The 60948-nt window shown below is 36.1% G+C and overlaps 1 protein-coding gene across 2 annotated transcripts; it reads left to right on the top strand.

Annotated features, from left to right (window-relative positions):
• The first annotated feature begins 512 nt into the window (after positions 1-512).
• nek3 (NIMA related kinase 3) lies at positions 513-54090 on the top strand. Of its 2 annotated transcripts, none has more exons than XM_051129395.1 (14): positions 513-920; positions 1000-1093; positions 1200-1297; positions 1572-1655; positions 20336-20403; positions 20831-20917; positions 21012-21066; positions 21215-21415; positions 34892-35000; positions 35089-35259; positions 35613-35747; positions 38741-38822; positions 38914-38988; positions 54013-54090. In XM_051129395.1, exons 1-13 carry the CDS (start codon positions 804-806, stop codon positions 38978-38980), a joined length of 1368 nt encoding a protein of 455 aa, XP_050985352.1. In that variant the 5' UTR covers positions 513-803; the 3' UTR covers positions 38981-38988; positions 54013-54090. The 2 variants fall into 2 exon arrangements, with proteins under 2 accessions (XP_050985352.1, XP_050985351.1); XM_051129394.1 differs by lacking the exon at positions 54013-54090 and adding an exon at positions 43982-47497 and having other exon boundaries at positions 514-920.
• The last annotated feature ends 6858 nt before the right edge of the window (positions 54091-60948 follow it).

The following is a 60948-nucleotide window of genomic DNA, read 5'->3' as shown; positions in this document are numbered from 1 at the left end:
TTCAAATATCAGAACAAAAGGAAAAATAATTACACTATAAATTGTATGCGTTGACCTATATCAGTAACAATTAGTGGTAATTAACATAGAAACAGAAACGTGAATCAGCTATCTCTGTAAAAGATTAAAAAAAATCTTGTAAGTAATCATAAACATCTGTAAGTGGCCATTTCTCACTAACACTGAGAAAAGAAGCTGGTATCACGTGACCATACGGTATTTCAGCAGCTGTATGGACAATATTTTAAACATGAATAATGATACTGAAAAAAAAACTTGATGGTCATTAAAACTGAAAATGCAGAGTTGAAATATGAAAATTATTATTTAGACCAATCGAAATGCCCAGTTACACAACATTGAGAGACCTTTATTAATACCCAATTAATTACTTAATATTTATATGTACAGCATTGTATATACCTAGTGTTGTATCTTTGTCGCATTCAAAACAAGGGAAGAACTCAGTGCGGTCCACGTTGTACAGGCCAAAAGCGTCATCACTACGTCATGTGACAATAAGGAAGTGACACTCTAGCGTCTGTACCTGAAACAAGCTAATGGTGATACAACGCTTTGCTGCTGTCCTGTCCCGAGCAAATGCATCCTTAATCTAGTTTTGCACTGATTAAAACTATTAAGCAAATACAGAAATATATGTTGCCAGTCATATGCCATATATGTTGCAGTTGTCTGATGTCTGTATAAAGCTGGAACAGGTGAATGACAGACGTATTAGTTTTGTAGTGTTACGTTAAGAAAGAAAAGCTTCAAGCATTTATTCTGTGTCTGAAGTTACTATTATGGATCAGTATTCATTAGTGAAAGTCATTGGAAAAGGATCTTTCGGTCGAGCTCTTTTGGTTCAGCCAATAAGCGAAGAGCAGAATTATGTTATGAAGGAAATACGACTGCCAAAGGTAATGAAAGCTCTGAATTAAAGAAATTATTAAACATACTTGGAAAAATGCATTAAAAGGTTTCTGTGCTGATTCATAGATTGATTCTGGGATAAGAAACAGCAGAAGAGAAGCCGTGCTTCTGTCCAGAATGAAGCATCCGAACATTGTGGCGTTTAGAGACTCATTTGAAGGTTTGTCAGGGTGTTTTAAGTACTGTAAATGACTAAAATTTTCTAAGATCTAAAGTATAAATAAATAAATAAATAAAAATAATAGTAATGGACCCTCTCTTTTCAGATGATGGTCATCTGTATATTGTGATGGAGTTCTGCAGTGGTGGAGATCTTTTTCAAAGGATACAGCAGCAAAAAAATGTTCTATTTGCTGAGGACATGGTATGACAAAGATGATGGTCCTGTCCTAATTTTTCATTATTATACCCCATGGTACCTGAAAGCTGTGTAGCACAAAGCACAAGAATGTGTCTGGTAACATTTAATCAAAAAGAATATTTGTTGTCTGAACCATGTCCTTGACATTACTATTTAAGAAAAAGTACTTGGTGCTACCATATAACAAAAAATATGGTATAATTATGGCACAGTTGTTATGTAATGCGTATTATGTATGTATGCAGTTTATACACTGTTGTAATCTGTTTGTTTGTAGATCCTGAAGTGGTTTGCACAGATGTGTCTAGGCACCAAACACATTCATGACAAGAGAGTACTTCACAGGGATTTAAAAGCAAAGGTACTTGCTATTATGTCTGTTGACTTTTTCCCCTTATTTTAACAGATGAATTCATAGTTTATTTTACTGGGGAAAACGGAGTACTAAGAAAGGAAGTGTTTTTTTTTTTTTTTCCACATACAACTATTCTGCCCTACAAAGGCAAAACAGTAGTGTAACTACACCAATCACATCAATATTTAATGAAGAATTCAAGAGGAAATTTTGATCATCTGGGCCCATATTCACAAAACAATTTTATCTTTCCACTAAGATTTATCCCAAAAAGCAGCAAAAGCTGTTTAGAAAAAGCTTTTAGCTGAGAGTTTTCTCTTAAAACCTATTCACAAAGCTGCTGAGACAAAATTTACTAAGGAATAGAGATAAGTCTTAAGCTAAGACTAAGGTTGACCTCATTGCTGTGGATGATGTCAAAATGTTTACTATGTACACAGTGATTGATAGCAGAGGGGTCTCTGTCAGAGATTTGTTAAAAGAAATATTGTAAAGAGCGATATTATTATAACTGTCACTAATTAAACAAGTATATGTTCAGCTAATTGTCAGCCTCTTACATGTGTGCTTCTCGTTAACAGTTAGCTGATATACGGCCTTTTTATTAATAGAATAGCATAATCATGGCTGATGGTAAGACATGTAAACGTAAAAGAAAACCAAACTGGAAGCAAGAACAGCTGTTAATTCTTGACCAACAATGAAAACAACGATATAATCAAAGGAAAATTTGCAGTTGGGATAACCTCCAAAATCCAAAAAGAAGTGTTGGAAAATGTGTGCAGATAAATGCAGAGTGTTTCTAAAAAGTTCAAGATTGCTGGCAACAGCCATTTAAGCCCCGCTGAAAAACAAAACAAAACAATAGAAACCATCACAGAATCTTTAATGGTTTTACAGATTATAATAATTGTCCTGGTTTTAATTGTAACTGTAATAGTGCCTGTTGGTCTCTACTGGTAATTGGTCACTTTTAATATCTAATCAAAGGAAAATGGTCCCTGACAAATTCTGCAACAGTCATAATACCCCCGCGATTAAGGTGATACCCTTTTAAAAGCCCATTATTGTCAAATGTTTAAAATGTTTACGTTCCGAACCAGATTGCTGGCAACTGCCATTTTAGGATAGTTTGGGATTTGATCTTAGTGACTTAGGAGTGCTCTTCACTACTCCTAACGTTTCACAGATTTAGTGAAAATGCTTTGTGAAATACTCTTAGAGCAAAAATATAGGATTCATAAATGTAGGACTGACATGCCCATTTTAAGATTTTCTCCTAAATCGACAATTTATGAGCTACTTTTAGCCTTAAGATGTTTTGTCTTCTTGTTTACAGTTGGAGAAGTGATGTGAACATGAGTTCCATCAACAGCTCCATCAACTCAAGGAAAGCCCACAGTCCTCATAAAAAAGTGGCTTGTTTTTGCAGCATGGTTTGGCGTTCAATTGGATGAAGTCAATGAACTGGCATGTACTGTAGTAGTGGCCAAGAGAAATTTTTTTTTGGCCATGCTGTCATACAAAGAAATTCTGAGCACATATAAAAACAAGAGAGGCTTTTATTCAAAAGCCTAGCAACAAAATCAATTTCTTGGACAAACCTTATTTAGATAACAGCACTGTCCCACTGATATATTTATATTTATATGGATGAACTCGCCATTATGACCTCATCCTCATCAGCTACATTTAGCGACTGTTTTAGCTACTTTCAATTGAAAGAAGTTAGCAACTTCAGTTTTTTTTTTCCTTTCATATTTTCATTATTTCCTTTCATCACTTTTGGCCACTGTTGTGTTTGGTGGGTTAGTGTCACAGTATTTAAGACCCTGCTTACTGTGTCATTACCGGTCCATTGCTGCATTTTTCAAATTTTCCAGCGAAAAAAAAAAAAGAGACTAATTTTATATCTGCAGTTAGAGCATTGATTTGAAGAGTGTTTCTTACTTGGTCAGTTAAAAAAATTGCTTGATGATTGTTTTATCGATTCTGTATCATCATATAACGTCTCGGTTATGTATATATATCATACGTTCTACTCGGTTACGTACCTTCGAGTGCAAACTAAATGAGTCAATGCATATTGGCATGCGATGATTGCATCCAGCTGCCACTGATCTCACCGTGAGTATAGTTAGGCAGGTGCAGCGCATAGTCAGGTTTTCACTGAGGAGCTGAGTCGGTGAGTACAGCAGCCCTTGTGGTGACGGGAGGTGATGTCTCCATTCCCTCCTTCAGGGAACAGTCACATAGCACTACCCACTATAGTGAGGCTGGAGCACTGGGAACGTGCAGAAGCCCCATCCTTCCCGTAGGAGGTTTTGGAAACATTTACACATATGACTCATTTTTCAGGAACATTTGGAAGATTGGAGGTGATTGTAACCCTCTTGGAATGGCAGATGGTCTGCCGGGAAAACATGGGCTCTGAGGTTATAACGTGGAATTGTACACGTATGGGATCCACTTAGGTCTCTCATATGGACCCCAGCCCTCTCCCGGTTCTCATGGATTCATTGAGTGAGGGCCTGGCACCGGATGCTCTGGCAGTGCTTGCAGGCTCATCACCTGGTCCCTAAAGTTAGTGTTGGAGGCCTCAGGGTTATCTGGGAGTCAGGCGGCCCAGACTCTAGGCACGATTCGTCGACCGAAAATGCATGCAGGTCCCCTACCCGTGTCCCAAGAGAGTACGGAGGAGGGCCAGGCGGATTTAGCCTTCTTGCCCACCCTGAGGAACCTGATGACCAGGTCATGCTTCCCCACCGACATCCCCTCTATGGGGTCGTTGTGTGCAGCAATAGCAGCTACATAGACTTTAAAGGTGGAGGGAGACAGCCTTTGCTCCAACCCTTGCTGCAAAGAGGACAGCACGATTCTGATCGGGCATCTCTGGGGGTCCTCTCAGTGAGAGGAAGACGACTTGACGAACAGGTTTCACTTCAAGGTGTAAGTGTGTCCCATGGACTGGGCTCTGGCCGAAGTGATGGTGTCTACCACTCCTCCACGTCCCATCCAGGGATCAGACATGTAGCTTCCAAAGGTCCAGAGGTGACCTCAGATGCTTCTGACTCCAGAGGATGAGGTGGTGGGCGAGTTGCGACATGCGACTTGTCGGTTGATGTACACAACAGTTGCTGCATTGTCCGTGCAGACCAGAATGCGCTTGCCTCGTAAGCACGCTTAGACACGGTTCAAGGCAACGGGTACCTCTAGCAACTCTAGGCGGTTGATGTGCCAGTGTAGCTAAGGGCCTGTCCAAACCCCCGACACTGCCTGCCCCTCAGCCAGTGTTGGAGGCATCTGCCTCAGGAGCCTCTGAAATTGTTTCAGTGGAACCACCATCCTGCTCTTGAACCTATTCACGTTCCTGCGTCATGACCCAAAGACCCAACCGGCTGAGGTGCACAAGCACCAAGTCCCTGTGTTCGCACAACTGATCCTGAGACTGAGCCAGTGTTAGCCAGTCGTCGAGGTAGTTGAGGATGCGAATGCCCTGCTCTCTCACGAGAGCAAGGGCCGCCTCCGCAACTTTCGTAAAGACACGGTGCGACAGGGACAGCCCGACAGAACCGCAAAAATGGTCTGTGGCGCAGAAGGATCGAAGAATGAAAGTATGCGTCCTTCAGGTCAATCACTGCAAACCAATCTTGAGGACGGACACACCTGAAGATGTGCTTCTGAATGAGCATCTTAAATGGAAGCCTGTGAAAGGCTTGGTTCAAAACGTGCAGATCCAAGTGTACTATGAAGTAAGGGCTGTAAAACCCTGTGGGTTACTGTGCGGTCACCTTCGTCATTCATAGCGCAAGGTCCATGGTGATGCGAAGTTCTCTGAGAACTCCTAGGACCAGTTGCACCAGCTGGACGTACACCCGGTTGTAAGACTAGGCTGGGCGTAAAATGTGCTTTAAGTCGTGCGTAGAATTTATACCCGTTGCACCATCTCTGCATACTTGCTCTGCTACGTCTGAGACTAAATTTTACACCTAGTCAAAAGAAGGTGTAAAGTGAAAAGTCATGATTTGCTCTGACATGATTCGTTTTTAATTATTTATTGCAGATGCCAACTGTAACGTTTATGGTCTTTTCGGGCAAGATATTGTGGCCTATAAGCAATTGTGGGAGGCGTCAAGCAACACAAGGAAGTAACGAGCAAATTTTGTGCAAGAGTTATGAAAGTGAAAGTAACAAAAAATATATGGCTAAAGCTGCATTAACGTTCATTGTACATGAACTCAATAGTCAGCTAGAAAAATTACTCTAGAGAGAAGCATTGTATTAATACCATTCATCCAGCTGGGAGGGATCGGGACACGCTAGCATTTCACAAACGAGCCCTGCCCTCTCGGCAGCCTGGGCAAGCATAGCCATCATCTCTGGATCTGTATCCAGCACCGCTGACTGTCCGGAAGGTTTCGAATCATCCTCTCCAGAGAGGTCTGGCTCACCCTCTGATGTAGCAATCGACATCCCATCGTCAGGGGGAGCCTGAAGGATATGAGTGGTACCCCTCATGGAAGTCATCTCCCTGCCAGAGGTGGCACCCTCCCAGCGTTTGCCAGGGGGAACACTAGATCTGGACAGAGGAACTGGCACCCCGCCACTTTGCAGGAAATGGAGTCTGGTGCGCAACTCCACAACGGTCATACTCCCGCAATGAGAGCATGACTGATCCACGAAAGCCGCCTCAGCATGCTTAATGCCCATGTGAGGCGACGATTGTGACCATCACCCGGCGTCAGGTAAGGACCGCATCCAGAAGCACATGGGTGGAAAGGCATGTTTGAAAGCTGAATCTTTATAAAGACATCCACCCACGAGTGCTCTTTTAGATAACCGCTCTATTATTTGCTGATGCGCAGAGGGGAGATGGCCGCAGCAACACAAAAGGGGGTAGTGCAGCCTAATGTGTGCGTTCCCACTTGACAAAAGGAAACCACCGCTTCTGAAGCGCTGTGCCACCAACATAGGGGCTGTAAGTAGAGAGTTTGTTTTTTTTCATCTTGCTTGTAGAACTTGAACTGGTCGGCTCTGAAGTGAAAACCTGACTATGCGCTGCACCTGCTGCCTAATTATACTCGCGCTGTGAACAGTGGCAGCTGGATGCAATCATTGCATGCCAATATGCATTGGCTCGTTTAGTTTGCACTCAAAGTACACAGCAAAATCCCCAGTGTTAATTCAACCCTCTGAGTGTGGACACATATAAACACTGAAGCATAAACACTGAAGCAGTGTTGAAGGTAATGAGATAATTAGGTGATTAACAAAGTGATGATTGATCATTATTGAAGACACCTAATGTTAATAAGCAGAATCACCAAAGGAGAAAACCAAAATTTTTAAGCAACCATTATAGTGGTCAATGTTTGCATTAGTTGGGCTCTTGACCCTTAAATCTTTAATACTAGATTTTGTTTGGCTGCTGTATTTGAGTTGAAACAGCCAGACAAGCCAAAAGTCACCAGGTGATTATGTTTTAACATATTCATTGTTTGACGTAAATCACCTAGAGTCTAATCTCTAAGTTAGGTTTTTTTTTTTTTTTTTTTTTTTGCTTGTTGTAATAGCCTTGACAATCCACAGAAGATCCAGCACTTCCTATACATTTTGGAAAGATTTTTTTTTACAACCTGTTTAAAAAAAAAAAAAATTGTATTTCACCTAGGCACACATAGACATCAAGAACCAGCCCATGAATCTCAACAATGGTGACAAACGGCATATTCAGATAAACAGATCAACTCTAAACTCTCATAATTTATTCATGCCGCAATGCATGATGGGAGTCATGGATGAGTTCTGATTGGCTACAACACGCATTTTGATGGTCACCGTTGTTGTGATTCTCACACTGATTCTTCATGTCTGTGTGTCTAAATTAAGATAAACTTTTTTTCATCATCTGTCTGATTATAGCAAAACTGATTGATCTTTTGTTCACAGTTTTTTTTGTAATCTGTAAGAAAATTCTATGTCAAATACTCAAGTCACTATATGATGATTAAGTCAAGCACAGTCAATGCCATCTTATTGACTTTTGCTCTTTGCTTGTCTGGCTGTTATAACTCAGTAATTGCAGCCAAACAAGACCTAATATTGATGATTTAAGGGTCAAGAGCCTAACTAATGCAAACACTGACCACTATAATGGTTGCTTAAAATTTTTGGTTTTCTCCTTTGGTGATTCTGCTTATTAACATCAGGTGTCTTCAATAATGATCAATCATCACTTCGTTAATCACCTAATTATCTCGTTAACTTCAACACTGCTTCAGTGTTAACTTTAACACTGCTTCAGTGTTTATATGTGTCCACACTTAGAGTGTTAAATTAACACTGGGGATTTTGCTGTGTAGATTGGTCTCTCTAAGCGACATCCCATTCTTTGGTTACCGACGTGACCGACTGATAAGGACTTCAAAACGTCATATGTTCATTGGAAAGTGTGTGTCTCCTCCTCTTTGCTGACATCTTGTTACTCCTAACTAGGTTAGGAGACCTCTCCAGCTCCCTTAAATAATTTAGGAGCTGAGACCTAGTCTAAACACTTCAGAACCTTTATGAATCATCTAGGAATGATAACAGTAATATTACATCATTCTTGGAATTCTGACACAGACTAAAATTTTACTCTGAGCGGCTTTATACATACAGCCCCTGTTCATTTACTAATTAGATAAAAAGATAAAAGAAAAATTGTATGAAGGATCAATGATGTGACACTCATGTTTTTGTAAAGTTTTTGTATTGTTTTTTGTATCTCATTAAAAATACATTAAGTGATTTGAATACAATTCTTCAGTAATAGGTATGTTTTTCATTTCTATTTTTTATTAATTCATTTTTTAGGGTCAAAAAATTCTTTAATTCATGTTTAAGTAAAACATTTCAGCATGATATAACTGTCCTGGGCCCGTATTCACAAAACATTTTGTCTTACCACTAAGATTTCTCCTAAATAGCAGTAAAAGTTTTTAGCTAAAAGTTTTCCCTTAAAATCTTAAGAATAATGGCCGTGTCAGTCCTAAATTTAAGACTTTTATGTTTTTGTTCTAAGAGTATTTCACAAAGTGCACAAAAACTAGCTCCTAAGTCTGTGAAACGTTAGGAGTAGTGAAGAGGACTCCTAAGGCACTAAGACCAAGCCACAAACTATCCTAAAATCAGGGTTCCCACGCGTCCTGGAAAACCTGGAAAATTGATGACTAATGGAAAACACATGAAAAATGAGAGAAAATGGAAAATGTCCTGGAAAATCTTTAGTTGTCCTGGCAAATTATAAAAAAAAAAAAAAGAAAAAAAAAAAAGAAAGAAATTGTGTTCTCCTTTAGCCAAGCCCGAAACAAATAATGCTAGCACACTGTAAAAACAAATAAGTTGATTCAACTTAAAATAATTTGTAACTTGGCTGCCTTACAATGCTGTGTTAAATAAACTAAAAAACTTATGTTTTTTATACATATGTTGGAGTTTCTTAAATCTAGAATTAATAGTTGGGGTAACAAAGGTGAAGCTGAAAAAAGCTGAGTCAACTTTTAAGTAAGAATCTTGTTAAATCAACTTATATTTTTAAGGCAGCCAGGTTACTTTTTTAAGAATAGTTCATCTTACTTGTAATGTAAAGTTCATTTAACTGGTTAAACTATGCAATTTGCCCTCACAACTAAGTTTAAATTTATAATTATAAGTTGTATAAGCTGAATAATAATTGGCTAAACTAAGCATCTTGTTGAATCAACTTATATTTTTAAGGCAGCCAGGTTACTTTTTCAAGAATAGTACTTCTTACTTGTAATGTTAAGTTCATTCAGCTGGCTGAACTATGTAATTTGCCCACACAACTTAGTTTAAATGTATAATTATAAGTTGTGAAAACTGAATAAAAATTGGCTAAACTAAGCATTTTGCTGAATCAACTTATATTTTTAAGGCAGACAGGTTACTTTTTCAAGAATAGTTCATCTTAATTGCAATGTTAAGTTTATTCAGCTTAATGAACTATGTAATTTGCCCACACAACTCAAGTTTCTATTTTCTAACAGCACTGCAGAAAATAGTCTCATGGACTCTGAAGAACATGCAGAAGGCTATTTTATTTGAATTCAGAATAGACAGCCTCCTACTTAGTATTGCTTTGTTTAGTATTAATGCACTCTAATTTTAAAAAACATAGATAAACATTGCCATTTCATTTCTGTGTAACAACTGCAGTAAATATTTACATTCCTTTCACTAATTCACATTTTAATCGAAAGAACAGATGAGGGATTCTAAATTTATTGTAAACACACTAAGAACAGCTGCTCTTACCAATGTTCATGAAAAGTTTTTGGAGAACATTGCAAGTGTGCTTCATGTGTTTTGGGTAATCAATGTTAACAAAGTAAAGAAGACCCATCCAAAGCACGAATGCTTTCAGGACATCACAGATATCGGTGAGGTCAATAAACTCTTCCAAAATGATGGCAACGTCAGTGGTTTCTTTTGGAAGAATTTCCCATTGCACCTCCTCAGTCTCAATCAAAAAGTCCATTTCCATGCCCTTCACTATTAACAATTTAATGAGATGGCTGAAAAACAACGACAGAAAAAACAATTAATTCTTTAAATGCAAATATTGAACAATTGAACCAATATAGAATACTACTGTACATTACTTTAATTATAGTAATACATTCTTTTAAAAATATTTAAAAATAATAATAACATTAACAATCAGCAGTTAAGAGGCAAAGTAAAAAAAAAACAAAAAAAAAACAACAGCGTTAGTTACACGAGCTGGGAGTATCACACTGTAAAAAAAAAATCAGTAAAAAAGCGGAAAAAACTGTAAAAAACAGGACTTTTTCTGTATTAATGGTGTATTTATATCTATATCTATATCTATATCTATATATAAAGCAAATAAATCCAGCACAATATACAAATTGAACATGGTTTCTTTTTACTTCATGTAAACATTCTTAAAAGTGCATTCAGTGGCTTTTGTTTGCCTTAAATTGGTTAGAACCAAACAATATCATCAATCAAATACTCAGTCAAATCAATTCATTTAACAATGTGTCAAACACCAAAAAATGCCTGTATTGTAAAAGATAGTTTAGCTTTAAACAGCAACAGACAGAATTAAAAAAAGAAAACATGAGCGCCTGTAGAATACTGGTGTTGCACTAAATAGTGGTCACAAAATATAAACTTTAAACTGTAAGACAGTCAAGATTCAAAACTTTTTTTCTTATTAGAGAAAACAATATTGTTTAGAGGGTGCTTCACACAAAAATGGGAATTCTGTCAATTACTCACCCTCATACTACTCCAAACCCATATTCATTCATCTTTAGAACACAAATAAAGAGTATTTTTAATGAAATCTGGGTACTTTCTGTCCCTCTGTCTATTGATAGTCTACGCAACTACCATTTTCAAGGTCCAGAAAGGTATAAAGACATCAATAAAGTATATGACTCCAGTGGCTTGACAACAGAATTTTGAAGTTCATTATAACTGAAATATCATTGAAGTGATGCAGTTCATTATAAGGGATGTATTATTTCCCATTTATCTGCATGTTTAATACAAGTGCCATTTTTTTAAATAAAAATAAAAAAACTCAGATATTACATGGAATTTCGAAATTGTTAATGCAAGAGTCTTGGAGGAATGCGTGACCATTTGGTTGCCTTCATCTCAAACCTCGTTCAGGATTTCTTCACAGGAAAATTCTAAAAAAAAAATGAATATGACAAAAAATGAAATGAATTAAACTGAACTACAGAGTAATATGCAGGTTGGAGTGGAAAAGTAGTCATACAGTATTTTAAGTTCATTAAATCAACTGCAATCCATAATTCTTTCCAGTTGTTTACACGTTGCTTACCTTACATTTCCAAAAGTCTCCATTTGCATCTGTCATATGAGCTTGTCAGATCAACTATGTTTTACAGTATACTTCATTATTTTCAACTAAATAAACAGCAACACAACCAAATGCTTCATACACATTTCATAACATACATGTTGCTTACTTCTGTATGAATTCCAGTGTAAGTGCCACCTGCTCTGGGTATTTGTAGCTCACAACCGCAACAGGAGAGAAGATGTGTTCATTATCTTCCCGAACGACAGCAATCTTGAACTGCCCATCACCTTAAACAAAAAAGAAATTACAAAATGACCATATACAGTGGGTACGGAAAGTATTCAGACCCCCTTAAATTTTTCACTCTTTGTTATATTGCAGCCATTTGCTAAAATCATTTAAGTTCATTTTTTTTCCTCATTAATGTACACACAGCACCCCATATTGACAGAAAAACACAGAATTGTTGACATTTTTGCAGATTTATTAAAAAAGAAAAACTGAAATATCACATGGTCCTAAGTATTCAGACCCTTTGCTCAGTATTTAGTAGAAGCACCCTTTTGATCTAATACAGCCATGAGTCTTTTTGGGAAAGATGCAACAAGTTTTTCACACCTGGATTTGGGGATCCTCTGCCATTCCTCCTTGGGGATCCTCTGCCATTCCTCCTTGCAGATCCTCTCCAGTTCTGTCAGGTTGGATGGTAAACGTTGGTGGACAGCCATTTTTAGGTCTCTCCAGAGATGCTCAATTGGGTTTAAGTCAGGGCTCTGGCTGGGCCATTCAAGAACAGTCACGGAGTTGTTGTGAAGCCACTCCTTCGTTATTTTAGCTGTGTGCTTAGGGTCATTGTCTTGTTGGAAGGTAAACCTTCGCCCCAGTCTGAGGTCCTGAGCACTCTGGAGAAGGTTTTCGTCCAGGATATCCCTGTACTTGGCCGCATTGATCTCTCCCTCGATTGCAACCAGTCGTCCTGTCCCTGCAGCTGAAAAACACCCCCACAGCATGATGCTGCCACCACCATGCTTCACTGTTGGGACTGTATTGGACAGATGATGAGCAGTGCCTGGTTTTCTCCACACATACTGCTTAGAATTAAGGCCAAAAAGTTCTATCTTCGTCTCATCAGACCAGAGAATCTTATTTTTCACCATCTTGGAGTCCTTCAGGTGTTTTTTAGCAGACTCCATGCGGGCTTTCATGTGTCTTGCACTGAGGAGAGGCTTCCGTTGGGCCACTCTGCCATAAAGCCCCGACTGGTGGAGGGCTGCAGTGATGGTTGACCTTCTACAACTTTCTCCCATCTCCCGACTGCATCTCTGGAGCTCAGCCACAGTGATCTTTGGGTTGTTCTTTACCTCTCACCAAGGCTCTTCTCCCCCGATAGCTCAGTTTGGCCGGACGGCCAGCTCTAGGAAGGGTTCTGGTCGTCCCAAATGTCTTCCATTTAAGGATTATGGAGGCCACTGTGCTCTTAGGAACCTTAAGTGCAGCAGAAATTTTTTTGTAACCTTGTGGCCAGATCTGTGCCTTGCCACAATTCTGTCTCTGAGCTCTTCAGGCAGTTCCTTTGACCTCATGATTCTCATTTGCTCTGACGTGCACTGTGAGCTGTAAGGTCTTATATAGACAGGTGTGTGGCTTTCCTAATCAAGTCCAATCAGTATAATCAAACACAGCTGGACTCAAATGAAGGTGTAGAACCATCTCAAGGATGATCAGAAGAAATGGACAGCACCTGAGTTAAATATATGAGTGTCACAGCAAAGGGTCTGAATACTTAGGACCATGTGATATTTCAGTTTTTCTTTTTTAATAAATCTGCAAAAATGTCAACAATTCTGTGTTTTTCTGTCAATATGGGGTGCTGTGTGTACATTAATGAGGAAAAAAAATGAACTTAAATGATTTTAGCAAATGGCTGCAATATAACAAAGAGTGAAAAATTTAAGGGGGTCTGAATACTTTCCGTACCCACTGTACATAATGACAAGCATCTTTGAACACCTTTGAAGGTGTGTTCAGCAAACAACTTCACGTTGTAAAGGTCAACAGATTAAATGACTCAGTGACTCTATTTTCTTTTCAATATTGAACACTAATGTTAAATAGAAACTGTTAATAAAACAGAATACAAACCCACTTTGGTGCCTTCATCTCAACCTTCATTTAGGATTTATTCACAGAAAAATTCTAAAAGAAATGGATATGACAAAAATGAAATTGAATGAAACTAAACTACAGTGTAACATGCAGGTTGGAAATGGAAAAGCAATCATACAGTATTTTAAGTTAATTAAATGAACAGCTAACCCTAGTACTTGCCAATTAAAACATTTGTTTTTAAATTGCTTAACCTACATTTACAATACTCTCCATTTGCATCTGTCATATAAGCTTGTCAGATCATCTATGTCTTACAATATACTTCATTATTTTCAACTAAATAAACAGCAACATATCCAAATGCTTTATATGCATTTATAACAGCAACACATCCAAATGCTTTATACAAGTTTTATAACATACGTGTTGCTTACTTCTGTATGAATTCCAATGTAAGTGCTGTCTGCTCTGGGTATTTGTAGCTCACTTCTCTTCACTGTTATCACGCCGAAAAAGCACAGAGGTTCTTGTTCCCACAATGCAAAGCGTAATTCAAAATACGGAAAACACCTGTAAAAAACAAATATGGAAAATTCCTTCAAATTATTACGGTATATTGTACTGTATTTTCACTTTTTTTTTTTTTTTTTTTTTTACAGTGCAGACCAACTGCAACAAGTACTTTAATTTCCAGAATATAAGGGTGCCTCAGCACTAGCACTTTTGGTGTGCACCAGGTTCGGTTGATGTTAGAGTTTGGTTCATTTGGATGGTGTGAACTCTCATTTCTTCCATTGTTTATCAGACAGTGTAGCCATTAGAGATGTGTAAGCGGCCAAAATTCTACTGCTGCTATAGTCGATGCTGAAAATACCAGTTGTTTAATTTTTTTCTTGCCACATTTTCACGTCTTGAATCATATTTTTACAAAGACTATATTCAAAGTACTGTCAGTTTTATGTTAGATTTTACATACAAAAATTTTTAGTGTGGTGCTGCTGACACAGGAGCCGGCATTCTGACGTAGAACATGCATCCGCTGCGCCTTGTTTACAAGCAGAGGAATGCACACACATGTGTCGTGGTACTCCCGTGAACGTGCATCAAGGACTGAAAACTAAAATATTTTTTTTAAATGTAATAGAAAATGACATTAAAAATTACAATAGCAATTAAAAAAAATAATAATTACAATAGCAACTTGGGGTGTTACTGTATGTGTATTAGTACCGAACGGTTCATGGGGAAATTCCAAATGGAAGTGATCATCCCTATGCCCTACTCCTTCAAAGGGCAGAGCCCTTAGAGTTTAGACTTTGGAGTGAGCAGGGCACCTGCGTGCCCCACTCAAGTCTAAACTCCAAGAGCTCTGCCCTTCAAAGGGAATATAGCATTGGGATGATCACTTCCATTTGGAATTTCCCCGTGAACTGTTCGGTACGAATATACGTACCATTACAACCTTAATTGCAACTGATCTAAATTTTTATGAATCACTAAGGACCACAATTTCAGCTAAATATCTTCTACTGAAGGAAAACAATAGACACATACACCTTGCAAATTTTCATCTTAGGTGAAGTATCAATTAAAACTTTTTTAGGCTTTTTTAGTATTGTGAATGTACCGTGTATGATGACATACAGTAAGTACTGTGTACCATATCGAAAACTTATGTGTTACAACTGCTGAAAACCAAGATTTCTTCTATTACCAGGAACACATCACTGCAGATTGATGGTGCTCAGTTTGGTCACCCACAACTATAATGCAAACAGTCAGATCCTTGATGAATACCTCTTGAGAACCTGTGTGCTTAAATAAAAACAAAGGGAAGCATTAAAATATGCCTTATAATATTAACAGTCACAGATTCCACTAAATATGTGCACTAAATAAATACATTTTCTTACAACTTCATCCAAGCTCTACAATGTGATAGTCATTCCCACGTCTGCATAGCACTGATGGATACAACTGCAAAAGGACTTGCTGAGGTCCATTCACAAGATCGTTGAATTCTGTGCTGATCTTCAGTCATTCCAGAATATCACAAACATGAAAAATACAGAAACATGGTAAAACAACACTATAAATAAAACTAAATAAATCTTGATGGAGAAAGCCAAATGTCATTGCAAGTTTATGTTTCAATTACCAAAACCCTATTTTACAATCTAGAAAAGGCTTTTAAATTACATCACACAGGAAATTAGAACAAAAAACGCTATTTTTACACATTTTCAACAATCCTTATCACAGGGCTGTTTATACAAGATATAGCCTTTATTGCTATTCAAAAACCTATAGTTTTATAATGTTTTTGTCCGGTGAGGCACGTCAATAACTAAGAGAATAGTTTGTACCGGTTTATCCCAGCAATATCAAATATAAGCGCTTCAAATGAACTCTGAGGGAGCTGCTTATTCGTTTCTCTTATAACATGCATAAAAATGACAGTTTGAGTAGTAATCTTGTTTTTTCTCCCCCTAATTTTAATCGTTCATAAGTTCTTTTTTTTTAATTCCGTTCTAAATCCGTGAAGTTGTTCGTCCCTCTCCATCTCGCGCTCTGTTTGAACTCTGTTGTCTCTCTCTAATGCAGCACTGGCCTCAAATAATGCCAAACTGTATATTTATCATTCTCCATAAAAGTTCAGTTCAGTACCGCATGGGAGAATATAATATTTATATTGAAAATACTGTGGAACCGCGTGGATTGAGGCTTCAGAGTGCCGCGAAACGTTTGTTAATTGAAACAACTAAACAGTGAAATATTTTTTTACAGTGTAGTAGAAAATTGCAGCCATACTGCCATAAATCGTAACCTGCCAGTTACGTAACTGAACAATATTTTAAAAAGCCTCAGTATTACTCCCTAGAACGCCCACAACAGATGTCTATACAAACATCGGAAAAATTAATTTGCCAAGTCTATGAAACCTCCTTCTATAAAACTGTATAATATTTTACAAACAAATGGTACAAATAAATGAACCTTTTATTTGTATTTAGCCTTCATACAAACAAGAAATGTGAAATCACTGTCAAATAAACATAACTTTCAGACTTACCTTATTAATATTAATATATTTAACTAAACTACAGTATAACATAGACTAATTATTCTTATAGACTGAAACAAAAGTGCTTCAGCCAAGATAAAGAATATGAAAAAATCTGTAGACAACAACAAAAAAAGTGTAAAGTGTAAAAGAAAGCAACAGCAAACGCATGATGCTGGGCACAGGGTTATTGAAAATACCAAATTCGTTATCTGCCAGTAAGAGGTGCTTTTGGACACAAAGCACCGCTGTGCTCATGAACACCAGATAAAATATAATTTATCAGATAAAATAAAAATGCCATTGAAACGTTTCTGAAGACAGTCGCTTCCCTTCAAAGATACTAATTAATTTAAAACACCAACGCTGCGTTTTGATTTAGGTTCTCTCATCTCATGTTTGCTTAAAGAAGTCAACCGCCACAAATAAATCAATGTATGGTAAACACTAGTAATGTATATTGAAATATCAGAAATCATATCGTTGTTATAGTTTTTTTTTATCGCGAAATGTATTGATATTGAATTATTGCCCAGCCCTACTGGATATTGATTAAAATGCAGTGGTTACCTCTAATTTTAAATGGCTACAGAAAGTTAATAGAGCAAAAACATCTTATTTATTTACTCATATTTTCATTCTATCTTATCTTGCTTAAAAAAAATATTAAGAAATGGGAATCGGCCATGAAAAAAATCAAGATTGGTGCATCACTACTGACTTTTGACAGTTTGAACATTGATGTGTTTCCAAACCTTCTATCTAATGTTCAACTTTAAAAGAAATATTTCAGTAATTCAGTAACTTGTTAACTAATAATTTAGTTAACTAATGATTTAGATATATATATATATATATATATATATATATATTTTTTTTTTTTTTTTTTATTGAATCTCTCAACATTTTACAACAGTAGCCAGGTGGTGAAGACAAGAAAAAAAAAAACTAAATTACAGTGTCACTCGCAATCGCCACCTGCACTCTCAGCTACCTGCGACGTCCACACAAATCGTGCGTGTTGTCAATGGAGACAAGAAGCTGTGGTTGTTAAATGATTAAAACTAATTTAGCATAACGTACAGGGTCTTGCAAGTCATCTGTAGGAGATAAAAACAAGACCTGCAAATCCGTGGCCACAGAACAGCAGAATATGAATGAATATGAATATTAAGCAGAATATGAACGAGAGAATATGAAGTCTCTTGTTAAGCATTTTCCTCCCGCAGAAAACCATTAACACTTAATATGTCTTAATGTATTAAGATGCAATTAAAAGATCAAATTCGATATACAGTTTATTAATATAATGTATATGTAGGTTATATAGTGTTTTCCTTCAAAAAACGTGGCATAATGTGGCATAACGGATTAAGATGATAAAGACTAAACTCAATATGCTCCTATTCATTATTAAAACAACTACACACAAGCAGGTGAGCCCAGAATAAACGCAATGCCGCATACATTCGTGTTTTCCCATAAAGAATAATCTCTACCGCTCTTTTATATCGTCTTTTTGTTTATATTGGTTTTCTACAGAAGGAAAACGTCTTATTTAATGCATTGCGTTCTGGGCACGTCTGCTTGCCTATACAGAGTTGGTCCTTTTAATATCATCTAATGCCGTTCTTATGGCGCGTTCATATCTACTGGTATATCCTTTGACAACAGTAAGGTTTATATTGAATTTGGTCTTTATCATCTTAGTCCGTTTTGCCACATTAAGCGTTTGCTGGGCAAGTATAAAAGTGAAAGTTTGCGCATTGTGTTAATGGCCACATGCTTGCCTTGAAGTACATTAAATTAATAAACTATATTACAAATTTGATCGTTTAATGGCACTTAATGTATCTTAATACATTAAGCCATATCAAGTGTTAATGGTTTTCTACGGGAGGAAAAAGCTTAACGAGAGACTTTGTGCATTGCGTTCATATCCTGCTGTTCTGTGGCCGCGGATTTGCAGGTCTTGTTTTTATCTTGTACAGATGACTTGCAGGACCCTGTATGTTATGCTATTAAATTAGTTTTAATCGTTTAAGGACCACAGCGTCTTGTCTCTATTGGCAACACGCACCATTTGTGTAGATTGCAAGTGACATCGCAGGTAGCAGAGAGTGCAAGTGGCAATTGTGAATGACATCGTAATTTAGTTTATTTTTCTTGTCTTCACCATCTGGCTACTGTTGTAAAATGTTGAGAGATTCAATAAAAAAAAAATAAATAAATAAAATAAAGTAAAAATAAAATAGACTGCAAGTGACGTCACTTCCAGAAGTGCAGGAGTCTGAGAGTGCAGGTCTGAGAGTGCAGGTGCATGTCTGCAGCCAGACCCTTCTCAAAGTCTCAAATGATCACCGAAAAAGAGTGGGAACCCTGTAAAATGTCTGTTGCTGGCTATCGCGATTTTGAATAGAAATATTACAAAACATTAGAATTAGACACTTCGACAATATGCCAATGATAACCGTAAAAAAAGGACGATCCAACTGCATGTCGGCACACTTGATTAACCGCTCACGTGTGATGCATTCATATCAAGAAGCATCCGGACGCGAAACGTGTTCACACAGAATGTGTGAGGAGATGGGAGTGAACATCTTTTAACTCAAGTGCTGCATTTTGTAATGCCGTTTCATCCATGAGACGCTGCAAGAAAAGCGAGTGCAACAGCCAAACGTGTCCATGTTTACAATCAGGATTTTAATTTTTTGCCATATTGCCCAGCCCTACTATCAACCATAATTATTCCACTCTGTTAATTAAAAGGCTGTTTATGCATATTCAATAATTGTTTACACAAAGCAGACATGTGAGAGGCTGACATTTAGACTGAACACATAGTTGTTTAAGTAGTGACATTTAGCCTGTATTTTAAAATCTTTATTTGAATGTGGTAACATTTTTTATTTTTAAATCTTCATTTGAATATGGAAAAAATATACTCATAAACAGCCTTTTTGTTAACAGAATAGAATAATTGTGGCTGATAAGATAAGATATGCAAACGTAAAAGAAAACCAAATGTGATGCAAGAACAGCTGTTACTTCTTACCCAACGTTTTAATGACAACAAGGATATAATCAAAGGAAAATCTGGAGTTGGTATAATCTCCAAAACCAAAAACGTTGTGGGGAGAACATATGTGTGCAGATAAATGCAGAGTGTTTCTAAAACATTTAGGTTCAAAGGCAGATTGCTAGCAACAGCCATTTTGGGATAGTTGGGATTTGGTCTTAGTGACTTAGGAGTCCTCTTCACTACTTCTTACATTTCAGATTTATGAGCTAGTTTTAGTGCTAAAATGCCTTGTGGAATACTCTTAGAGCAAATATTTAGGAGTCCTGACTTTAGGACTGACACGCCCATTATTTTTAAGATTTTCTTCTAAATCGGCAAGTTATGAGCTACTTTAGCCTTAAGATGTTTTGTGAATACGGGCCCTGATGTCTAAATATTTACAAGACCTGATATCTGATTTTGGTTTTTGCTCTCAAAATGTTTAGTTAAAAGTCGTCACTCAAGTAGAAGGTTGTCACTCAAGTAAAAGCACCACCCTAGAACCTCTTGTGAATTAATGGTAACGGAAGATTTTATTTAATGGATAGAAATTGGTGCTAGTTTCCTTCTCATTTTCATTGCAGAATATTTTCTTGACAGACAGTGGAACTGTGAAGGTGGGGGATTTTGGATCAGCTTGTTCTCTAAACAGGTAGTTAGTAATTTTGTTTGAAATTTTTGTCACTTCATTTTGATGGGTCCCACTTTATATTAGGTGGCCTTAACTGTACTTACATTTAAAGTAATTATTTGATACACTGCAGTTATGTTTTTACATTATATTTAAAATATTATATTTTAAAATACCTGCATGTAATTATATCTGTAATTAATTTATCTAATTACACTGTTATCCCATCTTTTAAGCCTTAACCCACCCTTAAACGTACCCATATTACCAAACCTGTCCCTAACCTTCTGTATCCCACCTCAATAGCAGCACGTTTTGCAATACAATATGAACACAAGAAGTACATTGTGCTTAGTTTTTGATGTAGTATATAGTAGTTAAGGCCACCTGTAATGAAGTGGGACCTTCTGATGTTTACATTTGAGTAATTTGATATTATTTCTGCCAGTGCAAAAGCATACGCTCAGACCTATGTGGGCACTCCATATTATGTGTCTCCAGAAATATGGGACAACAGACCTTACAATAATAAAAGGTACAGTTTTCTTGATATTTCAGTAATCCCCATTAGTTTGACACCAGCTTTACATTTTAGATTACATTTGCACTAATATGGATGTGTATTACAGTGACGTCTGGTCTCTGGGCTGTGTCTTGTATGAACTTTGCACACTCCAACACCCGGTATTTTTCTTTTAACATCCTCAAATTGTATAGTAACCATGGCTTTTACATCAAATAATGTAAAATGTTTTAGTTGCACTGCTGTTACTGTGTGTTTTGGCTGTTCCTGATTCCTGTCTTCTTTTACCTTCATCATTCCTTTCATTAGTTTCAGTCACGTAGCTGGAAAAGTCTGATCCTGAAGGTGTGTCGTGGGGTGTATACACCTTTACCCAGTCACTTCTCCTATGAGCTGCACTACCTCATCAAGCATATGTTCAAAACTAACCCTAGAGACAGACCCTCAGTACACACAATCCTCAGCTCTCACCGTGTGTCTCGACTGCTGCATAAACACCTGATGCCAGAGGTACATCAGCCTCAATTAAATTGTTTTAAAAACTTGACCAAGCATGTCAATATTTGATGAAGGAATGCAAGAGGAATTTGATCTTAAAATCATATTTGTTTAGATTTATTTACAGTGCATCTGGAAAGTATTCACAGGGCTTCACTTTTTCGACATTTTGTTATGTTACAACCTTATTCCAAAATGGATTAAATTCATTATTTTTCACAAAATTCTACAAACAATAGAGGGGGGTGGGTCACATGGATATAAGTATTCACAATCTTTGCGTTAATACATTGTTGAATCACCTTTGGCACCAATTACAGCCTCAAGTCTTTTTGAGTATGATGCTACAAGCTTGGCACACCATTTTTTTGGGCAGTTTGTCCCATTCTTCTTTGCAGGACCTTTCAAGCTCCATCGGGTTGGAGGGGGAGTGTCGGTGCACAACCATTTTCAGATCTCTCCAGAGATGTTGAATTTCATTTCAAACCACACGAGCACAGCTGGTCTCATCTATGTGTACGTGTGTTTCTGCCCTGTGGATTTATCCGTTTGGAATATATTAAAAACTTTTGATTTCATTGAACTTCATCTTCGTGCTTATCCTTCACACGTAGTTGTGACAGAAGACCGGACCGTAAAGTAAAGCGGCGTGTTTACCGTGCGTTTTGTTTTTACGTTTGATTCAGTGATTTATTTTTTTGTTGTTGTTATGGATGATAACTGGAGCAGGGGGAACGCTCTCTCGAGGACCACACCACAGACTTTGTGTTTCTTGCCAACCTGACACATTACCCGGACAGCTGCCTCTGCTCGTTTTATCAAGCTGGACTGAACACCTCCAATTCCCAGCGCGACGGACGAGCCATCGCTGAGTGGAGTGACAGAGCTGAGGATCGCCCCGGAGCCTGAGCCCATCACTTCCGACCAGGTGCGAGAGCCGCCGAGTCTCAGTGGAGCGTGAGGAAGCCAAGGAAGGTCCCACCCACTGCACCTTTCAAGCTCCATTAGGTTGGATGGGTTCCCATAAGGGTGAGCAAAAACTAGAAACTGGGACAAATGGACCTGATAAACTTTAATGATTTATATGCAGAAATGCCCCCTTTTATCCCACCATCGTCAGAACTGTCAGTTTACCCTGAAGTCTCAGTCGGACCTGACCTGCCTACCTGCCTGGATTTCCCACCCTCCCTCTCTTGCCTAATCCACTCAAACCTGCCTCAGCCACGCCACTTCTGTCTCCTGACAGCCCCTCTGCTCACCCTTAACCCACCATCTGTGTGGTGGGTTCGCCATCATCATGGCTGGAGGATCCCTCGTCTCCACCTCCAGCCTCCGAGTCCTGGACTCCGCCCCGGCCTTCCAACCCAGCGGCTCTGCCCTGGCTCCCTCATCTCCACTGTCGCCCGTTGGCCCACCAGCTCCACCGGGCTCCCTCGCCTTGGTCAGTCGTCATCCTGCCATCGCCTCAGGACTTCACTTCTCCAGCTCCACCTCAGTCTTCTGTAGATCCGGCTCCGCCACGGACCTCCGGATCCTCTGTGTCACCTGGACTTGTCGGCTCTCAGTCTCCACCTCGGGCTCCACCTCCACTTGCTCCGCCGCCGTCGGTCAGCCCCCTGGAGTCGTCAGCCCTTCCTCCACCATGGCTCCCCTCTCCGTCGGCTTTGCTGTGGGCCGCCATCATGGCTGCGGCCTGGGTCTCGCCTGGCTCCTCTGGGTCCCTTCTGTCTCCACCCTAGCTCCTCCCTCCATCTGATCCGCCCTGGACCATCCTGTCTCCTTCCTCCGCCGTCACCACCATGGACTTTGTTTGTTCCTCCCAGGAGTCTGTCCTCCGTCAGAGCCTCCTCCTGCACTGACTTCCTGTTTCCATACCACATCCACTCTTTTGTCCCCTCCGCCCATCCCTCTTTTTTTTTTTTTTTCTACAGTGCGAGGTCGCGCCTTGCGGGAGGGGGGGAGAACTGTCACACCCCTGGACTATTTGTATTGGTATTTCCCTCATGTGCCCATATATGGTTTTCCTGTTCCTTATGTCATTATTAGTTAACCTTGTATCACCTGTGTCTTAATTAAGTTCATTGTAAGTTGCATTAAGTTGGTTTCAGTTCAGTGTTTGTCGTCTGGTCTCGTCTATGTGTACGTGTGTTCCTGCCCTGCTTGTACATTTGTTCCTGCCCTGTTTCTGGATTTACCCATTTGAAATATGTTAAAGACTTTTGATTTCATTGACCTTCATCTTTGTGCTTATCCTTCACATGTAGTTGTGACAGAATGTACATGTTTGTATTTTTAAGAAAGCAAAGTTTATGTGTGGTTAGTGGAAAACTAACATTTTTAAGTTACTGAAGTAAGGCCATGAAACACATTCATAACATTTGTTCACAAGACTTTTGAGAACTGGGTGAGATAGGCTAGAGTTTTTTTCTACAAGATGATGTGAAAATCATCTTGTTCACTCGTATACACAAAACATATTTATTTAAGTGATTGCTGCCTTTTTCCATGGTTTCAAGAGACAAATCCTATCATCAGTAGTCAAGGAGCTTGTTTTAACATAGAATATCAGTGTATTTGAACATCTGATGTTGGTACAGCACTCTCAGAGGAAAACAGTTTGAAGAGACTCAAGTGAAAGTCAGCAGGATTCATCTGTGGTGCAGGTATCAGATCACTAAAAACAAACAACAACAAAAAAAAAAACATCTGTGAGCATGTTAATATCAGGAACATCTGTATTATATACATATATTATGATTTTGTAGTCATAGACTTGCACATGCTTTGTACTATTGTAAAAAACATTTTATATCTGAGAAACTAATTATTGTTTAGCACGTTTAGCACACATCTGTTCGTGAACAGAGTATTAATAAACATGGTCTAAACATAGTTAGGCTCAGTATAAACACTCATATTACTTTTATATCATATTGTTATACAATAAATAAATCGCAAGCATGCTTTGTATGTATTATACAATACAAAACCATTTTCTGTCTGGGAAACTAAATGATTATTGTTAAGCATGTCATAAACATCTATTTGTGAATAGAGTATATCAAAGTAATTTGTCTAAACATTCTTAGACTCTATCATTCAGTGTTACAGTGTAAACACTTACTTTTATATCATGTCGTCTATTTTATAGAACATTAAAAACATCCTGGCGTCTTGAGACACTTAGATGAAATTAAATTCTTTTAGGGGTTATCAGAAAAACTGCCACAAACCACACCAGCGCATTTTTCATCCCCAGAGTGTAAAGTCTGGGCTCTGACTGGGCCACTCAAGGACATTCACAGAGTTGTCCCGTAGCCACTCCTTTGTTATCTTGACTGTGTGTTTAAGGTCGTTGTCCTGTTAAAAGATGAACAGTCACCCCAGTCTGAGCTCCAGAGCACTCTGGATCAGGTTTTCATGAAGGATGTTTCTGTACATTGCTGCATTCATCTTTCCCTCGATCCTGACTAGTCTCCCAGTTCCTGCCGCTGAAAAACATCTCCACAGCATGATGCTGCCACCACCATGCTTTACTGTAGGGATGGTATTGGCCAGGTGATCAGCTGTGCCTGGTTTTCTTTAGACATGACGCTTGGCATTTAGGCCAAAGAGTTCAATCTTTGTTTCATCAGATCAGAGAATTTTGTTTCTCATGGTCAGAGAGTCCTTTAGGTGCCTTTTTGGCAAACTCCAGGTGGGCTGTCATGTGCCTTTAATTGAGGAGTGGCTTCCGTCTGGCCACTCTACAATACTGGCCTAAGTGGTGGAGTGCTGCAGAGATGGTTGTTCTTCTGGAAGGTTCTCCTCTCTCCACAGAGAAACGCTGGAGCTCTTTCAGAGTGACCATCTGGTTCTTGGTCACCTCCTTGACTAAGGCCCTTCTCCCCTGATCGCTCAGTTTGGGCAGTTGGCCCACTCGTACAGATGATGAAGGCCATTGTGCTCATTGGGACCTTCAATGCTGCAGAAATTTTTCTGTACCCATCCCCAGATCTGTGCCTTGATACAATCCTGTCTCGGTCTACAGACAATTCCTTGGATTTCACGACTTGGTTTGTGCTCTGACGTGCACTGTTAACTGTGGGACCTTATATAGACAGTTGTGTGCCTTTCCAAATCATATCATTGTCATGGCAAAGGCTGTGAATATTTATGTACATGTGATTTTTTTTTTTTTTTGGTTTATTTATTTATTTTTAATTTTTTGGAAAGATTTCAAACAAACTTCTTTCACATTGTCATTATGGGGTATTGTTTATAGAATTTTGAGGAAAATAATTAATTTAATTTTGTAATAAGTCTGTAACATAACAAAATGTGGAAAAAGTAAAGTGCTGTGAATACTTTCCGGATACACTGTATTATTATTATTTTTTTTACATTAAATCATAATTTTGGTTAAAACTCTAAAACTTTAATTAAATTTACATTTTATTAAAATAATACATTAGAATACAGTTTATATGTACAGTGAGTGACTTCAATAAAACTTCTCTATTATTGCCATTTTTTAAATTAAATTTTATTTTTATTTATTCATTCTTGGAAGTTATATAATGATATGTATATTAAATATATTATATAATGCATACTTTACTATTGTACTTTACTATGATACATTATTATTTTGGCACATAGTATTTTATTATTTTGAAAACAATATTTGTATATTTTTTATTACTTTTATAATTATTAGAAAAAATACTATACTGTGAAGTGATGTTTACTAAAAAATAATAGGGGTCTCAAACGATTAATCATGATTAATCACATACAAAAAAGTTTGAGTTTGCCTAATATATGTGTGTACTGTGTGTAATTATTATGTATATATAAATACACACAAATTAATGTATATATTTAAGAGAAATATGTTACGTACAAAATATTTTTGTTTATATATAATATAAATTATATAAGAATATAAAACATATAAAATGGCACAAGTGTGTAAATACATAAGAAACTACAACAAAGTGTCAAATTTTTTTTCCATATCAGTCGATTTTCGATAATTATCATGTCAAATTTTTAGTTATTTCAAGTTTAAAGGCAGATTTTTGCTACAATGTGAAAGTTGTCAAAACCAGACAGCTAAAAGTAGCTTTAAAATATTCTTTATGGTCAGAATATGACAAACATGTTTTTGAAATTCTTCACACTTTTTATGTTTGTCAGCGCTGTTTCATCTGGTTTTAAACCGAGTCATTTGTGTTCTTCACTGAATTCAAGGGCTTCACACTGGCGCCGTTTAGTAACCAAGACTCTGGAGTGAATGAACGCATCTATTCTAGAAAGTTCGCGCCTGTTTCGGCTGTTTCAACTCTGGTCCGAGCTGATAAACTGTCCGAATGGCTCGCTTTGACTAGCACTTTGTTTGTTCCGCCTTTGCCGCATATACATTATATTAAACATTTATCGAACTCTTGTTATCGTTTATCAAGGAAATTAATATTGCGCGATAATTATCGTTACTGATTTATCGCCTAGCCCTATCTTTAATGTTAATAACCTTACATCTAATAACAGTGATTTTGGATGACAGCGCTGCTGAGTGCATTTGTTAGGGTAGGTTTTGAAAGGGCTGTTGGAGTTCTGTTGGACTGTAATATCGCAATCTTACTAGCCAGTCAAATAAGTGTACAAATAAGAGCAATATATCAATCGAATCTGTAAAGAATCTACTTTTATTTGTTACACTCATAATAACAACAACACTCTGTGGTTTTGTGAAATAAAGCACACAAACAAGGTATGTAGTCTACTGCGTTGTTCTCTGTGATCATCATTAAGAAATGCGTCACTAAAATGAACTAAAACTCAGCGAATACTCAACACAGAGACATGAAAGATATATCTATAGAAAGCCTGACATGTCTGCTATTAAATGAAGTAAGTCAAATATCATGTGTTAAAGTAATCTGTATGAAACCAACCCCATGTCCAGTCTCGTCAGACCTAATTATTTTTAATTTGATCACGCCCATGAGCTACTTACACTTATATTATAATCAGCCACTTGGAGGCGCAAGCGGCGTACCGCCCACATCAACATAAACAAAGCTGCAAGACTTGACTTCACTGCTTATCTCGGCTACTTGCATCTTGTTACTGGAAGAAGACGCGCTGTGAGGAGTAAGATTTATATTTCCCTCAGAGGAAGAACGCGATGCGACGCACGGCGAGATCCACCGAAGGAGTAAGTCTTTCTTTTATTAGCCTACTTACCTTAGTTGTTGTGTTACTGTGATATAACTTGTACACATTATAGTAGTTCGATTTTTTTTTATAATTCCTGACTACATGTGCAATCAAGTGAAACGTTATGAAGTATGTTTCATTTAATTGCATCAAAATGTTTACGACGCCAGGGTGTTTTTAATGTTCTATAAAATAAAAATGACGCAATATAAAAGTAACAGTGTTTACACTCTAACACTGAATGATAGTCTAAGATTGTTTAGACTACTGTCATATACTCTGTTCACGAATAGATGTTTATGACGTGCTTCACAATAATAAATTATTTTTCCAGACATAAAATGGTTTTGTATTGTATACTACATACAAAGCATGCTTGTGTTTATGACTATAAAATCATATTTATTTATTTATTTATTTATTGTATAACAATAGGATAATATTAGTTTATTATTAATACTCTGTTCATGAATAGATGTTTAATGTGCTAAACAACAATTAGTTTCTCAGATATAAAATGCCATTTTTTTAAGATAGTATAAAGCATGTGTGAGTCTATGACTACAAAATCATACTATATGTATATACGTATTTATATATTACAGAAGCTCCTAATATTAACATGCTTACAGATGTTTTCTGTTTTGTTTTTTTCCCCTAGTGATTTGATACCTGCACCACAGATGAATGCTACATGAATGCCACATGAAAAGTGCTGTACCAACATCAGATGTCCAACTACACTGATATTTTATTGTAAAAAATTTCCTGGACTACTGATGATGAGTTTTGTTTCTTAAATCCATGGGAAGAAGCAGCAATCACTTAAATATCAGGTATAATTTACGAGTTTCACTTGTTGAACAGAATTCAAAAAACAGTTTTCAGGAATGACAAAAAAAACTGTTCACGTCACTATGGTTAGATCAGTGTAGTCAATAATTTGCTTTTAACCTTCATTATGTATGTTTTGATGATACTGTGTTGTAAATAAAATATAGTCTAAAACTCCATTCTTTGAATCTCTCATTTTTTTTCCACCTGACAGTCACAGACTCATTGATGGGCCATTAGAGGAGGGCCTTTTGTCTCTCAGGTGTGAATCACTAAATATTCATGGCCATTGTCACTCCCTCGCATATTCCCTTTCAATCACAAAACATGCCTTAGAAAATTTAAATCAATATATTGTTTTCTGTAAACGAGTGAATGCGATAATTTTTACATCATTTTGTAGAAGAAACTCCAGACTACCACATCCAGTTCTCAAAAGTCTTGTGAATAAATGTTCTGAATGTGTTTCATGGCCTTATTTCAGTGACTTAAAAATTTTAGCTCTTCACTAACATAAACGCATAAACGTTGTTTTCTCAAAAACACAAACATGTACATTAATGTTGCTTGCATATTATTGTAGCCCAGTTTGTGCTGATTACAATGTAATCGGACTTTAGCCATTAATATGTTTTTAAGATACTGAAAAAAGCACAAATTTCAGGGCATGTCAAAACTTCTCCAGGGTGCCAAAACACCCTCAGACCCCAGAAGGTTAACCTTACCCGAGCAAGTCTGGGAGAAAGGGATAGATTCAGCTCAACCTGATGTCACTTTCAAGTGTACTGAGGTCTGTGGTTATGGTAGAAGCTCACTGTCTTGCTCTAAGATTTGTCTGGCCAAGGTCTACACAGAGGGCTGTCCAGAAGAAGCAATCAGGCTTTATGTAGTCGTGGACGACCAGAGCAATAGATTGCTCGCCAGAAGTGAGTTCTTCATCTTGCTGCATGTAAAGGAAGAATGTTCAGCATACACCTTGCGTATCTGTGCTGGTGTGACAGAGATGGTGGGGAGAAGAGCCACAAGTTTCGTTATAGAGTCTTTAGATGGAGCGATGAAAGTGAAATTGCCAACTCTGATTGAATGCAACAACGTGCTGGATGACAGGGATAAGATATCAACCCATGATGCAGCATGATGGCATACTCATCTAAAACCCATCTCCCATTGCATTCCAATTCATCTTCTTTTGGCATCCTTTTTGACATCCATTAAGTTCATAAAGTACGGGAGCAACATAACGGACCTAGTAACGCACCCTATGCACAAAGGCTAGACCTAGACTGGGTCATAGTAGGGGATGTCTGCTTGGTATATGTACACAGGTCTCCATCACTTAGTACCTACCAGAGCATGTGAGCGGAGTGGAGTGGGAGCGGAGCGCGGAGTGGGAGCGGATGTCGGAGTAAACTCAGAGGAGCAGAAATTTTAAAAGTCGGAGCCTCAGCTTAGATTTTACTCGCTCCAAGACCGCTCCACTACCGCTCCATCACGAGTACAATTCATGACAAAGACCGATAATATAACTGGATTGCTATCGAAGATAGAAGAATAGCAAGAATTCACATGTTAAACATAGCCTATTTAGCTAGCTTGATAGAGATGGATCACTCAAATCAGAAAGAATGTGAAAACTAGGATGACGGCAATGGACATGAGCAGATAATTATAGTTTTCAATGAATTAGTTTGTTCTTTCAAGATACTAAATATTTTCAAGTGAAAGCGTGATTTAATAATGCATTCAAACAAATGTAAACTTACTGTGGTACTTCATCTTTATATCCGATTTCGAATGAGAAGAAATCTATAAGAAATGATCTGTAGGTAAAATAACTGACGAAATGTATTGTTGTCAACTATACTTTCGTTTTATTTCTGTTACTTTCTTCTTTTAATATACGTTATGAACAGAACTGTGGTATTTCAAACCTACTTGATATAGTTTATATGCGGAGCGGTGTTTCTGGAGCGGAGCGGAGCAGTTATAAAATGCACGGAGCGTGGAGGGGAAATTGTTGTCACTCCACTCCGCTCACATACTCTGGTACCTACCATACTCATGTACCTGATAATAAACGTCCATCTCTACTCCCTCTGTGTCCCAGTAAACTCAGAGTCAAAGAGAAGTTTGACATTAAACCTCCGCCTGAGATTTCTCTGCCATGCGACACCCTGTCAAATGATGATAACAAAGTTGGATGGTCCGTCGAAGCCTGAGATGAAGTCTTATTTTGTATGCAGAACATCTTTGATTGTGACCATGCTGGAGTAGTCCCTACTCTTTGTGAAGGTCAAGAATGTTGGTATTTACCTATTTTTGGGGTGTACCACCCGCAGAAACCTGGTCAAATCAGAGTTGTCTTCTTTGTTCAGTATCACCTTGAACGATGTTCTTCACTTTGGTCCAGACTTAAATAATAGCCTCTTAGGTGTCTTACTGCATTTCAGAAGGGAGCTGGTCACTGTAACTGTGGATATCGAACACATGTTGCACAGCTTCGTTGTGAAAGAGGAAGATAGAGACTTCCTTAGTTTTTTCTGGTTTAAGGATAACAACACCAGCAAAGAGATCATCAAACACTGCATGAGAGTGCACATATTCGGAAATAGTCCATCTCCTGCTGTAGCGTTTATGGACTCTGACGTGCAGCAGCGTATAGTGAAAAAGAGTATGGTTCAGATTTCCAACACTTTGTAAAGAGAGAGTTCTATGTTGATGATGGACTTCTGTCGAAGCCTACAGCTGCAGAAGCCATTGACCTGCTGACTTGAACTAAGGAGATGCTAGCCACTTCAAATCTGAGACTGCATAAGGTTGCCTTGTCTGCTACCTTGAGAGTTGTCCTGGCATATATCTATAACCAGACAAGATGTTTTTTTTTATATATATATATATACGTTGCCAGTACAGTGCAGAGTATCAGGAAGATGTCAAGCACAATACAGTGGCATTATATCTCTATATAAGCATAACCCTGCAAACCATGCCACCTGCTCTCTGTACCAGCAGATCTGTTGAGCACCACCACTTGGCTTACAGGACTCTTTCCTGAAGAGGTTTGATCTCCTCGAGCCAATCTCAGACACAGAGTTTCGTTCTCTTGTTCACCACTCTATCCACTGATGGTTTTTACCTCAGATGCCAACGCTTTGAGCGATTCTCTTCTTGGAGGTCTCTAGTCAAAGCCATACCTTCCCTTATGCACATTATCCAGACTTACAAGGCAAATGATCATCACAATACCTGTAGATCATGGCACCACTGCTCAAAGCCTAGCATAGTGGAGGAACTGTTACAAGCAAAGCAGCCATAATAAAGAGTGTGCAGAGAGAAGCCTACAAAGAAGAGCTTACTTGCATTGTCGAGAGAAACAACATTCCAAAGAAAAGTCCTCTGAGTCAAAAAAACAAAAAAGCTGAGTCCTTACCTGGATAGCGGAGGGCATTTCAGAATAGGTTGTCTTAAGAATGCAACACTGGATCTTAATGAGAAGTTTCCTTAGATTATTCCAAGCCGCAGCCATGTTGCTTGTGGATTGCCATTATGTTGCAGATTACTTGTGGAGCATTACCATTATGATCGAGTCAAACATCAGGGTCGCATGTTCACTGAATCCGCTATCTACAATGCAGGGTTTTGGATTGTGGGTGTCAGGAAGCTTATCAACAAGTGTGTCATATGCAACAAGTTTGGGAAGGCAACTGAGCAGAGGATGGATCATGGACAGTTGTCACAAGGCACCCACGAGGAGGACAAACTCAAAGCAAAAGATGGGCTGTTCTTTTCACTTGTATGACCACACACAAAACACATCCAACTGATTGACTGCATGGATTTATCTACCTTTATAAATGCCTTGAGATGTTTTTTTGCCTGCAAAACAAATCCGTTCTGACTGTGGGACCAATTTTGTAGGAGCCTGTAAGGAGCTGAAAATTGTGCTAGCTGACTCTTAAGAGCCTAACGTGAAGAGGTTGTACATGGGTCTTAAATCCTCCTCACGCATTCCCACATGGGAGGCGCCTGGGGCGGATAATTGGAATCTCCAGGCGCATACTGGATTCCATGATTCAGCAGATTAGTCCTTCTTGCTTGACACATGAAGTAATGTTTACTCTGATGGCAGAGGTTACAGGAATTGTTAAATCAAGACCTCTTGCTCCTATTTCTAAAGACCCAGACTCACCTTTCTTGTTGACACCAGCTATGTTTCTAACTCAAAAGAGTCACACACGCCTCCTACCTCCTGGTGACTTCAAGGAAACCAGTCTCCACAGACAGCAATGGAGCAGAGTACTCCAACATCTCGCCAACACTTTCTGGAACAGATGGAGGTGTGAATAACTCACAACACTCCAAAGCCAAAGTAAACGGCAAAACGAATGACAAAACTTAAAAAAAGAGTGATGTAGTCCTTCTTAAGGACGTTCAAGCCAAACATTATAAATGGCTTATGGCTCTTGTAACCAAGATTTTCCCCAGCAGTGACAAAAAGGTGAGAACAGCTGAAATAAGAGTTGCAAAGAATTGGACAATCAAGACACTCCTTAGACCTATATCAGAAACAATTCTTTTCATCCCAGCAGAGGACTGAAACTTTGTGAGGACTTCTTGTGTGGACATTCCCTGTATTTCAGCTGATTATATAGTGGTATCTGAACAATACCAGGGGGGGGAGTGTCAGAGCTATTTTCTTAGTGGTTCATTTAGAGAGTCATTGTGACTCTCAGGTTAGAGGTTAACCAGGAAGTAATTGCAGTGTTCCAGATTCTTTCCATGCGATTGTCCAAGACGTTTCTTTACTTTACTTCCTTTGCATTTGTACCTTGGAAAGGCTTTGCCTGTAAGGCTGTTACTTTTCTTCAGTGCTTGTAAGAATGTATACACACGTATAAATGTGAAAGTCATAAATTAGAGTTTAAAATATACTACTCTTCAGTGATTACAATACTAAGCAGAGCATGATTGTTGCTCTTTGTTATGTTTGTTCAGATAACATTGTAAGTAATGTAGATTCATTTGCATTTATTTGTGAACTCTCTGTAACAAGACGTTTGTAATCTTTATATGTTTTAGTGTTACAAAAAAGAAAATAATAAGAATCGGAAGAGGAAAGAGCATAACCGTAAAATGTTCAACTTTACTCTTGTGCCTGCCCCTTTCTTGACTTCTGTTAGCCATCTGTCAGTGTTGCATAGATGCAGCACACATCAAGGACAGAATATACACAGTTGTGTTCAAAAGTATTCATACCCTTGGTAAATATGATCAAAGAAGTCTGTGACAATAAACATGTGTCATTAATGCATTTGATCTTTTATTTTAAAAATGTAAAAAATCTAACCTTTCATTATAGAATAAGAATTTAATAGTCTGTGATGATTTCTCATTATGAAAAAAATGTTTTTCTCTAATACACACTGGCCACAATTTATCATGCCCTTTTATTCAATACTTTTGCAACCTCGTTTTGCCAAGATAACAGCTCTGAGTCTTCACCTATAATGCCTGATAAGTTTAGAGAACATCTGACAAGAGATCAGAGACCATTCCTTCATACAGAATCTCTCCAGACCCTTCAGATTTCCAGATTCATGTTGGTGCTTCTCCCCTTAAGTTCACCCCTCTCATTTTCTATATAGGGTTCAGGTCAGGGAACTGGGTTGGCCATGACAGAAGCTTGGTTTTGTTCTCAGTGACCCATTTTTGTTTTGATTTTGATGTTTGTGATGTTTTGTTTTGATTGCTTGTGGGTCATTGTCCTGTTGGAAGATCAAACCATGGCCCATTATAAGATTTCTAGCAGAGACAGTGAATTTTTAATTTTTTATCTGTTGGTATTTGTTAGAGGCCATCTATGTGAATGAGATATCCAGGATCTCTGGCAGAAAAATAGGTCCACAACATTCAAGAAACAGCAGTATATTTCATTGTACACATGGGGTACTTTTTTATCCCTGTGTGCATCAAACCCATCTTGAGTGTTTTCTGCTAAAAAGCTATTTTTTTATATTTCATCTGACCATAGAACCCAGTCCTGTTTGAAGTTCCAGTAGTGTCTAGCAAATGAAATGAAATCTTTGAATCAAAGATTAAATGGATAAACAATGCAGACTTCTTTTGACAGCCTTCTTTGATCATATTTACCAATGGTATGAATAATTTTGAGCACAACTATATATATATATATATATATATACCGGCATAATTTTTCAAATCGGGCTGATGCTAATATTTACATTTAAAGCCGTTATCGGCTGATAGTACATCCCTAATCCCTAAGGAACTTGTGGTTAAACTGTGTGGCACACATGGTTAAACTAGACTTTACTTTATCATGGACACTCTTATTTGTTACTGACCGACCTTTAAATTAGTTTGAAAATTATATTACAACAGCTTTTTATTTCTCTCTTTTTTTTTTTTTTTTTTTTTTTTTTTGTGCAGCATAAGGAACTGGTGCGAGAACAAACACATCGTTGGAGGAGAGAGGAAGGAGAGAAAGTGGCCATGTTTTTAGAACAGAAGAGTTTAGTGACCACAACTACCACTGAAGGTCACTAGTTCGGATCAGCTATATATTAATTAATTTTTAATTTTAGTTAAAACCTAACTCATTAAGTAATTTATTCATTTGTGATCAGGACCTTTGCAAGTAGAGCAGTCCCCTGTGGAAAACAACAGCACTGATGACCCAGCTTCTCGTAAGAAGTGGGTAGTCGGAACTTGTAATACCGTGCTGGGGGTCCTAGGAAATGCTGACATCATTTCCACGGGTAGCATGGAAAATGCAGAACGGGCTGATCTCATTTCAGGTATTGTACTACAGATATGTACAGTGGTATTACCCTGTTTATTGAATATGTACCTTGGTAGTTGTACTTTATTTTACAGTGTCCTTTTTACATATGTTATATGTACTTACTATAGTATTAACAGTAAATTATGCATAATTACTGTATATGCAACAAACCTAAACTAAACCTCATTTGGTTTATAACCCTATAACTCTAACCCTATGGAAAAGCAAAGTAAATATGAATTTAAATATATTTATCTGTTTACAGCAAAACGTGAGCAAAAACCTGATCATTAAATGTTTGTCAACAACCCAGAGTAGTGGCTGAACATGAATAGTCAGCTCTTGCATTCTCTGGTTGTGTTGTAGAGGCAAAGTGTGGAGAGATCCAGGAAAGACAAGTGAGGAAACAATGGGACAAAGATCCACCTGAGAGACTCCTGAGTGTTTTGGAGAAAGCACAGCTCTGCTATGGCTTTGAGACATACACTATACGTAGAGATGGTCAGTCTGCACACATAAGATACATCCGGACACAGAGTTTATGTTATTAATGTAATGTTAACAATTGACTATAAGAATGACATAAAACAAACACTTAGGGCAGTTTACTGAACAGGGCAAATTAGCATTACAGTGCAATGGACCTTTATCTCACTCCCTATATCCGGTAAGCGAAGCAGTGTATCGCCACTTCCAGTCCCATCGCAAGGCAATTAAAATCAATGGGAGAATCCTCTCTTTCCTTTCTTTCGCCAGTGTTACTGCAGTGTACCTGGCTGATTTTATTCTAAACAACCACACACTGCCTTAGTTTTCACGATTTCCGGACCCAACAAAGATGAGATGCGTGGGATGAATTAAGGTCCTTCTAAAATATTACGTGGGAGCATAATTTTATCATATTTTATTCTTATCATATTTTATACCTGTTTATATATTTTTAAATAAATTTGACTGATAAACACACTTACAAAAATTAACCATGGATTTGCTATAGTAAATATGTGGTAACCATGTTATAATTTTTTTCCCGCAGACTGATTTCCATTTGTATTACCACAGTTTTACTACACATACCATGGTTAATTTTCATAAGAGCAGTATTAAAATGGATGAATGAATGCGCGGGCATTATTGTCTTAAAGAAATTTAACAATGTTGAACATTTTAGGTAATTAATCTTACACAGTATAATGCGTTGACAGCTTGACTTTGAATATTAATTAATTTTGGCATACATATGTGAATTACATACAGTGAAATGACTGTAAATGAAAAATTACAGAATAAAAACTAAAATTTAATACAAATAAATAAATATGTTGATTTTGATCTTATTCATCAGGTCTCACACACACTGCAACACTGACACAGTGTGGTGAAATCACGCATGTTTACGAGCCATGGGTTTCTCAGATCGGTACTTTGGATTAAAACTACAAGTTCCGTTGAGTTTGGAAAATTCTGTGCACAGTAATCATCAGAATATCTGTTTGCCTGTCTCTGAAAAAGCCTGGATTTTGAAATCACCCTGCAGATGCTAATTTTAATAGGCTTTTATTTAACTAGGTGATTACAGTATATTGAAAAATATATATAACCCGAAGAATCCATACACTGCTTCGACAAGCGGTTCCGGTTCAATTCCGGTGCGATAAAGGTCCATTCCATAAAGGCTCTGATGGGAGGGGAAAATTCTGCATGTGATTTACTAACAATGCCCACATTAAAGAACATAGACACAGCCAGATCATTTCCATAATGACCAGCACAATCTACCAAGAGCAGCGCAAATTACCGCCTGCTTTAAGGCAGTATTAGAAATATGAATTATTGACTGTATTAATTATTGGAAACGGCACCTTTACAAAGTCATTTCCCCTATGATGTTAAAAAAAAAAAAAAAAAAAAAAAAAAAAAAAAAAAAATAAAAAATCATTACATACAGTTTGAAATTAACACCCACCAACCTGCCAAATCTGGGTAAAAATCATCTGTGGCCGATAACGCTGTCAAATCACTTGCCAATTTGGCGGTTACATTTCATAAATTATGTTCACTCATTAATTTCTTGGGCAAGTTCATTTAAGCCAAATCTGCACAAATTTAGTGCAAATACTAAACTTGTGTGTCATCATGGTATTTTAAATACAGCCTAGCTACACAGCATCTGCGCATATCTAGCTTACTTGAACACACCTGACAAATAATGGCAGGATTGCGGCTTCCTTTGTGTTGAAGCAATAACGAAGAATTGAAAAACGACTGAAGACTCACGCCGTGTGTACACCGGACACGAGTGGTAGGAATGGGTGGTATGGGTCTAAAAAATTATAACGATAATTTTTGGTATTGTTGTGATAACGATATCAATGACGATATTTCCAGAAAATCTTTTGTTTACAGAGAAGTATTATCTTTACTATTTTTACCCAAAATAGAGCATAACTGAGTACATACGTATAATGTAACAACTGTTTCATTCACTGGAAGCCAGAGGGTGCCCTTGCGCAGAAACTCTACATATCCTTTATAGCAGAAGTAGATAATTAGAGAAATTTTAACTGAGGGAACTTGACAATAAACATGGGAAAAAGAAAGGATGTGATGTTCAGAACATGGTAACTACGGTAATTATCAAAGTGGGAAGTGATGCCCACTGGGGGCATTTGGCCAGGGGTGTTTTTACACCACAGACAAGGATTGAGAAGAAAAAAATCATTATGAAAATCTAATTCTATTTTCCTTAAAATGTTTTTCCTAACTTCAGGCCTTATTTTCATATCATATATAACTGTGAAGTTCTGCAAAACAACAAACACTTTTTTTTACTGGTGAAAATTAGATGGTCAAATCTGTTTTTTTTTTTGTTTTGTTTTGTTTTTTTAATCAGGTACATCGCAGTGTAAGATTCACAGTGAACATTACTACATTACTCTCTTCCACGTAGTCCATATCAACAACAAAAATATATAGTCCATGTAGTGGCTATTTTTGGAAAATCCCAGGTATATTAAAAAATATATGCTAATATAAAATTAAATTAAATAGCCTATATAAAATTACAAAATAAATCTATCAGTACTTTTTTTACTTAAGTGCATAAGAAATCTAGTACTTGTGTACTTTCACTCGAGTAAAATTGAAAAAGGAGTACTTTTACTTTTACTGGAGTAATATTTTATAATATATGTATCTGTACTTTTACTCAAGTACTTGATTTGTGTACTTCGTCCACCAATGATCTGTTGGCATATGACATCAAGGAAGACTAAAGTTTATTCAATTTGCATGCATGCAATGTCATCATGTAACACTACCTACACTGCACTGCAATTCATTTTAAATAAAGATAACTTAACTGTTTCTTTATATGTTTATCTATCTGTATGTTTAAATATTATGCTCAAATGCTGTCTTATTTAAAGTAAATGTGTAACACATGTAGTTGCTTGTGCATAATCTGATCATGTTGTCCTCATGTTTGACCCCAGAGCATGGAGACAAAGTGGACGGCCCTGAGAAGACGATCACAGACTACAGTAGACTAGAGCCACGGTCAGATGATGAAGACACGTGAGTTTCTCTTATTTTCCCTCTGTTAGTACTTATATCTCCACCCAGACCATTATTTTCTATAAACCTCACATTACTCTCCTGGCTGCAGGGATTTTGAAGAGGAATATTCATACGACTGGATAAATGAACTAGAGAAAATGGTGGATGAGCACTAGAAATGAAAGTGAGTTATTGTATGTATTGTACTTGTACACATACCATTTTTTTGTATTTGGTGAAAGTGTTTTTTTTTCCTCTCATCATAAATTATGAAAATATAACAGTAAAGTGATGCTAATATCATTAATTATAATTCAAACCCAATTTGAAACAAAAAGGTCTAATTTAGTTTATTCTTAAAATGAAGACCCTTTATGTGTGATTAAACATGTTTAGTGATGTCACAGAATGTTGTTTTTATAATAATAATAATAATAATAATAAAAGTGATATATTTTGAGAGTGACTAAAACAAAACATAATGAAAATACAAACATAAGCATATGAATCTCACTTGTCAGGAACATGCCTGGGTCATATTTCATTTCAAAAGCAAAACAAAACAATTAATCATGATTCTCCTAAAAAGAGTAGATTTTGTGGGTAGAAGCACCGATAGGCCCCGGCTCAGTGGCAGCTTGCTGTGTCGTGCTTATTTTGCTCCAGAGAGTTCCCTGTTGGGCAAATCCTGTTGAGTACCTCCAAAGGTTATTATAGTTTTGCATTTTAAAATTTGTTTTATTTTAATATCATTTTAAAATTTGCAATAAAATTTAGGTTAGTTTTCATTTGTTTTATTAATAATTTTGTTAGTTTTAGTTTGATTTTTATTTTGTGAACACGTTTCTATTTAGTTTTTATCTAGTGTAGTTTCAGTTTCAGTTTTATTAATTAAAGTTTAGCAGAATTAATAGATCACTTCCAGAGCACAGGCCAAAGAAAGACTTAATTTAACCTTAGTGACGCAAACGTCTAGCGACACAAAATTAAAGCATGCTGAGATTGATTAGATGGTAAAAGTATACAAATATACGCCTAAATGAAGCAGTCATGCCTTTTTACTCCATAAATCTACACAAGTTGTGCTTACATTATCATATTTAAAAACTCTAGACTGAATGATAAAGGTGTGTAAATGTGTTAATTTGATAAGATAAGATAAATGTAATTTGTTTATATTAGGCCTAGATGTCTTTTATCTTGTTTAACAATAATCATGATACTGAAACTGTTGAGTTTTGCTCACTTTCCAACGAACAAATGTACATAAATCATAACTGGGACTAATGAAATTCAGTAATAATGGCAGAGCCACATTTGATTTGTAGCATTGTGCATTGTAGCCTTTGTGCTGCAGCTGAAGTGAATGACAATGCTCAAAAATATATAATTTTTTAGGGCTGTCAGTCGATTAAAATTTTTTATCTAATTAATTACATGATGTTTCGATTAATTAATCTAATTAATCACGCATCAAATTTGACTAAGAAATGGCTCCCAAAAGATAATTTAAAGTCATTGTTGTCAGTGTTGGGGAAAGTTACTTTTAAAAGTGATGCATTACAGTTTTGCGTTACTCCCTGAAAAAGTAACTAATTATGTTAATTATTTTTATGGAAAGTAATGTGTTACATTACTTTTGCGTTACTTTAAATCTGGGCAGGGCTTGATTCTTTATTTTTAATATAAAACAATTCTAATGTAAAAGCCCTTTTCAAACCAGAAGTGAAATGATTTCACCACCTGAAAGAAAAGTACATTTATGCAGGAGATCACTCTTCAGCTATAAAAAAAAAAGTACAAATGTTAGTTTATCTAAAGTAACTTTAGCTTATTAGTATGGTTGAATTTCATCATCGAAGGTCAGCAGCAAAGACACTGGTTAATAAAATGGGATTAAATACATAAAGGATATTTGTTTTATTTAACATATTTAATTATTGCAGGGTTGTGTCATATTTTGTTTTTATTCATTTTGAGGAATACTGAATCTGCTTTTTGTGAGTGAAATGAATTAATGCATGTTCACATTTAGTCTAGAATACAGTAACATCATGTTTACACCCAAATTCCCGACAGGAGACTTGTCAATCAATAAATGGGGAAAAAAGTAACTGGCATTACTTATTTGAAAAAGTAACTTGTTACTTTACTAAAAGTAATGCGTTACTTTACTAGTTACTTGAAAAAAGTAATATTATTATGTAACTTGCGTTTCTTGTAATGCGTTACCCCCAACACTGATTATTGTGTAAAGTATCAAACAGACATCACAAAAAGTAGCTTCAGCAAGAAATAATTTGTTTGAAAATGTATTACACATAAACATTTAGGCTAAAGTAAACAATGGACAAGAAGAAACATTACATCTCTGTGTATATATATATATATATATATATATATATATATATATATATTCACCAAGCCAACGTTCAGCCATCTGCCAACATCAGGGCGTCGGGCTAGTTTGTTTGGTGTGTTCCGCGCGTCAGCTCTCGTCAGGCTCATATCGATGTGAGTTTGCCTGTCGGGGCCGTCGGCATGAGTGAGAACTCTGATTGGATGCTGCATTTAGCGAACGAGTTAGTGCCAGAAAATTACAGTGAAAGTGATGAAAATGAGATAAATGAAGGCGGCACAAACAGGTTGTTCTAATGTTACGTGATCTTATCCATGCATTCCAATATGTGAATATTTTCATAACATGAGCTGCTTAAAATGATGAAAGTTATCAACATAATTGATATTCAAAATAGTAAACAAGCACTGCTTTGTTTACTTTTTGTATATCTGCGTAAATCTCGTACATCTTTGTTTCGGTTTCTGACAACATTGTTGACATTTGTTGCCACTAGTTCTTTGAAGTCGGCTTGGTGTTTCCCGGCCTTTAGTAGTGCTGAAGCACACAGGGGAAATGGCCGCCACAACATCGTGGCAGGCTGCAGTGCGTGCACACTCTCATTAATCCGATCACGAGATCGCAACCACCATTGCAGCACCGTCACACCAACACGGACTTCTCCAGAAGAACTGAGTCACTTAGAGATTGAAACAAAACAAAACTGCTCGGCTCTGAAGCAAAATGCTGCACCTGCTCACGCAGCAGGGTGTGGCAGTCAGATGAAAATATTGCATACCAATATGCATTGGCTTGTTTAGTTTACATTGTTTCAAAAAATATCCTGTTTCAAATAAATGCTGTTCTTTTGAACTTTCTATTCATCAAATAATCCTAAAATATCCTTAAAACAAAAAAAACAAAAAAAACTATCATGCTTTTCACAAAAATATTAAGCATTAAGTGTTTTCGACATAGATAATAATAATAAATGTTTCCTGAGCACAGAGAAAAGTGTTGATATTCAATGAAAAATGTCCAAATCAGCGTGTGTATAAATCCTGGTCAAATTATTTCAGCTAAGGACTCTCATAAAATGGATGCTGCCACACTACTGACATGACTGAGGACAAAGTCATTTTGCCCGCTCTGCTTGATTTACAAGTGGTTTTTTGCTGACTGTTGAGGCACTTGGTGTGCAGATAAATGCCCCCAGTTGTGTTGTTGAGGAAATGCTGGGCCAGTGTTGAAGCCTTATCTGAAAGCCACATGGAGTGCCTCAGGGACCAAGTCTAAGCCCTCTAGCCATTTTTAATTTTCCTCATTTACCTCAGTCAAAGCTTGATGTCTTATGAGAGACGAAGATAAATGTAAGGATGTGCATCACAAGAACTGTTAAAATGATAGTAACCCATACACTTACTGAAAGACCCATTTCTGATAATGTGGTTTTGGGCTGTTCTATTTTGCCTAAGATGTTAAATAAAAGTAATAGTTGTTGTTACAAACCAATATGACTTTGTTTATAGAACACAAAAGTAGAAATTTTCAATAAATAGAACTGGTCATTCTTTTTCTTTCACGTTCTTTTAAAGAACTGACCCCTTGCTTGCTTCCGAATATATCCCACCCTTTGACAGGTGCCACTGCAACAATATAATCAATGTTATTCACTTCACCTGTCAGTGTTTTTAATGTTGTGGCTGTTCAGTGTATGCTATTGTAATAATTTTTTTTTTTGTTTTTTTTACAATTTCTAATTTCCCTTAACTGAAATTTTGCTTACTTTGCAAGTTTTTATTAGGTGGAAAAGTACTATTATAGTTCCCAGACTGGTTTGTCTGAATGTCGTTTATCCACTGAACACTGCACACCATAACATACAAGTCTGCCATGGAGCATTTCCCCTTGCAGGAAGGAGACATGAAGTCATGTCTTTCTAAAGAATAACAAACAAATCAGTAAAGAATTGTCACATTGTAATAATGGTTAAGCTACACAGTGTTTACACATTGTAGGCTAACAATGTTTGTGCTGACTGGTGTCTTACTTTCTCATCTTCTGGTACATTTCTGACAAACATTGCTACTTTGGTTAGTTCATAGAAACAGAAGCTCAGGGTTAGATTAGGATTAGGTTAGAAGTGTGACCTTGAAGCGTGCATGCGAACGGTTGCTTCAAATGTATAAATAAAAGGTGTGAAACCACTCCATGTTGCTTGCATATAGATTTAGTTTAACACATTCTTAAGGATATCCTGTAGGTTCTCTTTGTTTTTAAATTTATTTTATTAAAGCAATAGTTTACCCAAATTTTGTCATCATGTACTTGACTTTCAAATTACCAAAATTCATTCTGAATTTAAATTAGAATTTAAATATTTGCATTCTTCACAAATCTTATTTGCAACTCTGCCATCTTGAGATATTGTGGCATGATGCATTTTGACTCATATTTTTACCTATATGAATGTAAATCATTCTAATATTAAGAAATCATCCTAATATGCTGATGATTTCGTGTTTAAGAAATATTATTATCAATGTTGAAAACATCTTATTTTTGTGAAAATCATTTATTTAAAATATTTTTTTTAACAATGTAAAAGTCTGTCACTTTTTACTGTGAATTTAATGCATTCTTGCTAAATGAAAGTATTACCTATAAAAATAATAATTGTTCTCACCCAAAATGTCTAGATGATAGTTTTATCTTGAATCAACTGTTATCACACATCTCCCTTTATACCCCCTTTTTTCCTACTTTCTTTCTCATTTGCCTCTGTCAGACTTTATTTTTTACGTCCACCTCTTTCTCTATCTCTGTGTTTTCCTTATAGTGTCATCTGTCAGCACCGCTCTCCCATTTACTGTCTGAATCAGGCAGCACAGGAAGAGGATGAGTCCAGCAGATGGACGCTGACCTACTGATCTTCACTTTCTACAAACTTCATTAAGCTCTCTATTTGTCATGACTTCTGAAATTGCAGACACAAACCATTTATAAAATAAACTGTCTGGTCAGGTTTTCCTATGGAAAAAACTGAACCTGAGCGTTCACTCGTGAATATGGTCTATTGATAGTGCTGCTCAAAGTCTACTTGTCCTGACAGATATATATATATATATATATATATATATATATATATGGCTCATTCTATAATTACGGGTACATTTAGAATTTGACAATGTGAAGAAAAAAGTTTTTCTTTTTCTCAAAAACCCAAACATGATCTTACATAGCTGCTTTGAAACAATCTATATTGTATAAATTGCTATATAAATAAAGGTGATCTGTAGGAATATGTGCATAAAATAACATTTATGTTTGTTGCTACTGTCCACCATGTTACCTTTACTAGGTAACACAGTTGACAGGTAACTTAGCTGACATTTTTGTTGTTTAGGGCCTATACTCAACATGGAAGCATAGAACTACTGAGCATATGGTATGTTTAGAAATATATTTTCAGTAAAAAAAAAAAAAAAAAAATTGGTTCAATTAAATCTAAAATTTGATTTGCAGTAATAACACTTGTGTAACACTGTTGACAGTCAATTAACTGACTCTTGACACAGGTTTGCTAGTATAACCAATATTAGGGGAAGGAGAGAGAACAAAACTTCTAGTGTTTCATCCATACTTGTAGAGGAAATATCATCATACTGTGCAAATTATGTGAGAATGGGACAAACCATTTCTTTTTTCTTCTAGTGGGTAACTTAGTTGACAATGGGGGTTCTAGTGGGCAACTTAGTTGACAATGGTTTTTCGGACACAAATAAATCAATTTATATCACAATAAACACTTATTATTTTTGAAGCACACACCCAAATGTCTTAATAACCTAATCTAACTGAAGGCAAAACTATTAAATTAATTTATATTTGAGGTAATTTTCATGCTTAAATGCAGAGTAGAACTTTACAAATTCAGACAGCTGAATACCAGGGTTGTATGTGATATGAACATCATTTTTGAACAAAAGAAATGGCTTTTTCAGCATATAGTAGTGGAAAAAAATAATTGTGTTTTAAAAAATTAAGTGTCGGGGCTTTATATTGATGAAAATATATTAAAAAAATATACTTCACGGACATGAGATGTACCCACAATTATAGAACGACCCAAATATATACATATATATACATAGTAGTCAACATTTCAAGTGGATCAAAAAAGTTCATAAAATTTCTCCTAAGACAAGAACAGGTATTGTTGTGATTCATGCCAAATGTTGACTACTGTGTGTATATATATATATATATATATATATATATATATATATATATATATATATATATACATATATACATATATACATACACTGCCCTCCAAAAGTTTGGAAACGCCCTAGAAAAGTGGGGTTTTGGACAATATTGGCATGAATCCTTTTTAATTTGTGATAATTTTGCACTGATAAGGGACAACACAAACTATGAAAACATATTTTATTACATAAACAGTTTATACATAGAAAACACTTACATTTTCGATTCATCAAAATATCCACCATTAGCAGCTATTACAGCTCTGCATAATCTGGGCCTAAATTTATTGTATTCTAAACTTAATTGGCAATCAACTGTTGAAGCTATTAAGGTGTGCTGACCCAAAAATCTTTTAAAAACCTGGGCCAAGTTTAAACCAGTAACCAGGCATCACAGCTGGCAAAGGGGCATGTATGACTTAAACATGTATTGCCATTATTATGTAATCAAAATGAAAATTATTATTGCTGGTCTTCAATGATAATGTCAAGTTACTTTAATGTATTTGCACCAAAAAATGATAAGGATTTTTGCTGATATCGTCCAAAACCACACTTTGCCAGGGGTGTTTCCAAACTTTTGGAGGGCAGTGTGTATATATATATATATATATATATATATATGTACATTAGTCAACATTTGCAGTGGATCAAAACCTTTCATCAAAGTCCTTAAACCAAAACAATATCGGTTCTTGTCTCACTTCAGTTGTTGACTACACTCAAAAAAATATTTCAGCCCTTAACTTAATTCAATTACGTACAAAATTTCCATGCATTTAGATTACGTAGTTTTAATTTAAACAAATCAATTAAACTTAATGTGATTTAAATGCATCAGTCTTACGTAAATGAAACAGGTAAAGTTGATGTAATAGTTCCCAGTGTTAAACAAACCCTGCTCAGTGTTCATGTGTTTCCACACTACAGAGTGTTCAAGTAGCATTGACACAGTGTTGGAGTTAAGGAGATCATTATGTCATGATTGACCAATAATGATGAACACCTGTTGTTTACAAGCAGAATCACAGAAGGAAAGAGAAACACAAGAATCAGCCACAGCCAAAGATAAAATTAACTTAAATAAATGAGGACATTAAATCTCTGATTAAACAACTCCACAAACAACATTACAGTTTGACTTGATTTCTGTCATATATCTATAAATATTATTAACCTCTGTTTAGATGTTTTATTTTTTTATTTTTTTTTAGTTTCAACTGACCTCACCATCATGGCGAACAGGGTTTACTTTAGTTGGACTCTTGACTTTTGATTTTTTTATGTTAATTTTTTTGGCTGTTGTAATTATGTGTATGAAGCACATTTATTACAACAAAATAAAAAAGCCAAAAAGAAGTCTGATTAGGTGTTTTTGGTTAATTTTTATTGTTTGTTAAATTATTATCATCCAGTGGCATGATGCACTGATCTCATGCAGTGGTTAGTCTATTATTTTCATAATGTTTACAACAGGTGTATGAAGTATTATGGATGTTTATCTTATACACTAAATCTTGAAATCTACAGCATCGGTTTGACACACACAGACATCAAGAATCAGCATTTGAATCTCAACAATGGTGACATTCAACAGCTGCATGCTGGGTAGCAGCAGAGTACAAATCTCACCCATGACTCCCAGCATGCAGCTGTTGAATGTCACCATTGTTGAGATTCATATGCTGATTCTTGATGTCTGTGTGTCTAAGTAATACTGCAGATCTTAAAGTAGTAATAGTAACAGTTCATACAACTACTGTAAATATAATGAAACTAAGAGGTAAACCACTGAACAATATCAGCAAATCAGGCCACTTGACAATGATTACAAAATCAATAATAATTAACCAAGAACACTTAATAAGGACCCCTTTTTTTTGCGCTATACAAATGTCCTCTACGAACACAATTACAGCAACCAAAGAACAAAAAAAAACTATACTAAGAAAGTCAAGGGTCAAGAGCCCAACTAAAGTAAACCCTGTTCGCCATGATGGTGAGGTCAAATGAAACATTTTTTAAAATAAAACATCTAAACCTCTGTTTAGACGTTCTCAAATAATATTTGTGGATATACGACAGAAATCAAGTCAATCTGTAATGTTGTTTGTGGAGTTGTTTAATCAGAGATTTAATGTCTTCATTTATTTAAGTTCATTTTATCTTTGGCTGTGGCTGATTCTTGTGTTTCTCTTTCCATCTGTGATTCTGCTTGTAAACAACAGGTGTTCATCATTATTGGTCAATCATGACATAATGATCTCCTTAACTCCAACACTGTGTCAATGCTACTTGAACACTCTGTAGTGTGGAAACACATGAACACTGAGCAGGGTTTGTTTAACACTGGGAACTATTACATCAACTTTACCTGTTTCATTTACGTAAGACTGATGCATTTGAATCACATTAAGTTTAATTGATTTGTTTAAATTAAAACTACATAATCTAAATGCATGGAAATTTTGTACGTAATTGAATTAAGTTAAGGGCTGAAATATTTTTTTGAGTGTACTGTAACACGTTAACTTAATGAATTAGTTATGAAAAATAACGCGATTAAAATATTTTAACGCAGTTAACGCGCTGGCTCCGCCCCCAAATCTGTACATCATCTTATATTTCATACAGTTGACTGTTGACAAATATGACGCAGGGCATAACTGCATTTGTGGAGTTGTTGCCTGTATCATATTTGTCAACAGTCAACTGTATGAAATATAAGATGATCTTCAAAAATTAAAGATAAAATTCAAGATATTGGTACAGAAAATGCCCCTGTATGTGTTTTGTCTCATATTTATATATCACGTATTACACAATATCATATGGGCAGCAAAAGCAATATGACATGAATGCTGATTTTTTTCCCCGATATATCACAAGTTTAAATGTGATTTTATATAACAGTTCACTAAATAAGAAGTTGATGTAGTGTTATATTTATGGGTTATGGGTTTTTGCTCAATTTTGCTGAGAACATAATAAAATAATAAAATATAATAATAAATAATAATATTAATAATAATAATAATAAAAACATTGAAGGAATAGTTGACCCAAAAAATATTAAATTCTGTCATCATTTACTCACCCTCATGTTGTTTCAATACTTTCTTTTGTGGAACATAAGAGAAACCATGACTTTCATTATATGAACTACTGAGAATATGAAAATACTGAGATGTTTCTCAAATGATCTTCTTTTATGTCCCATAGTTCATGTTAGGCCATTGCAGCCTAAATGTTTGGAGTTTTTTGCTGAATCAAATAAAATATTTATTTCTAAAGCTACAATTTGAAATGTCTACATTAGAAAATCTTTTGTGGTTATTATTGCGATTAATATACAATTTGATTAATTAATCGACACGTCATGTAATTAATTAGACTAAAAATTTTAATCATCTGAGAGCCCTAATATATATGTATGTATGTGTGTGTGTGTGTGTGTGTGTAGAGAGAGAGAGATAGATAGATAGATAGATAGATAGATAGATAGATAGATAGATAGATATAGATCTGTATATAGACTTGTAATGTTTTTATAGAACTCTTATGCTCATCAAGGCTGCATTTATTTGATCAAAAATACAGAAAAAACAGTTATATTGCAAAATGTTATTAGAATATAAAATTGTTTTTTTTTATTATTATTTTAATATACTTTAAAATATAATTTATTCCTTTGACGCAAAGCTGAATTTTCATCAGCTGTTACTCCAGTTTTAAGTGTCACATGGGAAAATCATTCTAATATGCTGATTTATTATCAATGTTGGAAACAGTTGTGCTGCTTAATTTTTTTTTTTTTTTGAACCTGTGATTTGATTAATAAAAGTTTAAAAAGAACAGCAAATTTGAATTTTCCATTTTGAGTTTAGTTTAATTATGAGCATAAATACTGGGTACCTCCTGGGCTAGTTAGAACATGCAACCACAATTATGGTGAAGACAGAAGATGATCATGGCAAGGTGGTGCACAGTGTGCTGTATTGAAATATATTCATAGAAAGTTGACTCAAAGGAAAAAGTGTGGTAGGAAAAGGTGCGCAAGCAACAGATTCAAGAAATATAATTTATTAGAATCAGCATTGAAACAAATAAACAAACAAACAAAAAAACTTGAAATATTTCAGTTTGTGTGCAGTGAATCTAGAATATAAGAAGGTTTAGTTTTTAATTAAATTACCATAAAATAAAGAATTTTTCCATAATATTACATTTTTTTGAGATGCACCTAACAAAGACCTGAAATTAACACATTGAGGTAAACATGAAATTTGACAATTTTAATAATATTTTGTCTTGTGAAATGTACTTCAATTATTTTAGTAAAAATTATTTTATTTACATCTATTTACAGTCTGTTAAAAGATATTAATTTATGCTGGTTTCAGTGTTTTTTGTTGTTGTTGTTTTTTGACTATAGTTTGCTGTAGTAAAATAGTTCAAACAAATAAATACTATAATATTTATATAGTAGTGATATAGTTTATAGTATAGTATATAGTAATGGTAATGGACATTGAGATAAAAGAGAACAATAATGAGAATTTGAGATGAATATCCATTAAAAGGGCAGAAAATTCACACAGAAAAAAAGTCTTAATCAAAAGGTTAATTATTTATAATACAATTCAATATAATAAAATTGTACATTAACAGCATTTCATAAACAGAAGCTCAGGATCTGACCTTGAAGTGTGTGTGCAAAGTTAGTAAAAAACACTGAAAGGTGTGAACACACTTAGTCATAAGAGATTTTTTTTCCACTACAACTGTTGCTTGCATGCAGGGTTATTACCAACACGTTTTAAAGGATATCCTGTAGCTTCTCTTCTTTCATTGTTTCCTGATGAAGTCTTACTGTATAGTGTGTTCTAATGTGTCCCACATTATGCAACTGCAGAGGTGAATACAGATAACTCATATCTGTTTTCTGTCGCTGCTGTGGTGATTCAACCCCTGTGGTGATTCCATATTGATCAAGGGAAATTAACAAATGAATAGTTCAGCCATGAAACTCTATTTGCATTGTAATTGGTTCATTCAGTTCAATGTTCTCAGCCAATCAGGTTCACATAATCATTACCATGTGCCTATATAAACCAGACACATTCTATGTATGCTACGTCTGCGTGCAGTAAAAATACTGTTTTGCTTTTCTGGAAATAAAAGAACAGAAGATCTGAACTAGACACTTGGCTGTTATTTCAGATTTGGCTTTTAACTACGATGGTTCCTTGTTTTACGAATACCATAAGTCCTTTTCTGTCAAAGCAACAATGTACATTTAGTGTTTCAATGTTAAACTGGATTGTTCTGTCATTGATCTCAAACTGAGAAGTAGACACTTTACTGGTCACAAGACTAACTCTGCTCTATTTGTGGCTCCTTCTCCCATATTGCAAATGAATGTCCTCGTACTGCTTATGAGCTGGTCAGTTAATCAATTCTGACATTGGATCCAAAGTCTCTCGGGTTTACCTAGCAAGCCAGAGTTTTAGAAGGATCTAGTATACCTGTATGCATCAGTTTCAACAAATCAGTGTGTCCTTACCTGAAGTGTAAATTTTTGCATTGCTGTGCTATCTGTGGCGATAGTCACCCCAGAGATGTTTGTCCTCGCAGGTTCAAAGCACCTTCAACCCAGTCCACAAAAAGATGAATAAATATCCTTCTACGCCTGTCAGTGTCCTTAACTTTCTAAGAATTTATCCTCTCATCGTAATAGATGTTTTTTTTTTTTTTTCTCTTAATCTGACTCATACATGGTTTCTTGGCAGGTCTCGGTTTTCTTTCCCCAGGTATTCATGCATGTAAAAATCTGTTATCACCTTTAAAAGACCCAAAGTAGTCGATTCCCTAATCCAAAAAAAGTAGATAAGGGATATTTAAGGGATATTTAATTGGTCCTTTTCTCACTTCCCCATTTGAAGCATACCGTATCAACCCAATAGGGGTCACCACTAGAAAATACTGAGGAAAGAAAAGATTGATTATAAATTTATCTTCTCCCCATAATGGCAAAACTTCTAGCATCAATAGTTTGGTGTTTGTGCTAACCTACGCCACAGTAGACCATGCTATTCAGTTTATTAAAACTGCAGGATTTGTGATTTGTGATTTGCACCTGGAGGGGCAAATCACATATTACTGATGCCTTTAAAATCTTGTCCCTCTGTCCCAGTGGTATCTCTCAAGCTCCTGGTTCGCCTCTAAATTTAAGCAACTCTGTCGGCTCTGCAGCCTCAATTCAGATGTGTGCACTCCGCACTCAATCAGGATTGGTGCAGCAACTACAGCAGTGCCTCCACTCTTAAAGAAAGGCCTAGAGTTAATAGTTCTTAATGTAAGGAACATTAAATGCTTACCGGGTGGTGCTGGAAATAATAAATACAAATTGGGCATAACCTTTGTCTCCTTATATTTATTTATTTTATTTTGTCTTTGCAATAGAATTATCCCTAATTCTGGTATGGTCAATTACTATAGTTAAAAAAAGAATAATAAACACTCCATTTTGATAGTTCAGTAAAGCTAAGCCATTTGGCCAAGTTGACCCAGGCTCACATAACTAGTACATATTTAGGTTCATGGCAAGTACACAAGTCTTGGCGGATAGATCTGCAGGGAGGATATGTTCAGCATCTTAGATTCTGCTTCAATGGGGCGATCTTCCTCTCTCTGTAGCAGCAGCAGCATGATCCTTTTATTTTATGATCTGAGCAAATTCTTTCACCTGTCTCCATGTACTTCTCCTCATCTCGTACCTGTATAACAAAAACCGCGTGTTCCGCATTCTCGGAACGCGCGCTGTGTAAACGGAACAGGACTGGACAACTTGTTGTCCATCACGTCATTCACTGCGAGAGAGAGAACTGCTCTGCCGCACAAACACGCATCTACTGTGTGTTGCATGCTTTCATGGTTTTGGTAACTTACAGTGACGGAGAAATGAGCTGTGTGTCATCTGAAAGTTTTATATCCAGTCTCCACCCGAGCCGCTCCCGTCAGTTGTTTTGTTTTGTGAGCGACTCAAATGCTCCGCCCTTCACCCAAATATAAAAGCTGCTGTCAGTTAATGAAGGTTTGATGAATGAACTCGCGGCTCGATCGGGTTCTTGTTGTGTCAGAAAGTGATAAAACTTTCAGTTTTCTGGAAATGTCCCGTTCACACAGCAGCATACAGTTGCATCTCGAATACTGTCTGTATGAACGTGCAACGGGAGTCCAGCCCGTATTCCTTATGAGTAACCATAGCAACAGTGACCAAAGTAATATCAAACATGGCGACGTCCATAAAACTGAAAGTGAATATAACCATATTAAGGACTTAAATACAGGACTGACAACCATATTCTTTTGCTGTGTGAACGTGGCCTGTGTGTGTTTTAATTACATTGCATTAAAATGTGCCATAAACAAGAATTTTATCATGGGTAAAAATGTGAGATAAGATATATCTAAAGATTCTTATGAATAACACATATCTGTGTCCATCAGGTTAAGAATGCTGGGACCTTCCCATAATCACAAACCTCACAGTAGCACCATGAGCCAAAGATCTTTTGTATCTATTTATATTGCTCTGAAATTATTATTGTCTCACTCTATTGTCTTTGAGTACTGATTTTGGACCGGATGGTAGACAAGAAAATGGCGTTGTGGGACTGGTGTTAACATGCCAGGATAATTCATCCTGTGTTTGCTACCCAAAGGTCATGTGCGGGTAAAAATGGAAACAAGCTTTGGAGCAGCAGGGTAGTGTGTTTTTAGGAGTGTGATCCTGAACCATTGTTCTCCTGTTGTCTCTGATATGTCTGTCCACTGTTGCGAAAAGAAATTAAATACACCATCTGTCCTTCATGCTTCCTTCCTTTCTGGCCCAGAATAGCCTAGCAAGGCCTTAAAAATACCTTCTCTTATACAGTCAAAGATCTTAATGTCTTTCTTGCAAAAGCTGTCAAATGTTAATAGAGGAGTTGTGTTTGCTGTAGTTCAGGGCAGTACGGTACACCTCTTCTCTCATTTCCCTCTATCTATCTACCTATCTGTCTATCTGTCTTTCTGTCTGTCTGTCTATCTATATATAGATATCTATATGTATAAAGTCATAATATATATATATTACCTTAAACTTGGGTAATATATTAGGCCTATTCCACTGAAGACTGGAAAGCACATAAAAATATAATATATTAAATCATATGCAATTATATGTATATTTTAATAACTAAGGTGAAGCGTACATAGAGATTGTGCCTGTAATAAATATGCTGTCCTCCCATGCAGTCTTCCTTTCAGTTATGCTTGCTCATGTTCTCTATTGTTCAAAAAAGTGACCCACCTTTGCGGTATCACACAGATCAGCACATTTGAATTGCACATGTTAAACTTTGCCGCTGACTACATCTGTTTAGCACAAACACAGATACAAAATTGGCGCCAGCTATTGTAAGACATGTCTTAAGAGTGTCATTATGAACAGCAGAGCTGGACGGTTATGATAAGACACTGAATCAGCTCAGCTAAACCTGTTTCTACTTGTCTATCTGTGTATGTGTGTGTATGTGTGTATTTGTTTTGTAAGGTGTCCAGGGAATCAGTAGCTTATCACTTCCCCTCTGTTCCGGATGAAATGAATCATCATGCAGTCACGACATCTGTGAGGCACACTCACACTTTCACAATTGATTCAAGAGTGCTTAGAAAATAATGTTTTGGTTACCGTACATAAGTGTTTGTAACACATCACATCACAAATAAGTAAATACGATAGTAATAACAACATTTGTATTTGCTCATATAAATGTACTGTAACATAATGTAAATTGATAAATCTTCATGAATTTTCTCCATAGGAAAAGTGATTTTTAACAATAATTTATAAACCTTTAAAGACAGACCTGTAAGTTCTGAAGTCATTCATTGATGTTATATGCTATAAGTCTCATGTTATTTCAAACTATATTTAAAATAATGATGTTTATGTAATAAATGTAAAAAAAAAAAAAAAAAAAAATCAAAAGTTTGAGGTTGGTTTAACAGGTGACTGTGTAATCAATGTGGTGGAACAAAACATGAAAGTAATGTTAGCCACAGACTTTGCTTTACTTATTACAACTGAAATCCACTATTGTAAAAGCCTATTAAGGAATTGTGAACTCACGAAGAATTAGCTTTCTGGACTGGTATATAAATTGATGTAATAGTTGAAAAGCTCTATTGCTTACATTTGACAATGTTTGTGATTTTTTTTTCCTTTCTTTTCTTGAGGTGTTCTGTTTGCGAGGATAGTTAAGCCTGTTTAAACTTTACATTCATTAAACCAAGTGCTGGTACATGGCATCATTATTGTTGTTTGTTAAAACTGGTTTGTATTTTGAAATTATCTGGAATCTGTTTGTGACGCTTTTCACATTGACCATACTAAGAAGAACTATAGTACAGTTTGTTGTCTTGATTACTTAGAAGCTTTGAGCAGTGTTCAGTTTTATTTTATTAGGTGTTTTCGTTATAAAGTATGTCAATAGTGATACAATTCTTTTGAGGCACTGTAGAAATTCCTCACAAAAACAACAGTCAACATCAGTAAAAATGGACTTTGACTGGCGGACAACACAATCATTGATCTTAACGAGAGATGATTTAGACCCTAAAGCCATTCTGCCAAACGTGATTGATTGCTCAAGATCTAAAAGGCATCATGTGCTCTCCGTTGCCTCACCTTGACTAACCCGTCCATACTTGCTCTTTATGTCATTCATTAATGTTCAGAACATAAATCCACCCTCTGGGGAAACCCTAGAGCTCATGCCATTTCCCTTAAACTATAATTATTTCACAACATTGGTAGTTATTTCACAACATCAGACCATCCAACATGTTAAGCAGTGTGAGTAAATTATAACCCAGTGATATTGCATTGATGAAGTTGATATATTTTAGGTAAATTAAATGCAAAATGTAAGAAGGTATGAACAGCAGTTAATTATCTGAATACAGGAAGTTGATGTCATTTTAAAGTGGAAATTTCCATGTAACTACAGGGTGAGGGTTTATGGGAATGATTTCAGTTACAGAGTGAGTAATATTAGTTCATGCAGGTGACACCTTGTCTGAAGCTCCTCAAAGACATGTACAAACAAGACCTTAAAACACAAAGTTCTACTTGCACTCATTTTCCAACTGATTTATTACAGTTGAAATAACAAGAGCAGTTGTGAGTTCTAAGGAGTAAATGTCCTGATTAGATGTTGTCAGATTTAGAGGAAGCCTGCAAATAAATTCACTATAAGAAATTCTAATAATTTCACATTGAAATAATGTAATCCACATAATCCACAAGTAATCCACAGAACTCCAGTCCATCAATTAATAATGATAACAGTCTGGCATTATATCACAAATCTATCATTACTATGTTTTCAACTTTAAACATAAGCTTCTGGCTAAATCTTGAATTACCTGAAGATACGTAACATTTTCAGCAAATTTTCATTTTTTGGATGAGCTATTTTTCATTGTTAGAAACATTCTAAGTTGATGTTACTTGTTCAAAAGTGTGGTTAAGTTACATTTTTACAGATATGTAAAATATATTTAACCTCTTAACATGCAAATATTACGGCCTCATATTATTGTTGTTTCACTTTTACAGCATGTCAAAACATCACACTTACTGATCTGGACAAACTGTGCATCATTAATAAGGTTAAAGAAATAATTGCAAATATATTTACGTAATAAAACGTAATGAAAATTAAAAGTTTCAACAGAAATGCCATAAATAATTCTTACTTAAGTGGGTCAAACCACCACTGAAAGCACTAAAAAACTCAACTAATTGTATTTAATATAAATTCATACTATAGTACATTTTAATTTAATTAAACTTTATAATCACTTTACACTTAAGTATATTCTTTTAAAAACTATTATTTCTGTTAAGTACTATTGAAAGTACAGTATGCTAAACTGTACTTGTTTTCACAAGGGTAATTAGGCTAAAATAATGTTACACTTATGTTATTGCTATGCTACACAATATACATCAGCATCTGTAAGGTGAACAACAAACTTGATAATGCTTTATATTTCTACTTTACTATTATACTCAACTAAAATCATCTTCTGAAGAAAGTAAGTCACCTACATTTTGGATGGCCTGGCTGTAAGTAAATGAATACTGTAGCTCACCCAAAAAAGAAAATTTTCTGTTAATTTACTTACCCTCAGACCATCCAAGATGTAGGTGAATAATGATTAGAAATATCAGAATCAAGATTTCAACAATGCTGTTTTTTTGTTTGTTTGTTTTTGACAGTAATCGCAAACATGTTAATAATGTACAAAATACGTGTGCTTTCTTCCAGTTTCAGGCATGCTTTGTGCCTTTTGATGACTTCAGCACTGAGCACAATGAGCACATACTCTACTGGTCGAGATACCACACAAGTGGCTTTGTAACAAATGTAGCATTTTTAACAGTGTAGCTTGTATTTGCATGCATTTACAGCCAAGGCCAACATTAACAATGTTCCATGACTTTTATATGACAAGTATGTTAAAACTTATACTGTAGGTCAGGGTTTCCCAAACTGGGCTTTGTTAAAATCTAGGGGTTCATGAGTTAATAAAAGCTAATCATTAAATCAGAAAATGTGAAAAAAAAAAAAAAAAAAAAAAAAAGGGGGGATCATTTCCTTTTAAGTCATAAATAATTTTTAAATAAAAAATTGTAAAACACAAAACATTTTTACAATTAAATACTTAAATTAAGAATGTGTTAATCTGCATGTCATGTGGCCATTAACCAACAATATTGGAATGTATTTTAGTATATTGGAATGTATTTTAGTATTTTAGTATACCTAGTATTTTAAGTAAAATGGGTTTTGCTGACCAAAATGCTCCCCACTGTAAGTAATTTAATTTCTGTGGCACCATATGTTTGCGCATATGCATTTGTCAAAACATTGTCTGCGAAAGCACATGGGCACTTCACAAATTTTACACATTGCTAGATTTCAAACTGTGCCTAAAAACAAATATAAAGCAAAGCAAGTACATGTTGCATTCTCAGAATTTCCACAAGTGGTACAATAGTAAGAATTAGCATTAACTTTCATGATGATACATGGGGCAACTTTTTGAGCAATTGTGCAGGGCAACTTTTTTTGACCAATGTTGCTTGGGCACTTTCCCATTGAGAATGGGTAACAAATTTCTATGTGGATACTTTAGATCAGTCGTGGGCCCTGTGTTGCCCAAAGTTGCCCATCAGTATTGCTCAAAAAGCAATATCATCAGCCTTATGTGGTCAATGGTATACTTCAACATATATTTTTAAGTACTTTTTACAGAAATAACATACAGAACTTTAAAAATATATACTTATACACTTGCATATAAGTAATTTATAACTTGCATATATTCTTATAATTATATATTTGCATGTTAACTGTCACGTGTCTTACGTTTTGAGTTGTGTCTTCATTGTGTTTTTCCCCTGACCTAGTTTTCCTGTGTTGCCTGATTGTCATTCCATTCACCTGTCCCTTGTTAATTATCCTCATTAGTCCCTCGTTTTGTCTAATACTTATAGCCCTGCCCTTCCGTAGTTTCTTTGTTCTGTCTCTGTTATCATTAAGAACAGGGGTGGTGAACGTCGGTCCTGGAGAGCCGCAGCCCTACATAGTTTTGCTTCAACCCTAATCAAATGCACCTGAACAAGCTAATCAAGGTCTGAAGGGTTACTAAAAAGCAACAGGCAGGTGAGTTTTAATTAGGGTTGGAGCTGAACTCTGCAGGGCTGCAGCTCTCCAGGACCGGAGTTCGCCACCCCTGATTAAGAGGTTGTTTTCTCCTTGTTTGACAATCTGGATTTATTAAATATTCCATTTGATTGGACTTTCTGCCTTCTTCGTGTTTCTCACCCGAACAACTTGTTACATTAACTGACAAGTTAAAACTAAAACATACTTTAATGTAATTTGCTACTGAAACATATATCAGGTATTTAAATATATTTGTAATTACACATTTGTAATCATGAAGTTGCATTTTCTTCCATTTTAAATACACATACATCCATCCTTCCATGTCCTCTGTGGGGTTGCAGCATTCATATTTTATTAACTTTAAATTTAATATCAAATAACATACTACATTTAAAATGATAATACTTTACATGTACTTTATTATGTTACTGAATACATCAAAATAAAAAAAAATTACTAAAACATTTAGGCATTAAAGCATCACTGCCTGGTTCATCTTATACCAACCTACAGGCAGAAACTGAAATCTGCTAAACCTGTAGTGAAAACTGTAAGGAGATGGACCAACGAAACAGAGGTGAACACTGAAGTGGGACAATCACACTGACCCGATTGTCAGAAAGGCCCAGCAGAGGCTGTACTTCCTTCACCAGCTGAGGAAGCTCAATCTGCCGAAAGAGCTGCTGAAACAGTTATACTTGGCCATCACTGAATCAGTCCTCTGCACCTCAATAACTGTCTGGTTCAGCTCAGCTACCAAAACTGAGCTTAGAAGACTACAGAGGATAGTCCGGACTGCTGAGCAAATCATTGGTACAACCCTCCCTACCCTCCAAGATCTGTACTCATCCAGAGTGAGCAAAAGGGCTAGCAAAATCATTCTGGATCCCTCACACCCAGCCCACTTCCTCTTCGAACTGTTGCCATCTGGTCGGAGCTACAGAGCACGGAGTACCAAAACAGCCAGACATAGAAAAAGCTTCTTCCCTCAGGCCATCTACCTCATGAACAGTTAAATGTTCCCCCCACTGTGCAATAAAACATGCAATTACCGCTATCCATACCTATATTTATTATAGATATGTGACAATACACAATAGCCAATATAATGTAAGTACAGATGTTCTATAAACAAATTATACAAGGGAATTGAATGTATGGAAGATATGTTAAAGCAATAGCGATATTGTCTTTCATATATTGATTCTAATCAGTCCACACAGCAACGCAAAAACGGCGTTTTCAAATTTATCCACTTTGGAGAGCGTTTTCAAAAAGCTACGTTTTCCATGACCAAAAACGCAGTCTCAGTGTGGACGGAAGGCCAAAACGGATAGAAAACAATGCGTTTTCAAACAAAAACGTATTAGTGTGGACACGGCCCTAGTTTCTGTCTCTGTTTGATTGTGTCATTTAGTTTAGGTGTGCCTTGTTAATCATCATCATTTGCTTTAGTATTTAAGTTCTAGTCTGTCCTGTGTTCGGTTGTCCAGTATTATATGTCAAAGTTCTATGTGTGTCTGCCTGTGGATTTATCTTCTTGTGTATTATTAAAAGATTATTTTGCCTTCATCTTCTTTGCGTGTGTTTATCTTAGACACAGTAGTATGACAAAGTGTAGATTTTAGTAAAAAATTTTTAAGTAAAATTGTTGACATATTTAAAACTAGCTACCTGAATAATAACACATTCAGTTTAATGTCACACATTTAGCATGTACAAGAAGACGTACATGTACAACATCTGCAAGTCATTGGTTAAGCATTCACATTTGCATAACTGCCTTGTGTTTCTGGCCTAAGCCACAGTATCCAGTGTGAGAGAGAAAATGTTATTCTTCTGAAGTACCAATAAACAAGCTAATCAGCTGTGATTTCCTCATATCAAACTGATAATGTTCATTTCCTTTCCTTTACTGTCTTCCTGTGGGCTATATTTGTTGTTTTGACCTATCTGAAGCTATGCTAACCTGTGTATCTGTGCTGCGATTCACACAAGAGTAGCATATAACAAAGAAGAGAATGTAAGAACAAAAACAACTGACCCCTAAATTACTAAATGACATACAGTGCGCAGGTCTGCACTGTATGTCAATGACTAAACAATGACTAAATTTAGTAATGCTGATCCCCAGGTCACACAGATACAGACACGTCACTGTGCTGAGGTTTCATTCAGTCCACACACACTTTTAGCTGTGAGCATGCCCTTTGTCATGACAGTTTACATTAAGCATTTGAAAGCTAGTTAACAAAGCTAGTTAACAATGCAGATGAAACCATGAGAGGCTGACAAATAAAATAAATAAATACAAATCTATTTGCCCTACAGAATGTATGGTCAAAGAGCTTCTAAGAAACTTAATAGGAAACATAATTAACACTAAGGCAAACACCAGTATTACTATTAACTATTACCATAAGCAATTAACTGTGTAACTCATCCCACACCACCCTTGTGAAAAAGTAAATTATACAATGCACTAAATTGTATTAAATGTGCATTTACTTTAAATCTTGTATTTTTTGCAATTAAATTTTAAATAATTATATTTTAATAATTTTAACACTTATTTTGATGTGTTAATACATTTTTAAAAAGTACTGAATTGCAACTTGTAATTACAAATATGTTTAAATTCATGACATACATGTTTTAATAAAAATGTATCAGTGCAGTATATTTATCAGTATAATTGTCAGTACACTTTAACCATATTTCAAGTAAATATAATATTACGTATA

Source organism: Labeo rohita, chromosome 15 (assembly GCF_022985175.1).
Source record: "Labeo rohita strain BAU-BD-2019 chromosome 15, IGBB_LRoh.1.0, whole genome shotgun sequence".
Lineage (NCBI taxonomy): Eukaryota > Metazoa > Chordata > Actinopteri > Cypriniformes > Cyprinidae > Labeo > Labeo rohita.
The sequence above is the reverse complement of the archived record's forward strand: the minus strand, read 5'-3'. Positions and strand labels throughout refer to the sequence as shown.

Bases quoted from the DNA above. Each gene is read 5' to 3' on its own strand.
- nek3 (XM_051129395.1), top strand. From the start codon at position 804: ATGGATCAGTATTCATTAGTGAAAGTCATTGGAAAAGGATCTTTCGGT. The intron at 20,404-20,830 runs GTAGTTAGTAAT...TATTTCTGCCAG, and splicing joins TCAGCTTGTTCTCTAAACAG to TGCAAAAGCATACGCTCAGA. The intron at 35,260-35,612 runs GTATTGTACTAC...GTTGTGTTGTAG, and splicing joins ACGGGCTGATCTCATTTCAG to AGGCAAAGTGTGGAGAGATC.